A 51,729-nucleotide genomic window follows, 5' to 3' on the forward strand; every position below is an offset into this window, starting at 1 on the left:
TGATGCACCATGATGCACTGGTGAACAAGTTTGTGGATATGTCACAATTTCATGCAGTTAACAGAGAGAATACAGAGAGATCTGATCCTTCATAGAGTTTTAAAATGATGTCTAATTTTTGTAACATATCCTTTAAAATATCAGGTCATATGTAACAAAGATAGCAGATCTGGAAAATGACATCATCAGATGGGATTTCAACCTTACAAAAAACTGACTCATCAGGACCTTATCTGAAAAGACCCAGCACATGACACATCGGCACAGGAAGGGAAAGCAGTTTTAAGTTTGTTTGTTTTTCTTTTGCAAATGTCAGACTGAAAGGTGAAGTTTACTGTCGGATCCTACAGGAAATTAACGACCTGTAACACTTCCCTGAAACTTCATCATTGATGCACAACAAACATGCACTTAAAATATTAAAAGATATCAAAACATGTTTCATAGATTAAACTTCAGGCTATTAAATATAAAGCATATTCAACAGATGGGTATCTGGATGAGGGATCTGGATGAAGTCTCCATTGTTTTCACTATATGGTTCTCCTCCGAGCAGTGATAAGAGCTTTGAGGTGATCGTCAATGTGACGGATCCAGAACTACTTCGGCCACAGCCTTTGCACACACTGTCTTCATGAACAGACTTACTTCATACATACAGTTTTTACACACACACTGTCTCTTTTTAAAAGACCATTATTGTCCGTCCAGTTTAACACAGATACGTTATAACAAACAATAACAATGAGAAAAACAAGGATAAATTCTAATTATTAATAATTAGACTGAAGTAATAAAGTCCATCTTTCTAAGTTTTATTTCCTGGTTGTAAAATAAAAGACTGAGCATGAAACTGTAAATTAAGACCTTTGTAATCTAACTGATAAAGTTTTATAGTGTCTATTAATGTTTGACTGCAGTTGTTCCAAAGTTCAGAGCTGCTCTGTGATCACATTTCCTTAAAGAACACTTCAGTGTGAAGATGAGCACAGAGAGTCGGGGCTGTATGTGAATCTACAGACCTTTGGAAACCTCCTGCTGTCAGTTACATGTTTGTTCTTTCTCTGCTTGGTTTCCTGGTTGAAGCTGCTTTTTAATTTCACCGTCACTCATCGGCTTCATGCAGATTATTTTCTCCATCAGAAGGTAACGTAACCAACAGTTTTCATGTTTGTGTGAGCGGCTGTTAAACTGACCTGAGAACAGTAGAGATGGTGGAAGCAGTGATGTGTTGTGTTGAACTGGTGGAACGAACAAAACATCAGAGGAAACAAGAAACTCTTACTTTAATTGAAGCTAGAATTTGGTTTGTTGGTCAGTCAAAAACATGAACACCTGTATGACGTAATGCAACACAGTGCAGAACAGAACAGAAATGTTGACTTTCACTGAGAGTGTTTGAGTTGTTTGGATCTCAAACTAACTCTGTGGTTGATTTTAGGCCTCGACTTTAAGCTGGTGCAGTTTTGTTTTTTCTCATTAAATTACAAACAGGATTATTGATTTTTCAATATATTTAATTATATTTTGTTTGGTAACATCATAAAATACGACATTGATTAATTGAATGTTAGTGGTGAAGGATCACAGTGCAATATCATTTACTACATTTAAATAAAGAGATTAAAAATATGCTTGTTAGTTTTGTTAAAAGGTGACCATTCAAAGAAGATAGTTGTTTTATTTGTCGTCAGTTTGTTGAACATTGAACGGGCCGGCTGTGGCTCAGTGGTAGAGGTCAATCAGAAGGTTGGGGGTTCGATCCCTGACTGCTACAGTCACATGACAAGGTGTCTTTGGGCAAAACACTGAACCCAAATTGCTCCTGGTGGCGTAGCCATCGGATATGAATGTGCACAGATCTGATTGGAGATTGGCACTCAGGCCATTGCCATCAGTGTGTGAATGTGTGTGTGAGTGGGCAAATGTGACATGTAGTGTGTTTGAGTGGTCGCAAGATATATAAGTTCAGTCCATTTAAACAGTAACAATCTGCTTCAGTTGCTTTAGCAACACCTGCTAGCTAGCAAGGATAGCGACTACTCATTATCGAGTATTACGTCATGTTTCCATCACAACACTGACTGTGCTTTTTGATCAGAAACATGACTCTATATCGACAGATTTTACAATAATTATCTCAAACTTTTCAAAAAGATTGTTTTTGTGAAACTTTTTGTTGTTTGGAATTGTGTGTGAAGTTTTATTGTTGAACACAGGGGTTCTCAAACTTTTGGGGCCGGGGACCCCTTACAGGGCAGAACACTTTCCAAGGACCCCGTCATAATCGTAACACCGATCAAGCTGTGCTTTCCACCATTTGCACTCTGAGATGCCGTTGGAACTATTTGTATTGTAAAACTTGTCAACATAAATACTTCAGACCTGTTTCATAGAGATAAACAGAAAAAAACATTTCACCTTGAATCATGTTAATACCTCTTAGATACTTTAAAGGTCCCATATTATGTAAAATTAACTTTGGAATGGTTTTCTAACAATAATATGCGCCCCCTGTCTGTCTACAGACCCCCCCAGAAATGAGAGTCTATCCTCTCCTCTCTTGCTTGCTCCACTTTTCAGAAAATGTGTGCTGAAACAGCCCGATTGCAGCTTTTCTCTCTACATGACGTCATGAAGGGCAATAACACCTCCTCCATTTTGGTGACCCTGCCCCAGGTAAATGTTTGGTCTGCCCCCTGAAACTTCCTTGCGGGCGCAATTTTTTCCTCTTGCAAGCACTGCTCCGGTTAAATAAACATGGCAAAGGTACGGGCAAAGCGGGGTAGTTGCTCTGTTGTTGGCTGCACAAACGAGCACAGGAGTCTATTTTTACCTCCTTCGTCTGAAGTTATGTTGCTTTACTGTATAGGCCTACCGAGTGTGATAGCCTGTCGAATGTGGTTTTAGCATAGCAGCTAAGGTAAGTTACTGTTGGTAACATAGTTTCCTTATACTACGTTAAAACCTGTTACCACTCTAAGGCCCGCGGGCGGGCCGTCATCGCGATTACTACAACATTTGCCCTGCAGCTACGATGATAACTTTATGTTGCCACTCATGTGTCACATCGTTGGAAAGCTACGATCAAGCTCAAGATTCGATTGATATGAACCATTAAAAGATCCAATCACCACAGCGGGTGCTATCAACGGCAACAGAACATGAACAAACATTTACAAAATTGACCTAACTCACCGATGAAGGCTCGCTGTATTCCACTGATGCATATTATTTTGATAAATTCACTCCTGGTACATTGCTAAAGGTCCAGATGATATAATCCAGTAAAGTATTTAGTCCAAAAGCATTATTCCATCAGTAAGTATCCACGGATCGCTGTTCGTCGTTACTAATCGGCCGTCAGAAATGCTGCATTTCCCCATGTATTTACTATAACAACTTCATATTCCCTTTGAATTGCAGCTCCATTCCACTATCAAAGTGGAGGCGAGCTTCTTAGCTTTCTATAGAGTTCTCATTCGAACCAATAGGAGCTTCCATTACTGATTCTCAGCCTACAATAGCCAACCAGAGTTGATGTTGAAGGAAGGTGCCTGTCCCTCTTTGACTGAAGGCAGAGCCAGCCAATAGCAACCGAATTAGCGCTTGGTACCGGAGCGGGAGGGGCGTGGACAGGCACAGCTCATGATCATTTAAAGCTACAGACACAGAAACAGCTTATTCTCAGTAGAGCTCCCTAGAGGGAGTTACAGGCTGGCTGAAGTCCAGGAACAAACTGGGTTTTTAGGCAACAGACTTCAAATTGACTGTTCTGGGACCTCTGAGACCTATGTGAACTTGCTGAAAAGGAGTATAATATGGGACCTTTAAAACAGAGGCCCATTTTAATCTCATTGTTGTGGACTTTACTTGACAGCATTTATACTTTTCAAGTGATTGATCTTAAAAGCTTTCAGAAAATTAACAGCAGCAGACAGCCGCAGGAACGGTTCGCTGCGAGTGAGTTGAGTGATTCACGACAGATCGACGTGATATGTCACAATCATGTCAGTTTCTATTGGTCCAAAGCTAACGTGGGCGGGACACAATATGCTTGTTTGATTGGCACAAAGGGTCCTCACCTGTAGACATGCAGTTTGTAATGATACAGAACAATTTGATGATTTATTATGAACTCATAATAATTATTTTCGAGGACATCCAGGCTATGGTTCATGGACCCCCAGGGGTCCCAGGACCCCACTATGAGAACCACTGGTTCAAGAAATTTCAGTGTCAAAGGTCACTTCATTCAGGCCCTTTGAAACTGACTCATCAAACACATCTCAGAGAGACGTTAACTGTCCACTGCAGACAGAGTTTGAACCTGTTCATAGGTGGTGTGGTTATTGATTCACAGGTAATAAAAAGTGATGAAACATTTTACAGTCAAAGTTCTGTGAACATTTGAAAACAAAAACAGTGTCTGAGAAAAACAGTTTTCTGTCTGTTAACCAGCTGACAGCTGCAGAAACACAAACACAACAAACCATCATCATCAACATGTTAATAGTTTATTAATATAAAATACAGGTTACATTATATAAACTGTTATCAAGCACACAATGTTTGTGGAATAATGGAGCATCTTCATCACAACATGTCTACATTATGTGATTGTTCAGATTGGCTACAGGATTGGCTCCTTTGGCTCTGGGGATACGAGTTTGTACGCAGGCTGAGGCGACAGCACGAGCCACTGCTCTTCGGACAGAAGCTCTATCATTGACATTTTATCCAGTTTTTAAGCCAGACTCTTATGATACGCCTATTAGAACCTTGCCGTTTTATGTACATGTTTCAACCCGGTATAAGGTTTTTCTTCATCGGAAGCCTGGATTGTTAACTACGACTATGACCCAACTGCCGGTTCTCGACTACTGCTAGCTTAGACGGGTTTGTTTTTAGCCTGGTAGAGCAGCTAGCCAGCTAAACATAGAAGAGCTAAAACTCAGGTAGCATGCCACCGCTTACCTCCCCATCTGCTTCCTGCGAGGGCTGCCTTCGGCTGCACCAGAAAGTCTCTGAACTGGAGGAAAGAGTCTCTCTCCTTCGCCAGCTTGGAGAAGATGAACGACTCATCAACACCATGTTAGCCCAGGGCCTCTGCACCTCTGCTGCTGCAGGCGAGACCGCTGGCGGAGACCTGGACGCTACGGTGCCATGGACCAAGATGGCTCAATCCCTCACTAAAGACCAGTGGACACAAACGGGAGCCAGACCCAAGACTCTCATCTGTTCCACCCCGGGACAGTCAGCACCGTGGACGGTGGTTCATCGGGGAATACTTGGTGGTAAATCCCCCCCTTGTACTCCTCCAGCGCAGGACCTCCGCCTGTCCAACAGGTTAATCGTGCTGGATGAACAGGAGTTCCCTCCACTTACTGGATCCTCGCAGGGTAGCTCGGGACGCAGACATTCTGCCTCCTCAAACATCCGCAGCGACATGACAGGCTTCATACCGGCTGTGCGCCCCTCTACCCTCCGAAAGCCGGCGGCCCTCTCGTACACTCCACGGACAAATCCTCAAACAGCTGGTACATCTACTCGCCCTGCTTCCAGCCCCCGGGCTTCTCCTCCATCCAACAGGACTTCTGCCCGGTCAGACCATGCAACAACCACCACGCGAGTCTCCCAGTCCGACTCGAGCCCTCAGTTGCCTCCACTCATCAGCGGTCCCGGTCCTCGGCCCGTCAGCGGTCCCGGTCCTCGGCCCGATCCTACGATTGTCATCATCGGGGACTCCATCATTAGGAACGTAAACGTAAACGTGAACGTTTTTCTGGTGCCACTGTCAACGATATCTCTGCTCAAATCCGTGACGTACTGGAAGCTAACCCCTCTACACAATAGTAGTTCACGTGGAAACGAATGATATCCCGAGGCAACAGTCGGAAATTTTAAAAAGTGATTTTATCCAGCTCTTCAACATTTTAAAAGAGTCCGGCGTGAGAAGCTTCATCTCCGGACCCCTCCCTACCCTCGGCCGCGGGATGGGGCGTTTCTCCAGGCTTCTGAGCCTCCACACCTGGCTTTCCAGTGCTTGCCGGGAGCACGGTGCTGTTTTTATTGACAATTTTAATCTTTTTTGGGAGCAATGACTCTTTTAAGCACGATGGCATCCATCTCAATTTTCGAGGATCACGGCTGCTTTCCTCGAACATTAGTCACACCATCCTACACCACATGGACAATCAGCATGCCGCTGACCAGCTTGGGTCATCGTCCACCTCCTCACGTGATGACTATTGACCTCACACGAGCCAGCTGCATTCCTCACTACCTCTCAAACATGGATGTATAGCTCCCCCTGCAGTAAGTATAGTGACACCCCGCTCTTCAACAATCCCTGTCATAATCACTACCAGACATAACAGCAAACAAACTCATGGCGTGAATTTTAACAATCTCAGATCTCTATGCACACATAAACCACAAGTTGCTCATCCATCCCTTAAGATAACTTCTCCAGTCACCCTGAATATGGCACTTTTAAATGTTTGATCTCTTTTGAATAAGACATTTCTTATTAATGACCGGATTTTAGATAATAATATTGATTGCATGTTTTTAACTGAGACATGGCTTAAAACAGATGGACCAGCTACTCTCATTGAAACCTCACCACCAAAATACAACTTCTCATACTCTTCCAGGAAAGGTAAAAAACCATCCCCTCATGTCAATATCAGCCTATGGATCTTACCACCCCAGAACCTTTGTTTTTATGTGAGGAAACACTGGAGAAATTTGTCCTGGTTGATGCTGAGATGCTGAGCAAAGTTATTTCCCAATTAAAACCTGCCACCTGTTTTTCCCTACTGCTCTAAAGACCGCCATAGTTAAACCTCTTCTGAAGAGAAACAACTTAGATGCCTCACTTCTTAATAACTACAGACCAGTATCCAATCTCACATTTTTAAGTAAAATTTTAGAGAAGCTTGTTTTTAATCAGCTAAATGATCTTATGAACTCACACAATATTTTGGAAAAATACCAATTTGGTTTTCGGGCCAATCACAGCACTGAGACAGCACTAGTCAAGGTTGTAAATGACCTCAGGTCCAATATGGATATGAAAAAGTTTTCTGTATTAGTACTACTTGACTTAAGTGCAGCCTTTGACACAGTGGATCCCTTGATTCTTTTAGGTAGACTTCACAGTCTGATTGGCCTCGCTGGTACTGTCTTCACCTGGTTCAAATCTTATCTTACCAATAGAGGATTTTTTATAAGCATGGATGACTGTTCATCAAAAAGCTATAAACTGAATTGTGGTGCTCCTCAAGGTTCAATTTTAGGTCCTACACTTTTTAACCTTTACATGCTGCCACTTGGAAACATCATCAGAAGGCACGGCATAAATTTCCATAGCAATGCTGATGACACACAGCTTTACATTGCCGTGTCTCCTGATGACTCAGGGCCAATAGATACCCTCTTTAACTGCATCTTAGATATTAAATTGTGGATGGCAGAGAATTTTTTACAGCTCAACCAGGACAAAACTGAAGTCTTGGTTATTGGCACTGAGGCCCAGAGAGGCAAACTCAGTGAGAAACTACAAGCACTGGCACTAAACCCCTGTCAGCAAGTAAAAAACCTAGGAGTTATCTTTGACTCTGACCTTAGCTTTAAACCTCACATTAGAAACATAACTAAGAATGCATTTTATCATCTTAAGAACATTGGGACTTCCGGATGTGCTTTGCCGTGTGAAGACGTGCGTGCGGAGGCTCTGTGTAAAAGTAGCCAAAAATATTGATATCGCCATATTTCTACCATTTTGGGGGGTTGGACAAATAACGTTTTGTTTTGGGAGTTAACAAGTGCACTTTTAGTGCAGTTTAAAACCGAAAATGACTTCTCGGCCGACTCGAGCGGGGGGAGAGAAGCAGCAGGCGGTTAGCAACACGGCCTCCTCGGCTAGCAAGGACACTGTTAGCCCAAAACTTGTTGACGCCGGCATACCTCAATGGGCTAAGGATATGATGTCCGAGATTAAAAAAGCCAACGATGGAATTACGAAATACAGAGAGGAGATAAAGACCGAGATTGCGAGGTGTAAGGAAGAAATAGAAAAGGGAAGAAAAGAGACGAAGGGTGAGGTGGAAAAATGGACTAAGAGTTTGGAAGAGAGCACTAAAGCCCAGTTTGAGTTGCTACGTGGGGATGTGAAGCTGATTGGCCATAAAACTAGCAGTCTGGTTAACAGGATGGACGAACGGAAAAAAGAGGTAGATGAAGTGTTAAATGAGCAGTCTGACACCGTAACAGACATGGGGACAAGACTGACAGAAATGGAGAAGGAGATACTGAAGCTGAGGGGACGAAGTGAAGATCTCGAGGCACGATCACGATGCAACAACATCCGTGTCGTGGGGGTAAGAGAAGGGGCCGAGGTAGGCAAAAAACCGTCAGAATTTATGGCTGGTTTACTGAAAGAAAAGTTGGGACTAGCAGCAACACCGACGCTGGACCGAGCACACCGGACACTCGGCGCGAGACGAGACGGGAACGGAGTACCACCAAGAGCATTCGTAGTGAGATGCCATTACTACACAGAGAAAGAGGAGATACTGAAGAAGGCGAAGGAAATGGAGAGAACACCCGAGGGTCAGAGCGGACAGGTCCACATCTTTCCGGACTACACCCAGGAAGTAAACAGTAAGAGAGCAGCCTTCAGAGAAGCAAGAAGCCTCCTGCGGACCTGCACGGGGATCAGATACGGGCTGCGTTACCCGGCAACCCTGGTGATCACGCCAGAAGGAGGACAAACAAAAACCTTCGAGAGCCCAAAGAACGCCGTGGATTACATCAAAAAGAAACTGAGCCCCGGGTGAAGCCTGTGGACTGGTTTGATTCTGGCTAAGTAAAAATTTACACACGCTTTCACGGACAAAATGGGATGACTAATATAGGCAGGCTATTGTCGACTAACCTGATAATATTGACAAAGTAATATTTGATTTCAGTGTATATTTTAAAGGGAAGGTATACATATATATATATACATTATTTTTTATTTAATTTGTTTTATATCTCTTTCTAGGAGCTACTGTTGTCCTCCCTCATATTACTGTTTTATGCTATTCAAGGTTTAAGGGTTGATTGTTCCCCCCTGGCTACTGTTGCTTACCTTCTATGGTATTGTTTTTTACTTTTATTTCATTACTGTACCTTATTCAGGGTCTCATTGTGGAGAGCCCCCCCCCCCCCTGTTTGTTTTTCCCATTAGGGGATTAAGTCAAAAGGGTGATGTTATACTTCTAAGACTAAGGGTGTGATATGCACGGAGCTGCACACGGTAGGCTTGGTGTGCAGGAGATGGTGGACCGGTTGGCCACGAGAGAGCTCGCTAAAGAGCATTGTGTTAGAGTTTATGTTATGTGTTATGTATTGACTGTATCTGTGTGTGTGATGCCCCCCCCTTCCTTCCCAGACCCCCTCCTTTTAACTTTTTTGCTTTTGCTGCCAAATCTTCAAGGTGCGAACCGGATAGTGGGTACCATAGGGGCGCAATGGTGACATCAGGCTACAGTCTCCTGACATGGCAACAACCATGGTTCCAAGCAGAATGGACACAAAATTGATGAGCTGGAACGTAAGGGCGATCAATAAGCCAGCGAAACGGAGTAAGGTATTTTCACATTTGAGAGACCAGGGAGCAGAGATAGTTTATTTACAGGAGACACATTTGTTGAACAAGGACCACCTCAAACTCTGTAGGGGAGGATTTAATCAGGTCTATCACTCAAATTTCAAGAGTAAGAGTCGGGGAGTGGCCATCCTTTTACACAGGAATGTACAATTTATAGAAACAACTACTATAAAAGATAAACATGGTCGGTATATTATTGTGGTTGGAAAACTGTTCAATATGCCAGTGGTGCTGGCAAACTTATATGCACCCAATTGGGATAATGTTCAATTTTTTAAGGACTTATTCTCATTATTACCTAATTTGGATACTCATAATCTGAATCCTAGGAGGAGACTTAAATTGTGTCCTAGACTCAACGCTGGACCGCTCTAGCCCAACATCCAATATATTAAGTAAATCAGCACAATGCATTAGCTCTTTTTGCAAGGTATATGGTATATTTGATCCATGGAGATTCGTAAACCCAACCTCCAGGCAGTACTCCTTTTACTCCCCACCACATCGGACGTATACTAGAATTGACTACTTCTTATTAGATAATAAATTGACCTCTATAGTAACACATATAGAATAATCTGGTATAGTAATATCCGATCACAGCCCAGTCATATTGAAACTTCACTTTCCTGAGAACACGTCACCTCAGAGAATGTGGCGCTTTAATAACAGGCTATTGGCAGACGACGATTTTACAAAATTCATAGACTCGCAAATAGACTTTTTCTTAGAGCTTAATGATACTCCTGACATAAGTGGTGGCATTTTGTGGGAATCCTTAAAAGCTTATATACGAGGACAAATAATTTCATATAACGCTGGTGAAAGGAAAAGAAAGATGAACCGTATCACAGAATTGACGAAGGCAATAAAAGACGTTGACCTGGCAAACTCTACAGCCCCCTCTGAGGAGCTACATAAAAAGTGGATTTTGCTCCAAACTGAATATGATGTCTTAATGAATCAACGTGAGGAGGATCTATATCTTAGGTCGAGACAGGATCTCTATGAACATGGTGAGCGCGCAGGTAAGCTCCTGAGCCACCAGCTGAAGCAATCAGCAGCTGCTGGTATGATAGTGGAGATAGGAGATAATCTGGGAAACAAAATTATAGATCAGAAAGGTATTAACAACCAATTTAAGTCTTTTTATAAGGATTTGTATACCTCATGTCATAATAAATGACAGGGAGCGAGTGAAGAATTTTCTTGAAAATCTGGAAATGCCGTCCCTAGAGAGGGCAGATAGGGATAGATTAGAGGGACCTCTGACTGCAAGGGAGATAGAGAATGCAATTCGCAATATGAAGACAGGTAAAGCGCCGGGCCCAGATGGGTTCCCGAGTGAATTTTATAAAACATTTGCGCCTAAACTGATACCCCTACTCTGTAGAGTATATGAGGAGGTCCTTGATAAAGAAACTTTGCCTCAAACAATGTCACAGGCTATGATCTCTGTGCTCCTTAAGAAAAATAAGGATCCGCTTCAATGTGAATCGTACCGCCCAGTGAGTTTACTTGGCTGTGATTATAAGATATTGACCAAAGTATTGGCAGCTAGGATTGAGCCTGTTATAAGTAAGATAATACATCCTGATCAGACAGGGTTTGTTGCTGGTAGACAACTCTCCAGTAACCTCCATCGCCTTTTCAATGTGATGTACACTGCTGAAGATAATATTGAGCCTGAGATTGTGATATCCCTAGATGCCCACAAAGCCTTTGATAGAATGAAGTATTTCTATCTGTTCACGGCTCTTGAGAAATTCGGATTTGGTCCTAAATTCCGTTCATGGATTGAGATAATATATGCAAACCCCCAGGCTATGGTAAGAACAAACAATATAATATCTGAACCTTTTCCTCTGTTTCGGGGAACAAGGCAGGGGTGCCCCTTGTCACCCCTGCTCTTTGATATGGCAATTGAGCCCCTTGCAATAATGCTGAGGAATGCTGCTGGACTTGGGGGAATACACAGGGGGATGCAAAACCATAAACTTTCTCTATACGCCGATGACCTCCTCCTTTTCCTGTCGAACCCTGTCACAAGCATCCTGGTGGCTCTGGATAATATTGAAGACTTTGGGAAGGTTTCGGGTTATAAAATTAATCTAGAGAAAAGTGTTCTTTTCCCAATTAATAAGCAGGCGAGGAGACTATCATTCCAGGCCTATCCCTTCACAACACATAAAGATAAATTCACCTACTTGGGTGTTAATGTGACAAGTAAATACAAAGATTTATTTAATCATAACTTTAAAGTAACACTGGATAAGGCAAAATTAGATATGGAAAGGTGGTCATCTCTCCCCCTATCATTAGCAGGGAAGATAAATTCTGTTAAAATGAATGTAATGCCACGGTTCCTCTATTTGTTCCAGACAATTCCAGTTTTCATTCCTAAATCATTTTTTAAAGAACTGAATAAATGTACATCCACCTTTATCTGGAAAAAAACAGTCCCCCGGATAAGAAGAGAGTTCCTTGAGAGACGGAGAGAGGAGGGAGGCCTGGCTTTACCAAATTATATGCACTATTATTGGGCTGCTAATGTACATAAGCTGTTGTTTTGGGTCTCGCAGTTAGATGACGATGAAACCCCAGTGTGGGTACATATGGAAAGATATGCATCTAGCCCGGTGTCCCTACGCTCCCTGGTCTGCGCTCCTCTGCCCTTAAGCAAACACCTTTACACAAACAACCCTGTTGTACAGGACTCTATCAAAATCTGGGTCCAGTTCAGAACGCATTTTAAAAACAGAAACGCCCTCCTATCTGCTCCCGTCTGTGGCAATCATTTGTTTCCCCCGGCCCTTGGGGGAACAGCGTTTAGGGAATGGTATAGAGCTGGGGTGGAATGTGTTAAAAATCTTTTTAAAGATGGGGTATTCATGTCTGCTGCTCAACTGGAGAAGGAGTATGGAATCCCCTCAAAGACTAACTACCTCAGATATTTTCAAGTTCGAGAATTTGTGAAAAAAACATTCTCTCCATCCCTCGCACTACCACGGAGTGGATGGATAGATGAGCTATTGGATACGAACCCGACTCTTAAAGGGATGGTTTCCAGGATCTATGTGAATATCCAGAAGGTGGCTTCCCCATCCCTTGATTACATAAAAAGGAAATGGGAAGAAGAGTTAGAGTTGGACATATCGGAGGTTGACTGGAGATGGGCAGTAGAACTAATACACTCTTCTTCTGTATGTGTTAGACACGGATTGATACAGTTTAAAGTGTTACACAGACTTCATTTTTCAAGGGACAAACTGGCAAGAATATATCAGGGGGCTGATCCGACTTGCCCTAGATGTAAACAGGTGCCAGCCAATATATGCCACATGTTCTGGTCTTGTCCCAGGCTGAAAGACATTTTTAAAACCTTCTCATCCATTTATAACAAAAATATAGAGCCCGGCCCTCTGGCAGCCATCTTTGGTGTGGCACCAGGGGAAGCACAACTAACGACTGCTCAAAGGAAAGTAATAGCATTCTCTTCATTGTTGGCCAGGAGATTGATTCTATTTAACTGGATAAAGGCAACACCGCCATCTCACAAACGATGGATGGAGGAGGTGATGGCACACCTTAAATTAGAGCACCTTAGATGTACGTTGCAGGGAAACTCTAAGAGATTCTCTAAGGTCTGGCAGCCTTTTATTTCTCATTTTGAACAGGAGCTTGTCTGCTCCAACATAACTGGCAGCTTCTACCCCCCCCCCCTTCTCTTTCTCCTTTTTCTTATTTTTATTTATTTAATGTAATTTAATTTAATTTTTATTATTATTATTATTTATTTTATTTTTAACTATCACTATTATTATTATTGTTGTCATTCTTGTCATTTCTATTTACCTATTTATTTTAACCCGAGAGCGTCTGGACCACGTAGGTGGTGGGTATGTTTGATGTCTGGTACTAGTATGATCTGTCTTGTTACTGTTTGTCTGTAGTTTAGTCCTGTATTTGTGATGTATATTTTGAGTCCTGTTATCTTGTTTTGAATGGGATGTTTGAATATGAAAATCAATAAAAACACTTTGATTATTATTAAGAACATTGCCGACCGCTTGTCTCTCAGGCCAATACAGAGATCTTGATGCACGCTTTTATTACCTGCAGGATTGACTATTATAATGCTCTGCTTTCTGGTCTCCCTAAAAAGAATATAGCCCAATTACAACTACTGCAAAACTCAGCTGCACGAGTGTTGACTAGGACCAGAAAGAGAGCACCCATTACACCAATTTTAAAGTCTCTGCATTGGCTACCTGTTTGCTTCAGAATTGATTTTAAGGTCCTTTTATTGGTTTATAAAGCTCTTAAAGGTCTTAGCCCTGTCTATTTATCCGATTTGCTTTTAACCTATGAACCCTCTAGAACCCTCAGGTCTTCTGGTAGTGGTCTTTTAATTCTTCCTTAAGTCAGAACAAAAACCCACGGTGAGGCATCCTTTTATTACTATGGACCACGCCTCTGGAACAGCCTTCCTGAGGACCTGAGGGCAGCAGAGAATGTTGATATGTTTAAAAGCAAACTCAAGACCTACTTTTTTAGTCGGGCCTTTAATTGAGCCTTATTTATTTATTTATTTTATTTATCTGTCTATTCATTGTATTTTACTTTTTATTTATATTCATTTATTCTTTATATATTATAGTCTTTTAACTGAGCTTTCTTTTTTATCTGTTTAATTATTTATTAAATTTTACCTTCTTAGTCTGGTTTTTAATTGAGCTTTCTTTCTTTATCTATTTATTTATGTATTTTAGTCAGTTTTACTTCTTGGTATATGTTTATTTTTATTTTATTTTATTTTTTATTTTATTTATTGTCTATTTTCAATCCTGCCTCTGGTGTTTCCTCACTGTAATTTAGATTGATTGATTGATTTAACTTGTTCACTCTTATTCTGTCTTTTCATTGTAGTTGATGTAGTTAATGTGTAACATCGAGGTTTAATTCATCCAAACATGAAACAAATCAAACTTCTGCTCTAACACTCTCATCATCAAACACTGACTGAAGGGTAAAACTCAGAACAAGAGCACAGAAAATATGACACGACTATAGCGACTATAAAAGAGCAGACACATGACATGTAGAAACATGATGCACAGACGCTCTTTAAGAATAACAGAAATATAAATATTTATCATCGATGGAATTTTGTGTTTTTACAGAACAAACTTGCAAAACATTTATTAATTTAATTTGTTTTCAGACAATATTGCACTATAATATCCACTTTTATAACTAACATTAAACATTTTTGATGGTCATTTTTAGGCACTTCTTTAAAGTTGAAGACAGATGGTGGTCTTTGATGAAAACAAGGAGTTTAAACCTTGTTTTCTGCTTTCAGAGGTTTGGTGCTGCATTATTTGCTTCCTTTGAGACATAAAAACATATTTGATAAAATACACAGGTAGTAGATGAAATGAGTTGATTTCTTTTGCTGTCTAATCTCCTTTGAGATAAAAGAAAAATAATTGTTACGTGACAAAGCTGAAAACAACTTTTGTCTGCCCTCAGATTCATGGAGATTATTGCATCAACATAATCAATAAATTATTTACAGTACATATCATGTCTCTGACTGCGAAAGGTGACATAAGTTTTATTGATCAATAAAGTTAAGCTGAATCAAAGATTCAGTCTGTGTTATCATTATTAATCATCATCATTAACATTCAAGTCAACATGGCTCATACCTGAGTTTGTAAAGATCTTACAGATATGTTTATATCAAAAGTTACACTGAAAAAAATTGGGAGTGCAATTTACTTAGAGAAACCTTGGTAACAATTTCCACACAGGAAATCCTAGTACATTTAACAGAGGATATTCTCAATAAAGTCTACATACAAATAAGCATTTAGTTTAACCAAGAAATTCTTGTGAAGTTTAGAAGCAAAATTCTGTTTTCATGAGTAAATTTTACTCACGATTCATCAGTAAAGTTTACCAGCAAGTTTTGGTTTTCATCAGTGGATTTTACTCATTCTTTGTAAGTAAATTTTACACAGACTACCACTGCATTTACTTACTAATTGCATTAAGAAATACTTGGTATTTTCCAAGCTTTTAACTGGCTGGACCTAATTAAACTTTTGATTCTCTAAGTAGTTTAGTTACCATGGTAAGTCAACTACTTAGAGAATTTAAGAGTAAAAATTGCAAAGAATTTCTGTGTGGAAATTGTTACCTAGCTTTTTATAAGTAAATCGCACTCCCAAATGTTTTCAGTGTATAACATGTTCATCCTTCATTTAATAACTCCACCACACCTACTTTATCTTAGTTTAGTTATTTTATGTTAAGTTAAAGTTGATATTTTTTATGGAGGGACAGTGCGGTGGGGGGGTGAGAGGGTGCTCGCACATCAGACAAGAACAGAATGATCAGGAAGGCCAGCTCCATCATTGGGACAGATAAATATTCAGCAGGTGACAGAAGCAAGGATGCTCTCAAAGCTGAAGTCCATCCTGAGTAATCCCACATGGCCACTTCATGTTCTGGAGCTGATTCAGCAGAGCACGTTCAGTCACAGGCTGATTCCACCGAGATGCAGGACTGAACGATACAGGAAGTCCTTTCTGTTAGTGGCGTCAGACTGTTTAAACTATATAAAACAACAACTGTACTAACTTTAGTAGCATAAGCTTATATTACACATTTGTAAATACATTTATGCAATGTAGTTCTGTGTCTTGACTGTGATTTCAGCTGCTGTGACAGTGTAATTCCCTGTAAAGGATTAACAAAGTATCTATCTATCTAGTTTGTTTTTATGACCGTGTTTCTTTTTTATATAAAATCTCCAGATGTTTTTTGTTTCTTTTAGAACAAATGAGACAAGAGAAAGATGTAATTAAGTATGAACTGCAGAGAAATCAGATATTATCCTGTGTCCCTCTGAGTTTATTCATTCATGTCCTGACTGGACTGTCCTGGACTCTGGTTGTAGGTTACACTGATTTAATGTCATGTTCATGTTTCTAGACTTTGACTGTGAAGTTATTGGAGTGTGACAGCGTCCTCAGATTGTTGAAGAAGAACTTATGAAAAATGATCAGCAGCAGTTTCTCTCTTTGTGTTTCCTCTACAGGTGAAGGTAGAACGTGGATCTGAAGTCACCTGGTGAGTATTTTCTTTCTCCTGCCACATGTTAAACTGGAAGATTTTGCATGTCCTCACTTTGAACAGAAGTGAACTATAAATGAATCCATATGAGCTCTCTAGTGGACAAAAAGTACAGCTGTATAAAAAGGAATATATTCTTCTCCATTTATCCACAGTGGAAATCTTTGAATCATTTCTTCCTTTGGTGCCATCTGGTGGTAGAATCAGGAATGACACTGTGGTAGAGAGCAATGTGTGTCTCTGTGATGTAAAGCTGGTTGTAATGAATGAGCATGTTGTTGTGTTTGTGTGAAGGTGGGGGCTCTGCTATGAGTCAGTGTGAGGACAGAGAGGAGGGAGCCCCTCCCTCTAAAACCACTCTGTGTGGGGAACATGACAGCCAGACCAAAGCTCAGAGGTGAGATGAGGATCTCTAACTGTCCATGACTCTTCTCCATGTCAGAGCTCAGCACTCAAATCACTCCACCATCATTATTCACACTCACAGCTCTGTGTGTGTTGTGTTGAAGGCCAGAGCAGCAGCTCAGACCGGACTCTGCTGGACCTGGACCTGGACCTGGACCTGGACCTGGACCTGGACCTGCACCTGGACCTGAGCCCAGCTGTGTGTCCTTCAAGAGTGACCGGTCTAAGGATCAAATTATTGTTTTCAAAGATGTAAATAACTCTGATTGTCAAAGGTAAGAATTTAAAACAGAACATGTTTCTGTTGTTCTGTATTAAAACCTTTAAAATCCAACATGTCAGCAGTGTTTTATGTCTGAACCTGAACATTTATCAGTGTTTGTGTTTCTATCAGGATCCAACAGCAGGAAACTATTTTACACATCAATAACTGTACTGAGCATGTACCTTCATGTGTGTCCTGTGTTTGTAGGAGGATCTAACAGGATCCACTTGATAGAATCTATCACATGTAACACTGTGTCTTTATATTATATACAGTATATTATATTATATTTGTTCCACAGAGTTCAGCAGCAGAGATCAGAGGTTCCCATTGCTCAGTCTGCCCAGCAGCATCAAACACAGCTGGACTCCATATTTATGGTGTGTAAATGAACAAACACAGCTACTACTGAGAATCAAAGTTGACTTCAAATGACATTTTTATGTTACTGAATTGTTTCCTGATTACACTGCAAACATCATCTCTGTCTGAATGATGTTCACAGTCAGTGTTTTATTGACTGAATGAAGCGTTACATTGCTGAGCAGCACAGAGTCAGAGGTCAGAGGTCGTGGTGGATGGTGGTCTCACACAGACTTTGGCAGCAGAGAGCAGAGTTCACAGACTGAGTCCAGTTTGTGTTTGAAACAACAGAAACACTTTGGTTCATGTTAATGACAGTTTGTGGTTTCAGCTTCATTCTAATAAACACATCGTGTCCAAAGTCACTGCAGATCTTTTCTGTGTGAAACCAGACCAGGATATTTCTCCAACATGAATCTCATTTTATATCAACTTCATTTCTAGGAGACAGGACCATCCACAGACTAAATACTGAACTACCATTGTGATCCAGTCTCCATGCTGCACTCTGCAGACCAGCAGGCTTTCTGTCTGTCACTGATGATCTGATGTTGACTTCTACAAGTCAAAGTTCACTTCTTGTTCTGTTCCAGCTGCTGGAGGAGAACATTGTCAGTTTCGTGAAGAACGAGCTGAAGGAGATCAAGAGGGGTCTGAGTCCAGATTACCCAGAATGCTTAGAGAGTCAGAGGGAGGATGAGGAGGTGTTGGACAGTGAGGAGGAAGAGCAGAGGAGGAGCAGCAGAGAGGCATTTGTGAAGATCACACTGCACTTCCTGAGGAGAATGAAGCAGGAGGAGCTGGCTGACTGTCTGCAGAGCAGTAAGAGGATTTTAACACATTTAACATGATGGAAAGAGGAAATGGAGGCAACATGGGAGAGGGTCACATTTAAAACTCTGCTGTTAATATGATGCACACATTTTATCAGATCTATGAACTGTGAGAAACTGTTCACACCTGATGTGCTGAAGAGATTTCAGAGAGGAGGGAAATAAACACCACCCTGATGTGTTTAAGTTTAAAATCATCAGATTGATTATAGCTTAAACCTATTGATCACATTTCTTGTTTGTTCTTTCAGGAACTTTTGCTGCAGTTTGTCAGCGTGAGCTCAAGTCTAACCTGAAGGAGAAGTTCCAGTGTGTGTTTGAGGGGATCGCTAAAGCAGGAAACCCAACCCTTCTGAATCAGATCTACACAGAGCTCTACATCACAGAGGGAGGGACTGGAGAGGTCAATGATGAACATGAGGTCAGACAGATTGAATCAGCATCCAGGAAACCACACAGACCAGAAACAACCATCAGACAAGAAGACATCTTTAAAGCCTCACCTGGAAGAGATGGACCAATCAGAACAGTGATGACAAAGGGAGTGGCTGGCATTGGGAAAACTGTCTTAACACAGAAGTTCACTCTGGACTGGGCTGAAGACAAAGCCAACCAGGACATACAGTTCACATTTCCATTCACCTTCAGAGAGCTGAATGTGCTGAAAGAGAAGAAGTTCAGCTTGGTGGAACTTGTTCATCACTTCTTCACTGAAACCAAAGAAGCAGGAATCTGCAGGTTTGAAGAGTTCCAGGTTGTGTTCATCTTTGACGGTCTGGATGAGTGTCGACTTCCTCTGGACTTCCACAACAATGAGATCCTGACTGATGTTACAGAGTCCAGCTCAGTGGATGTGCTGCTGACAAACCTCATCAGAAAGAACCTGCTTCCCTCTGCTCGCCTCTGGATAACCACACGACCTGCAGCAGCCAATCAGATCCCTCCTGAGTGCGTTGACGTGGTGACAGAGGTCAGAGGGTTCACTGACCCACAGAAGGAGGAATACTTCAGGAAGAGATTCAAAGATAAGAAGCAGGCCAGCAGAATCATCTCACTAATCAAGACATCACAAAGCCTCCACATCATGTGCCACATCCCAGTCTTCAGCTGGATCACTGCGACAGTTCTGGAGGATGTGTTGAAGACCAGAGGGCGAGGAGAGCTGCCCAAGACCCTCACTGAGATGTACATCCACTTCCTGGTGGTTCAGTCCAAACTGAAGAACATCAAGTATGATGGAGGAGCTGAGACAGATCAACACTGGAGTCCAGAGAGCAGGAAGATGATTGAGTATCTGGGAAAACTGGCTTTTGAGCAGCTGCAGAAAGGAAACCTGATCTTCTATGAGTCAGACCTGACAGAGTGTGGCATCGATATCAGAGCAGCCTCAGTGTACTCAGGAGTGTTCACACAGGTCTTTAAAGAGGAGAGAGGACTGTACCAGGACAAGGTGTTCTGCTTCGTCCATCTGAGTGTTCAGGAGTTTCTGGCTGCTCTTCATGTCCATCTGACATTCATCAACTCTGGTGTCAACCTGATGTCAGAAGAACAAACAATTCATCATGTATCTGCAAAGACACACTTCTACCAGAGTGCTGTGGATAAGGCCTTACAGAGTCCAAATGGACACCTGGACTTGTTCCTCCGCTTCCTCCTGGGTCTTTCACTGCAGACCAATCAGACTCTCATGAGAGGTCTGCTGACACAGACAGGAAGTACCTCACAGACCAATCAAACAACAGTCCAGTACATCAAAACAAAGATCAGTGAGAGTCTCTCTCCAGAGAAAAGCATCAATCTGTTCTACTGTCTGAATGAACTGAATGCTCGTTCTCTAGTGGAGCAGATCCAACAGTCCCTGAGATCAGAAAGTCTCTCCACAGATAAACTGTCTCCTGCTCAGTGGTCAGCTCTGGTCTTCATCTTACTGTCATCAGAAAAAGATCTGGACGTGTTTGACCTGAAGAAATATTCTGCTTCAGAGGAGGCTCTTCTGAGGCTGCTGCCAGTGGTCAAGGCCTCCAAGAAATCTCTGTAGGTACACGCCTAACTATACAAGTTTGAAGAAGCTTTTCTTTATTCAGAAAAAAACTAAACATTGTTTGTGATTGCTCTCTGTTGATTCTTCTTCAGGCTGAGAGGCTGTAATCTGTCAGAGAGAAGCTGTGCAGCTCTGTCCTCAGTCCTTAGCTCCCAGTCCTCTAGTCTGAGAGAGCTGGACCTGAGTAACAACAACCTGCAGGATTCAGTAGTGAAGCTGCTGTCTGCTGGACTGCAGAGTGAACGTTGTACACTGGAAAATCTCAGGTCTGTATGAGGCTGATTGTAAAGTTTCACTCTGTTTGAGACAGTTTCCTTAAGTAATTGTTAGTGACATGGAAACGGAAAGCTCCTCATGGTTCCACTATTATTTAGGTCATCAATTAAAATATGTCAGTAAAGTTGCTGAATTCAGTCATTAATCACTAATTCTTCTTCAGGCTGAGTGGCTGTAATCTGTCAGAGAGAAGCTGTGAAGCTCTGTCCTCAGTCCTTAGCGCCCAGTCCTCTAGTCTGAGAGAGCTGGACCTGAGTAACAACGACCTGCAGGATTCAGGAGTGAAGCTGCTGTCTGCTGGACTGCAGAGTGAACATTGTACACTGGAAACTCTCAGGTCAGTATGAGGCTGAGCGATCGACAGTCGATATATTTTTCTTTCAATCCCTCTTCAGATTATATGTTTAAAAATGGTCCAAAATCAGAAAGATGTTTTTTTAATGACATGATTTTATTTCCAGTCTGTCAGGCTGTCTGATCACAGAGGAAGGCTGTGTGTCTCTGGCCTCAGCCCTGAGCTCCAACCCCTCCCATCTGAGAGAGCTTGACCTGAACTACAATCATTCAGGAGAACAAGGAGTGAAGCTGCTGTCTGTTGGAGTGGAGGATCCACACTGGAGACTTGATACGCTCAGGTAGAGTTCAGACACTGCATGCCTCTTATAAAAAATTAAAAAAAAATAAAAAAATAAAAAAATATACATATATATATGTATATATATGTATATGTATATCCTTCTTGTCAGTGTTGTGCGTGTCTGATATACTTTTGCTAGTTAGACGGCGCACAATCTGGGGGTAAACCGAGGCACAAGGTGCAACGATGTTGGCTTAAGTCCCTGGATTATTCATAAGCGTGTTTTCGGCATTACATGAACCAAACCAATCAGAATGTCAGCTCTCATTCCCTTTAAGAGCCCGGTGTGTCTGCAGGCAGGCGGGTTGCTATTTACACGGCAGATTTCAGTCATTCTTCTTATATAAACCAGACCCCGACCGGCATATTCAACTTATTTCTTTCCATTGTGTCCTTGAACATGCAGAACACACACAGTTCCCTGTACGATACATGTCGAATCACGGATTGATGTTAAAGCCACTGAAGCGATCCCACCACACAACAGAAACGAAATTGAAAAGAGTCATGCTGTGTACATTTACGCACGAGGCACAGCATTAATGACTTAAGTCTCCAGACAGACAGGAACTTATGTTTATTAAAGTTCTGTGTGCTGACCATCAAAGAAAGGTCGGCTTTAAATGTTTATTTAGTTATTGTTGCTGCTGGATCACATGGCTGTATTCTGTCCGTGTGCAATGGAGACTGGACAGTGTATTAATATCTGTTGGCACGATTGTTGGTGCAACAGGGAGTTATGTTTGAGTATGGTAAGTAATTTACCTCTTAGTTCCGTGTGTGTGAGTGTGTGTCTGTTTCTGCTGTGTTATAGAATGCGTGCATCTGTCACGAGTCGGAACCAAAAACAAACCCAAATGCACGACTCAGAGACTGGAGTTCAAAAAAAAAAGTTTCTTTACTGAAACAACAGAGTTACAAGGAAAATATCCAGGCAGGCAAACCAAGTATGAGGGATCAGGCTGAGGCAGAGTCGGGAAACAGGCAGGGTCGAAAACAGGATCAAAAACAGGTAATCAGGCAGGATACAAAAACGCTGGAAGGTATAGGTAGGAGACACTATGACAATCTAGCAGAGGGTGAGTGGGGAAGCACATGTTAAAGGTCCCATATTATGCAAAAAATGAGAAAAGTCTATCCTCTCCTCTCTTACTTGCTCCACTTTTCAGAAAATGTGTGCTGAAACAGCCCTTTTGCTGCTTTTCCCTACATGACGTCATAAAGGGCAATAACACCTCCTCCAGGTTGGTGACCCCGCCCAAGATAAATGTTTGGTCTGCCCCCCTGAACTTCCTCACGGGCGCTATTTTTTTCCTCTCGCAAACGCTGCTCCGGTAAAATAAACATGGCGAAGGTACGGGCAAAGCGCGGCAGTAGCTCTGTTGTTGGCTGCACAAACGAGCACAGGAGTCTATTTTTACCTCCTTCGTCTGAGGTCATGTTGCTTTACTGTACAGGCCTACCGAGCGTGAAAGCCTGTTGAATGTGGTTTTAGCATAGCAGCTAACGTAAGTCACTGTTTGTAAAATGGTTTCCTTATACTACGTTAAAACCTGTTACCACTCTAAGGCCCGCGGGCGGGCCGTCATCGCGATTACTACAACATTTGCCCTGCAGCTACGATGATAACTTTATGTTGCCACTCATGTGTCACATCATTGGAAAGCTACGATCAAGCTCAAGATTCAATTGATATTAACCATTAAAAGATAAAATCACCACAGCGGGTGCAATCAACGGCAACAGAACATAAACAAACATTTACAAAATGAACGTAAATCACAGATGAAGGCTCGCTGTATTCCACTAATGCTTATTATTTTGATAAATTCACTCCTGGTACATTGCTAAAGGTCCAGATGATATAATCCAGTAAAGTATTTAGTCCAAAAGCATTATTCCATCAATAAGTTTCCATGGATCGCCGTTCGTTGTTACTAATCGGCTGTCAGAAATGCCGCATTTCCCCATGTATTTACTATAACAACTTCATATTCCCTTTGAAGTGCCGCTCCATTCCACTATCAAAGTGGAGGCGAGCTTCTTAGCTTTCTATAGAGTTCTCATTCGAACCAATAGGAGCTTCCATTACTGATTCTCAGCCTACAATAGCCAACCAGAGTCGGTGTTGAAGGAAGGTGCCTGTCCCTCTTTGACTGAAGGCAGAGCCGGCCAATAGCAACCGGATTAGCGCATGGTATCGGAGTGGGAGGGGCGTGGACAGGCAAAGCTCATTATCATTTAAAGCTACAGACACAGAAACAGCTTATTCTCAGTAGAGCTCAGTAGAGGGAGTTACAGGCTGGCTGAAGGCCAGGAACAAACTGGGTTTTTAGGCAACAGACTTCAAATTGACTGTTCTGGGACCTCTGAGACCTATGTGAACTTGCTGAAAAGGAGTATAATATGGGACCTTTAAATAGTGTGGGGAGTGATTAGGGAATGTGGAGCAGGTGAGGTGAAACTACAGGTGCAGTGATTTGTCTAGATGCGGTGGGAGTGGTTAGGAGGTGGAACTGGAGAGGAGGCGGGGTGAGTGAACTATGGGTGAGGGGAGCTGAGATGTGGGGATGACCGGGTCTGAAATGACAGGAGAATTAGTAAACAAAATATTGCAGGCAACCAGAATGAATATTGCAGGTGTATAACTAAAACCATTACAGCGTCTGAATGAGCGCGCATAAACAATCAATCAATCAATCAAACTTTATTTATATAGCACTTTTCATACATTAAAAACGCAACACAAAGTGCTTCACAAAAAATAAAAACATGCAACAGAAATGCAACACGTAATAAAAACCCGTCCCCTCCCCCCAAACACACACGCAGACCCATGCATCCATCGCACACACGCACACACACACACACACACACGCCCACCCACGCCACAGTAAATGTCCACGTAATCACATGGCAGGGCACCGAGGAACCATGAGAGGGAAAAGAGCCGCCTATGGGGAGCTCCCTCCACACTGAGAGGGATCACAGCCCACGGCCACTGGGAGCGACGCCACCACAGAGACCCCCGACCCGGACAGACCGGGGTGGACTCCGCACACGGTGCAGAGCCCCCCAGTCCTCCAGGCCCGAGGGGTCTCCAGGACGACCCCCCGACGGGCAGACCAGACACACCTCCCAGTGTGGAGGCCCCCCATGAGGAAGCACTGGAGCTAAAAACTAAAAAACTCAGCTAAAAGACAATAAAGTAAAAGGACCTAAAAGCTAAACGACAATAGAATAAAAGGACCTAAAAGCTAACAGACAATAGGATAGGATAAAAACAGGCCTGACTTAAAAGGGCAAAAGAAGTCAGTTAAAGGCCAAACTAAATAGGTGGGTCTTGAGCCTCCTTTTAAAAACATCAACAGTCTCTGCAGTCCTGATGCCCTCTGGCAGGCTATTCCAAAGCTACGGCCCATAATGGCTAAATGCAGCCTCCCCGTGGGTTTTAGTTCTAACTTTTGGAATGATTAAAAGGCCGGTGCCAGAGGACCTCAGGATCCGCGAGGGTTGATATGATAAAAGCAGGTCAGATAAATAAGACATAAGACATTTAAAAACATATAATAAAAGCACCTTAAAATCGATCCTGAAACACACGGGGAGCCAATGCAGCGATTCTAAAACCGGTGTAATGTGCTCCCGCCCTCTGGTCCTCGTCAGCACACGTGCGGCTGAGTTCTGGAGTAATTGTAAATTATAGATAGTCTTTTTGGGAAGACCAGAGAGCAGGGCATTACAACAGTCTAAACGACAAGAGATAAAAGCATGCATCAGCACCTCCGTGTTAGCCTGAGAGAGAAACGGGCGGACTCTGGCAATGTTCTTAAGATGATAAAAACCTATCTTTGTTAGATTTTTGATGTGAGGGATAAAACTGAGCTCTGAGTCAAAAATGACGCCCAGGTTCTTAACAGATCGCTAGGGTTTAAAATCTTGTAGTTTTGGTAAAAGTTTCTCTCTCTTGCCTTCAGGACCAATAACTAAAACTTTTGTCCTGGTTGAGCTGTAGGAAGTTCTCTGCCATCCATGACTTGATATCTAGAATACAGTTTAAAAGGGTGTCGATAGGCCCTGTGTCATCAGGAGACACAGCAATGTAGAGCTGTGTATCATCAGCATAACTGTGGAAGCTGATGCCTTGCCTCCTGATGACGTCCCCAAGGGGAAGCATGTAGAGATTAAAAAGTATTGGACCTAAAATTGACCCTTGGGGCACACCACACTTGATTTCATGTGTTCTGGAGGAACATGTATCCATACTTACAAAGAAACATCGGTCTGTGAGATAGGAATAAAACCAGTTAAACACAGTACCAGAGAGGCACACCAGGTTTCTAAGTCTGTTTAATAAAATGTGGTGATCTACTGTATCAAAAGCAGCACTTAGATCCAGTAGCACCACGGCTGTGAGTCTTTGAGAATCTGCGTTACACCTGATATCATTTAAAATCTTTAAAAGGGCTGTCTCGGTAGTGTGGTTAATCCTAAAACCAGATTGATGCTTCTCTAAAATATTGTTTCTATTTAAAAACTCATTTATTTGGTTAAAAAACAGTTCTTCTTACTTAAAAACGGTAAGTTGGATACAGGTCGGTAATTATTAAAACTGCTCGGGTCTAAATTGCTCTTCTTCAGAAGGGGCCTCACCACTGCCATTTTGAAGGCAGCGGGGAAGACACCCGTCTGAAGAGAGCAATTCACTATATTTAAAATCTGTTCCTCGAAGAATCCATAAAATGTCTTTAAAAGTGATGTGGGAATTGGATCTAAAAGGCAGGTTGTTGGGTTTACCTGGGAGAAAACTCGACCAAGTGTCCTTGCATCAACCAGGACAAAACTCTCCAGTGTTTCCTCGGATAATAGCGACTGTCCAGGTGTGATAAAAGTTACATTCTGATGTGCTAAAAGACTGGATCTGATGTCGTCGATTTTACTTCTGAAGTGGTCTGCAAAGTCCTCGCAGAGGGCGTCTGTTGGTGACTCTGAGGATTTTTTAAAATTGGTGTTGGTTAAAAGATCGAAGGTGGAGAAAAGAAATTTGGGGTTATTTTTGTTGTCTGTGATGAGTTTTGAGAAATAGGATATTTTTGACTGTTTGACTGTTTTATTGTACGATTTGAGATGTTCACGAAATATCTGATAATAGACTGTGAGTTTATTTTTTCTCCACCTTCTCTCCGCACTCCTGCATTGTCTTTTTGATTTTTGAATTTCCTCATTTCACCACGGGGGTAAAGGTTTTGTTTTTATTGTATTTGTTAAAAGTGGAGCCACAGAGTCCAGAGCTAATTTCAATTTCCTGTTAAAATTGTCAGCAATAAAATCACAGGGTGCAGGTAAGATTTCAGCAGGAGTGCTCTGTAATCTCGATAAAATTTGCAGCCACCTCAGAAGTTAGGTAGCGTTTCCTCACTGTTCTCACCGGGGCCTCCTGGTGGTAAAATGGAGAGCTTTGTGTCGGTCTCAGTAGTTTTTGGCCTGTGCGCGGCTGGAGCAGGAATCTCCCTGATGTGAGGCAGGTGTGTGTGGAGGCAGCGGTGGGCTTGTCCACGTCGTCCTGCACTTCTCAGCAGATCAGTAACAAACCAAAAGCAGTATCATGATTTAAGGAGATGAGGGAAACAAAAGCTTGCAGTCTGTCCCTTATGTTTTTTCACTGTATTTGCAAACACACTGCTTTTTCCAGTGTCAAAGCGCTGCTGTGCTTCCACGTTTGAGTGACAAGCAGAGACTCGTGTAGTGAACTCTCCGATGTATGTCCATAATGCGCCCTCTCAATAGCAAATACAGATTGTGCCACAGACTTTTGACTTTAGACCAGATTTTTGTTGGTCTAAGGCGCAGTCGCTTTCTGCGTCCTCAAGATAACACCTGTTTGCCTGACCACACCTCATTTAAGAAACCAACGCACCCATGGGCGCTAGCGGTGGCGCAAGATCACAACGTGGGTGCTGGGCATGAAAATGATGACTGCGCCGAGTGGAAGATAGCTATGACACTTGCGCTGCACACTTTGGCTATTTGCGCTGGGTTGACGATAGGGCCCTTAATCTTAGTCTTAGTCCATCCATCCATTATCTTCTGCTTATCCAGGGCTGGGTCATTGTGGCAGCAGGCTAAGCAAGTTAACCCAGACGTCCCTCTCCCCAACAATGTTTTCCAGTTCCTCCTGGGGGTTTCCGAGGCGTTCCCAGCCCAGACGGGATATATGATCCCTCCAGCGAGCTCTGGGTCTGCCCCGGGGTCTCCTCCCAGTTGGAAGTGCATGGAAAACCTCCAAAGGGAGGCGCCCAGGAGACATCCTAACCAAATGCCCACCCCAACTGGCTCCTTTCAATGCGAAGGAGAAGCGGCTCTACTTGGAGGTCCCTCCGGATCTCCGAGCTCCTTACCCTCAGTGGTGACCCCAGAATTTTTTCATAGGGGTTGCCGGAGATGGCCACAGAAAATCTTGGGGGGGCACACCAAAACCAAAAATTTACACACGTTAGGTAAAAAAAAGCACCATCTCACCACAGCTGGCATTTTCTTTTCACACAAACTATAATGAAGAGTACGTATGATTGAAATTAATAGTAAATAATATTGTACGATATTGTTCAGATTATTCAGGGCTTCATTCATCCTTACCTTCGTTCTGGGAAAAGTAGACAGCCAGGGGGGTCTGGGGGCATGCTCCCCCAGAGAAAAAATTGTAAAAGCGAAAATTTATTGGCTTCTGGCTCATTTTAATGGCACTCTTCTATCATATACACTGATGTTTATCATTGCATATTTTTGTGATTTTGCTAACCCATTTCTAAACAATGAGGGAATAATTTCAAAGGAGAATTAGGACTCTTGTGTGTTTTAGCACCCAGTCTGTAAACAGCTGTTAGGTTTAGGAAACACATAATGACAATACCACAAACAAGAGCCAAAACGGACAGAAACAACATTAGTTTGCAAAAGCCATTCAGCGTTCAGATTTCCTTACTCCCTCGAATGCATCAGAAGTGATCAATCCGACCTCCGTTCAACAAACGAGCATAAAAGTTGTTTCGTCTCCTCTTGAGGACAGACCTGACAAAGCTTCATTTTTTCTTTTTACAAATCTGCATCATGATGTTGAAATTTCGGCAAAGGTAAGACCCGTTAATTACAAGACTTTAAAAAACATCATAGGCTAAAGCCCCGGATGTTTGCCTCTAATGACACCACTGGCCACAGGGGTGGCCAATGAGATTTCAGGGTTGGAAGCAGCCACCCTAGGCTACCCCCTAAAATCGCCATTGCTTGCCCTATCTCAAAGGCTGAGCCCAGACACCCTCTGAAGGAAACTCATTTTCGGCTGCTTGTATCTGCGATAAAATCATTCTTTCGGTCACTACCCAAAGCTCGGGACCATAGATGAGGGTTGGAACGTAGATTGACTGGTAAATCAAAAGCTTTGCCTTCAGGCTCAGCTCCCTCTTCACAATGATGGTCTGGTCCGGTACAACGCCCGCATTACTACTGATGCTGCACCGATCCGCCTGTCAATCTCACAGTCCATTTTACCTTCACTCGTGAACAAGACCCCGAGATACTTAAACTCCTTCACTTGAAGCAGAGAGGGAGCAATCCACCGTTTTCCGGCAGAGAACCATGGCCTCAGACTTCGAGGTGCTTATTTGCAGCCAACAGGACAACATCATCTGCAAAAAGCAGAGAGGAAATTTTTAGGTCCTTAAACTGAAAACCCTCCTCCCCCCAGCTGCGCCTGTAGATCCTGTCCGTGAAAATCACAAACAGAATCAATGACAAGGGACAACCCTGGCGGAGGCCAACGCGCACAGGGAATGTGTTTGACTTTGTGCTGAGGATGCGGACACAGCTCTTACTTTTGTTATACAGAGACCCGATGGCTCGTACCAAAGTCCCTGGTACCCCATACGCCCTGATACCCCCCACAGGACATGATCATAGGCCTTCTCTAAGTCTACAAAGCACATGTAGACTGGATGACCAAACTCCCATGCCCCCCCAAGCAGCCCTGCCAGGGTAAAGAGCTAGTCCACTGTTCCATGGCCAGGTCGGAATCTGCATTGTTCCTCCTGTATCTGAGGTTCGACGATCGGCCGGAGTCTCCTTTCCAACACCCTGGAATAAATTTTACCCGGGAGGCTGAGAAGTGTTACCCCGATAATTGGGACACACCCTCCGGTCCCCTTTTTTAAAAATAGGAACCACCAGCCCGGTCGACTTTTTGTTTGTTTGTCTTTAAATGATCATGAATTACTGTGTTCAGATGCAGCCTTTGAGAAATAAACTATGAAAGCAAACATTTATTCTGGACATGAAAGATCGTTCTTGACGATGGAAATAAAAAGGTTTTTTAAACTTTGGGATCTGGTTTTAAGATTATATTATCCAACATTCATGTTCTTCTGGTTTCTCTTAGTTTATGTATGTAGGGCTTTATTAAGTCACACTTTATTATCTATATTATCTGTGAAACACCTTTTCTTTAAATCATAAGATACTGTTACCGAGATTGTTTTACTGTACATTTAAATCAAGAGAGAAATGTTGCTCATTGAGGAACACAAAGGCTCTTACTTCCTGAAGCTCAGCTACAGGACTGCTTTAACCGCACAGACGAGACTCTATTTAAAGATGAGGACATTGAGACTGACACATGAACTGTTCTGTTTTATATAAAAAGCTGTGTAGACAATGTCACCATCAAAAACTCAATTGTCTAGTTTTTGAAACAAAAAGCCATGGATGACCGAAGGAGTCCGACTCCTGCTTAAGGCTCTCCGGCTTTCAGGTCTGGCAATACAGAACAGTTGACAACTATTAAAGAGCCACTTTAAAAACTAGTACAATGCAAGGCGCACGTCAACTCACCAATCAAAAAAATAATACCAATCCGACCAGCAGCAGCAGTGCCTCACAGGCAGAAGGCTGGTCTGCTTCAATAACAACATCTGATTTTGGATAAAGGACTTCCTCACAGACCGGCTGCTGGCAGTCAGGATGGGCACAGGGACCCCACAAGGCTGTGTGCTGAGCCCCTTCCTATACTCTCTGGATACTTAACACTCTGCACCAAAATAACTGATTATTGACTTCAGGAGGAAGCAGGACGACCACCTACCACTGCACATAAATGGTGAGACAGTCGAGAGAGTTTCCAGTTCAGGTTCCTGGGCACCCACATCTCACACGATCTCACATGGTCTACCAACAAACACTCTCTGGTTAAAAAGGCACAAAAGCGGCTCTACTTCCTGAGAACACTCAAGAAGGTCAACCTGTCACAAGAAGCTCATCAACACAGCCCCGAAAATCACAAACCCCTGGATGACATCTACACCTCACCCTGCCCACCCTGCCCATCACCTGTCTGACCCCCTGCCCTCAAGGAAGAGCTGCAGATCAATCAAAGCACGCACCAACAGACTCATGAACAGTTTTTACCCCAAAGCCATCACCACACTGAACACAGCACTAAAGGCATCATAGACAAACCATTGTACAACACTGTGACTAAAGGCTTGACATTAACTTTTTTGCTCACCAGCTACTGTGGCTAGTGGTTTTCCTTCCACTCAACATTTTCACTAGCCACAATTTTTTTGTCTTCACCTTGTCACAGCCATACATCCTAAAGTCAGCGCAACTACATTATTTTCTTCGTTGGATCATTATCAGCCAATCTCGATCTGACCTTTTGGTCTTTTCTTTTTCTTTTGACTCCTCTTCATTTTCTGTTTCATCAAGTTTTCTTTTCTGTGTTGTCTCCTCTGCGGGCTTTGTTACACCTGTTATGTGCAGTCACATTATGTGTGCTTCTTGTGTGGTCACTGGCGAGCAAACGCAAGGCAATGCTGTGTGCAGGTAGTGCTCATGTCCCACTCCATGTGCAAATTAATACGGAGCCTCACTCACTTTAAAAAGACTTGAAAAAACATCATATAATACAAAAAACTGTGATGCAGTAGGCGCACTAAGGGAGGGAAGAGGGAACCCAGCAAACATTTCCTCAACCTGTGTCACTGCGAACAAGTCCAGCAGATGTCGAGTCACAACGTGGCTATATTTGTAGACATGAAAACATAATCTTAGGGGAATGTTGATTTAGAGGAAAACTTGTTTGACAATGATGTAACTTGGTGTAATACTGTTTAATAAAACCTACGATTTAACTACTCTTTAACTTCATGAATGCGAATGGTAGAGTTTACACATGAAATTTGTTATTGAAAAGTGTTATTATTCTAAACACAATTTGCTATCATGTATATGGCCAATATAGGGGCTAAAATGAACCCAGTGAGCACCAACTGGGATTTCAACATTGAAATTTGGTTGTAAACAGAGTGAAATCCAACAGCTAAGATCTAATTTCACCCTGTTTTCAACTGGCTAAGACATCAACGTGTCAGAAAGACATTTTTGTGTTATAATTTTGTTAATTAGTTCATTTTATCTATGAAACAGTGACGAAAGTGATGATTGTAGCAGCATTTCTTCAAAATCATGTTGCAACGGCTGGTGAAATCCAGTCTACACAAAGACATAATTTCATCGAATTTTACTTTTCGTACAAAAATCTAAAACACGGCGCATTGTAGGCTGTGTGATGTTAACAAGAAGGTTCAGAGACATCGTAAAAGGAGCAGTTTTGAACATTCTCCACAGAAGAAGAAAAAAGAAGACTGTGCATGTCCAGCTGCTTGGGCTGTGCAGCTCTGACTGTGAGGGCAGATCAACCTCTGGATGCTGACGTAGTTCATTAATACCTGATGGACGCACAAAATAGTATTTGGTACCTCAGTTGATTAAGTGCTTGGCTTGAGTGGAGTCATCGTGTGATCAAATCCAGGTTGACCCATTCAGCAAAAAATAATATTGTTGGTCGTCGGTAATAAAACCGACGTCAGAAAAAACTTTCATATCAGCCCCTCTACTAGATGTCATATCAACCTCCGTGACCAACACTGATGAGGCATCAAATAGACGTCAGAATGTTTGCTGGTAGGGAGCGGGTGAGTATGGACTGAAGTGTTGACGTGAAACTTTGTTTGATCACGAACCCTGACGCTCCTCTCTGTGTTTAGCAGTGAAGTATATAAAGTACACAGCATATAGACATATGCCAGCATCATATTATTATAAACTCTGATAAAATTTTCGTAGATCACACTCTGGATCATCTCTCTCTCACCCACGCTGTCTCTCCCTCTTGTCGGTTCGGGTCGGATCAGCTGCTACATCACACTCTGATTTAAAGCATAAATTACACGATAAAAACTGTTTAAACTTGTCTGTGAACATTAATCTTATGTGTGTTGATCACATTGTCTTCTTCTTCTTCTCCTTCACCATGTCTTTCCTTTCAGATAAATTGACAGACTGATGCAGACAGTTGACACAGATGAGTTTCAGCCTGTTTCTCTGTCACAGTGACAAACTGAGGAACACTGCTTCATGTTGAACAGCAGTTAGGACTCATGTTGGATAGAAAATCATTCTGACTGTGTTTCTTCCTCCAGGGTGGTCCATGGTGGAGAGCTGAGGTTAAAGCCTGGTCTGAAGGAGTGTAAGTGTGGAATCAGTTTGACTCATGATGACCAAACAGCAGACTGTCAGTTAACAAAGAATAAACCCTTCAGGTGTGTCTGATGATAAACTGCTGCTGTGTTGTGTCTTTTTCTCTCCATCAGATTTCTGTGAACTCACTCTGGACTCAAACACGGCAAACAGAGAGCTCAAACTGTCTGACAACAACAGGAAGGTGACATATGTGAGAGAGGATCAGTCATATCCTGATCATCCAGACAGATTTAAATACTGGCCTCAGCTGCTGTGTAGTAATGGTCTGACTGGTCGCTGTTACTGGGAGGTCGAGTGGAGAGGAAAAGTTTATATATCAGTGAGTTACAGAGGAGTCAGAAGGAAAGGAGGCAGTCTTGACTTTGTGTTTGGATGGAATGATCAGTCCTGGAGTCTGAGCTGCTCTGATGGTGGTTACTCTGTCTGTCACAATAACAAAAGCACAGCCCTCCCTCCCTCCTCCTCCTCTGTCTCTCACAGAGTAGCAGTGTATGTGGACTGTCCTGCTGGCACTCTGTCCTTCTACAGAGTCTCCTCTGACAAACTGATCCACCTCCACACCTTCAACACCACATTCACTGAACCTCTTTATCCTGGGTTTACAGTGATGTCCAGGGTAAATGGTTCCTCAGTGTGTCTGTGTTCTCTGCAGGAGGGAGAGTCTCCTTTCAGTCCTGGGGTCTAAATGTTGCTGGACGAGGCTTCACTTTGGTTCATATTTGGCTGATTGTGTTTTTAATGTCACAAACGTTTTCCACTGAACAATCCTGACACAAAGAGGAAGTGAACTACTAAAATTAAAGCTCACCACACCTCCAGAGATTTACACATTTTTTACCCTATTTACAGCATTCATAAAAGTGTATTTACAAGATGTGGTTTTGTTTTTTTTGTGATTTAATTCGAATTTAAGAATTGCAGCAAATTACTTGGAAGTTTTTGTAGGAGAAAAATTGTGCTGCTGGTGGTTCTGGTGAGTTTTAAGGCCTAATTTGTTGTCCTCTGTGTTGTATCTGTATGTTTTATGTAGGTTATGGATGTACTTGCAGGTAGTATGGTAATATGTATTGCAAATCTTTCCCGTCCTTGTCTTTGAAAATTTTGCTTTATAAGAATTGCAATGTAGTAAAGCCTGTGAGTAGGTAGTTTAATAATTTAAGGACCATTAACCAGACTTGACCTTATGCCATAATCAAAGTACCAGTAACCAGACTGAGGATTTTTATGGTAGTGTACAGAAGAATTTTCTCCTGCTTGAGCGCTTTCTTCTGTATGAAATTATTCTATCGTAAAGCCTGCTCCATGGGTACATGGGTTGTATAATAGCTTTGGAGGAGTAACCAGTCTCTACCAACTGTGTTGCACAGAGCAATTCCCCTGTTTGGGATTTTCTGCTATGTGAGGTTATTATAGTGTAATGCCTGACCATAGCAGGAAGATAATAGGTAATAGGAGTAACCAGACTGCCGTTACTATTATCGTATTTCCTGTGTTGAAGCTGTGGGTTAGAGTCCCCAGTGGATTTCCAGAGTGTGGTATCTCTGAAGAGGCCTGATTGTCCAGGAATTTAAATTGTTGCTGAAATATCATAATATTTCCCTTCTGAATTCGCAATTCGCAAGACAATTTTTTGTGACCGGTTTTGTTCCTCTTTTTTTGTTCGTCTGCTTTCTTCTCATCGTTGTGTGTGTACCCTCGACTCATTGATCTTTGTTTTCTCAATGTGTCAGCACTTTGCCTTGGCTTATTGTTTTGTTTTGTGTGGAAATAGTAATGCTTGGAGTGAGTGAGTGATTTCTGCTTGGTATATCAGCAGTACCTCAGCACAACATTTTGTGGTGTTTTACTGTCTTCCGGTGTATTGTTCGTGTTGGCTGTACATTTGATATGTAACCATCTGAGAGTTGTAGTGCTTTCGCTGTGTTCCAAATGTTACTGTTTCTGAAATTGTTCAAAGCCAGAATAGAGATCCTGACAGGGGCAACCTAGCATGGGATATGTATGTTGGTAGCGATTGTGTAGCTGATGTGCCAGAGAGATTTTAGTGGACACAGAAAACCAAGAAGGTTTCCCATTAGTGAGATCAGTTGACAACGTCGTATTAGAAGGACTGAAGAAAGATTTTGTAAGTGAAAGAAAGGCATAGTAAGTTGCTAAAGAAGGTTTATTGGTTGAGGTATATGGCCTGGTTTGAGGAAAGTGAAGGAAGGAATTCAGCCAGCATTTTAGCCAGCTTGAAAGACACTCAAGACAAAAATTAACAAAAGGATATTGGTTCTGTAATTACTCTTGTGTTACAAATGTGCCTTCCCTGACACCCCCAAAAAATGTATGCCTATGTTGTTGTTGTTTTCTTTTGTTTCCCTTTGTTGAGGGTTTGTGATGCTCCTACGACGGCCGCGTAGCAGCCCCACATTCCCTTATTCCTCAGTTTGCTAATGTGGCATATCAAATGACACACGAGCAAAAGGGGGATGGTGGCTTAAATAAATGAGAAGCGTGTTTGCGCTTAATTTGAAAAAAAATAAATTAAATTAAGATTAGCAAAATTTTGTAGCTTTCCAAAACTTACTAAAAATGAAGGTGGCCATTCAAAAAGCCACCCTTCTCCTCAAGGATTTTTGGTTATTTTCTTAAAGAAAATGTTCTAATTATAAAAATGTTGTTCATGTTCTGTTTCAAACTGTCCTTTCGATTATTGATTTTCTTTTACTCATCTAAAGCCTGTGTGATTGTTAATGTTTTTTTTTTTTTTTTTCCTTTACCTTTTAACGGATTAAGTCTTTGCCCATTGGCTTGAGGACAATGAGAAACAACTGATAGAACTGAAATAACTGGATGTACACCTATGAACGTTTATTGAGTAGCAAATATCATCTCCTGACACTCCTTCCATAGCTTTCCCACCAAGATATTGCTGATGAAAACTGTCATTAACTCTTGCAAGTTGCAGTTTCCTCTCCTTAAGCTCTACAGTACAACAGCCACTGCTGACCAACAAGGAGGAGTATGTGAAGACTTAATGCAGTCTTCCACGCTTGGAATAGGGGAGACACTGGAGTCATCTACCAAACTTTTCCCAGAAAGACTTTAATTAGTTCCCCATAGTAATGGCTTTTCCCATCTCGGATTGTGTCACGGCATCTTTTCCATCATATACTTTTATGCCCAGTTGCATTCTTCCCCTGCAAGCAAGTGGAACTCTGCTGATGGAGGAACGTTAAATACTTTCTGTAATTTAAATTAATCAAGTCTGTTGTTTATTTTGATGAACCTGCCATGAACCTTCTGATCTTCATAATATATCATATATAAAATGTAAATGTATGTATGTAAAGAAATTTAATGTGTTGTATAATGTATAAAATATATAGATTTCTGTTAAATGTTATCACTTGATCTCTTATGATTGTAATGCTTTATTTGCAGTCATTTCCTGTTTATCAAAAATCGTTAAGAATGTCATCTCAGACTTAATTGGTGTGAGACTTGTCCATACATACACACACACAGTACAAAAAAACAGATAAGGAATGAACCAAAGCTTTCAGCAAAAAATATCTGGGTTTACTCTTTCCCTCTTAAGGAGCCTAACTAAAATTCCATGTGTTTTTTACACAAATGTACTTTTAACGGATGTAATGAAATATTAAAAAGGTTAAAAACTGTCCTCATAAACACATCGATTTCATAAACACACGTTCCCCACACAAAAGTCTTTACACACACACACACACACACACACACACACACACGCACGCACGCACGCACGCACGCACACACGCATGCACACATACACACACACGGTCCTCATAAACACATATACATATAGTATACAGACGTATAAATGGACATTTATTTTGAGGACTAGAAGTATTGATAAAATCGTCCTTGATAAATACCTGTTTTAATTGTGATCGAATCTGTGTCACAATTGCCTGAATGATGTCCATAAAAATATTGGCTTATATTGCACTTGAATGAACTACCTCATGTATTTAGAATACGCTAGTCCTGGATAAAATGATGCCACGCCTGCGAGCTAGTTCAGGCAGACAACTCGGGCTGCACTGATTTTAATAATTGATATACGTCACTTTCACATCACCTGACAAAACTTCCTCCCAATTGGCGGTCTATTTAAGCTGCAAGAGTTCCTGTCTCTCCCTCTGCTCTGTCATTGCATCGCTGCCCTGCACCAGTACTGTACTCTTACTTTCAGCCCCACCACCACCCCAGCATCCACCTGCAGGTTCCGAATAGGGGGATAAGATATTATCTCATCAGGTCATGAGGTCGGAGCCTCGACGCCTAACACAAGCTATGTTCTGCTGCTGCAATAAACATTTCAAACTATAACACCTGAGTTGTCTGACTGAAATATAATTTGATAACACAGTGGCTTGTTTTTATTTTACTTCAATGTATTATTTTTTTTTTTTTAAGATTATTTCTTTTGGCTTTTTGCCTTTATTCATAGGACAGCTGAAGAGAGACAGGAAATGTGGGGAGCAGAGAGTGGGGGATGACATGCACCAAATGGATCAGCAGACCGGGAGTCGAACCTGCGATCAGTACAATGAGGACTGTCTATACATGGGGCGCCTGGTCTACCAACCAACAAACCAGCGCCCCACTTTTATGTATATTAATGAACACAGAAACTATGTTAACTAAAATTGAATAAGAACCATTTTCTGTTATTTTTTATATTTGAAAGTGTACATATACTAAAAAAGTCAATCCTAGGTTGTAGTGTGTTTTTTGGTTGCTAATTAAAAGAGTATAGACCTACTTTAAACAGCCATTGTCGTTGAAGATGGCATTTATTTTGACAGGGCATTTTGTAACACAGTTAAGGCTAAAAGGTAGATCTAAAGTATATTTTATTTCATAATGCTTAGTTATTGTGTTTAATACGGAGGAATGAAAACCTAAAAAAAAGGAGTTCAGCTCACTGGCAATCCTGACAATAAGTGGCAATACATTTATGTATATGAGTGTTGTGTGCATGTGTTTCAGTGTTATTGTTTATTGTATTTTGTGATGCAAAATGGATAAAGAGACTTTAAACTTAAATGTCATACAAACTGCCTAAGAAAGGTCTTAAACTTTGTGAAGGGAGCCCTGTCTGTCTGTCTGTCTGTCTGTCTGTCTCACACACACACACACACACAGCAAAGTGGTTTGTAGGTGGGAGGTTTGGGAATTTTTAGTTAATACTGTAATTTATTTTGGGATTGGCATTTTATCAATAGCACTCATTAAGTTACAGTATGTAAAGGGGGATTGATTTTGTGTAGATAAAGTGAGACTGTGGATCTGCCGATCAGTGGGGATGTGTTTACCGGTGTGTGGGGGTAATTAGTGGCACCTGTGGGAAAGAGTTAAAGGGAGGAAAATTTCAGTCAGAAGGGGGTTCCTCTCCAGTGCCTAGGGCTGGAGAGGTCAGTCAGGGGGATGTCTCCGTGAGGAGCTCTTCATTAGATTGTTTGATGCATGCTGTAAAAAAAAAAAAAACCTGATCTCAGAATAAAACAATATAATCTGCTACAACGTGGTCCGGAGTTTCCGTCTGGAAAGTGTGACAACCATATAAATATATATGTAGCATAAGAAATAAATTAAATGAATTAACAGAATTACTTGTTAGGGTTGGTCTAGTGTTAGGACCACAGTAGCTGGAGACTGACAAGGAAAGCATTTTAAAAGGTGTTTAATTATTAGTGCAGGCAAAAATGATCCAACAAAAAGTAAAAGTCCAAAAAGGGCAAAACCAAAATAAGCCAGGTGGTGGTGGCTGGAGGCTGGCAGACCACTGAAGGCGGTGAGGCAAGAGGGCAGGTGATTCAGAAGACTGACGAGGCAGCAGGGCACACACACTGAAAAAAACACAAAAGAAAAAAGCTGTTACCTACAGCAATTGCTAAGCCAAAAGCTAAAGCTAAAAGGTAGCAGGGATAAAACACAGACTGGCAAAAACACTACAGAAATCTAGAGGCAAAAAGTACATACGTCAGCACTACCGAAAGAGACAGAATTATCTGGCAGAGTGGTGGAGTCTTGACCTGTCTTTATGGAGTAGGTGATTGCTGGAAGATTGAGAACAGGTGTGCCTCTGCTGCAGCTCCAGAGGAGAGTGAATCAGCCATGCCTCCTGCCTGTGGAAAAAGGTAACACAAAGAGGAGGGGTAAGAGGAGAGAAAAACAGAGCCACAAGAAAAAACAGAAACACCACAAGAAAACTTCAGACCCTAACATTACTTTTATTAAACAATTTACACATATAAGCAGTATCTGAAACGCATTTAGATTCCACATTTGAGGATACATCCCTCACAATGCACGGATATAATATTTTTAGGAAAGACAGGTGACAGAACTCAGATTAAGGACCCAAACGCGAGACTCGTGGTCAAAAAATTAAACAATGTATTTAATGAGAAAACAAATGATCAAAGTACCAAACAAGAATCACAGCAAACGGCCAAAAGCGAATCTACAAAACTCAAACAAAAGGTCACAGCAAGGCTGGAAAATCTAACTACAAAACCAAAATCTCAGCAAGGCTGGAAAATCACAAATACAAAACAAAAGTCTCAGCAAGGCTGGAAAATCTGTGCTATGAAGTAACAACAAAAAAAAAAATCACAGCAAGGCTGGAGAACAAAACTTTCAGGGAATTCAACAAAACAAGAGATCGAGCGCACTTATCAGAGATCAATGGACGTGGAAAAGCAGGCACAGGAACGAGACATGACATGATGAACTGGCACAGGACAAAGGAAGACACAGACACTAAATGCACACACCAGGTAAGGGAACAGCTGGAAACAATCAGGGCGTGACAAACAATCAACGAGACAGGACGACACCAGGACAGGAAGTTAACTAGAGAAAACACAGTGAAAACAGAACTTCAGAATAAAAGCTAACAGACACCGAAGACATTACAGAAACATGGAATCTAGCTTCACAAAACTGATGAGACATGACAACTGGAATGCACATGGAGGAGTGGTTGCTTTCTATATTCAAAATCACATACCTGTTTAAGTTATGCCTGATTTAATGTATTCTGATACAGAAGTACTATGTCTACAAGTTAGTTTGAAACATCTTAAACCAATATTAATAGGAAATTACCGAAACAGTTATTTCCAACCAAAATAGACAAATTAAAAAGCGCTATACAGCCTAAGAATGAAGAGCTGTCTCAAAGAAAATAATAGATAATCTCATGAAAGGTAAAATGTGTAGCTTTGATTTAAGAAAGTGAGCGTTGCTAAAGTTGAATTACTTTTGATGAATTGTAAAAATAAAACACCTGGGTCTGATAATCCTGATTGCAGGCTGCTTAAGCCCATAGCCTCAATAATTGCTCCTATGATTGCACATATGAATCAATGTTTCAATGAAAATATATGTCAGCATGCTTGGAAAATATCTAAAGTAGTGCCAATAGGTCTACTTCCAATTCTTGGTAAAATAATGGAAAGAATTGTTTATGAACAGATTCAGTCTTATTTTTTCAATAATAATTGAATCACTAATTTTCCAAAAGAGAAAAATATTCAACTGCCACTGCATTGACCCAAATGGTTGACGACCGGTTTAATGACATGGAGGAGAGGAACATAATAGGTGCAGTTATGCTAGATTTCTCAGCAGCTTTTGATATAACTGATCATGAGCTGATGTTGAACAAATTTAAATGTTATGGTTTCTTTCAGTTGACATTATTATAGACTATTTCAGCGATAGTAGACAATCAGTATATTTTACTGGAAGCTACTCAGATGTGAGTCTTGTAAAACATGGAGTGCCTCGAGGTAGTTGTCTTGGGCCACATCTGTACACCATCCTTACTAATGACCTTCCTTTAGTATTAAAGAAGGCTAGCATCTCAATGTATGCTGTTGATTCTACAATTTATTTAGCTGAAGGTACAATCAGTGATTTGAACACAAATCTGAACAATGTGTCAAAAACAACTAGTCTAGTAATCGGAGCTACTTCTCTGTACAAAACCAAAACTCAATCTCAGCATAAATATCATGGTTATAAAACAGGTAGATGACACTTAACTTCTTAGAGTAATTATAGATAATAGACTTTGATGGAACAAACACATACAGCGACTGTCTCCAAAAATGGTAAACTCTTGTGCAAGATATCTGACAAACAAAAGATTAATCAAGTCATTCAGGCCTTGGTTTTTTTCTCACCTGGATTACTGCTCTGTGGTTGGTCCAGTATTTCACAAAGGAATATAAAAAAAGTTGTAATTGGTCCGAAACAAAGCAGCACGTGTAGCTCTGTATTGTGGGTTAAAAACAAATGTTATTAAAATGCATGACACTCTATTGTGTGATGGTACTGCTTTGGTTTTGGTTTTGTTGCATGTTTTGGTGTTCTCTCTCCCCCTCCCTTTTCTGTTCTCCTTCTCCTGCAAGGCATGTGTGTGGCAGGGGGTGTGGCTGACACCACCACCAGCAGCAGATGAGGCACAGCTGTCTCCACTCAGCTCATCAACCTACCTATATAAGCCTGGTCTTCTCTCCACTACTCTGCCAGATAATTCCGTGTTGTTCGGTGGTGCTTTTGGTATCTTCGATTGCATATTTTGTAGTAGAGATTTAGCTGCCAGCTTTTGCAGTTTCTTGTTGATTGTGATTTTTTTGTATTTAACCATGTTTTTTTCTGTGCGCAGATCTTCCTTTGTGCCTTGCGGTTCTGCCGGCCTTTGTCTCTGCGTTGAGACCTCGTTGGAGATTATACCTCCAGTCAGCCAGCTCCCTGCCCCAATTGCCTGCATCTTAGTTTTTTTTCTTGTGGACAATAAACTCTTTTTATACGCTAATTCTCTTGTCAGTCTCCGCTTTGGGGTCCAAACTACCAGTACCTAACATAGATTGGTAGTTAAAAATAGATTGGATAAATACTATATACTGTTATAAAAATATTTACTTACATTACTTACAGAGATCTGTTAATATTAATGAATTCTTTGTGCTGTTATGTGCCAAGGGGCTTTTTTCTTTTTTTTTAATAAACATGACATTTATCTAAAAAATAATGATAAATTCATATGGAGCTTGTCTGGTGTTTTACTTGGCCTGTTGGTTGATTTGTGTCAATATTTATTTTGTTAGATGTGATGTTTAAAGTGTTATGTGTTCGTATTGTGATGAATTGTGTCAAGATGTATTTAGTGTTGACACATTGTAAAATTTTGCAGACCCCACAAAGACTAGCTTCTGCTATGCTGAAGCTCATGAGGATCTAAACAAACAAACATACAGTTTTTTCATACTAATCTCCATAAACACACTGTCCTCATACATACGCACTGTAAACCCAAGATAGCAGAACTCAAAAAAAATAAGGCAATCAATTGCTTTAATTTTTTTAAGTTGATTAACGTAAAAGTTGAATGTTTTCAGAGCTTAAATATTTGGATTACATATTAAACATACCTATTGATTACAGTTAAATTAAAGTGCTTATTAAGTCGACTCAAATATTTTCAGTTAATGTGACTTACACGTACACAAACAAACTCTTTTTTGCCAGGAGCGCTCAACTCGCTGAAGCAGGGCAAGCGGAGGGCAGCTGACTACGCCATCGAGTTCCGGACCGATCACAATCTCCCCGAGCAACTGGAGTCCTTGATCGACAGACAAGACAGACATCGATAGACAAGAGACTGTCTGAGAGGGAAAAAGAGGTCTTGCTCGACTCTGCCTCTTTCTTCCTACTCCCTCCGGCCTGAATGGATCAAGACGGAATCCGGGAGGCTTCCGACACCCCCACCGGCTTCCGCGGTATCCTCTGGCGAGGAACCAGTGCAGGTGGGCAGGACCAGCCTCATCCCTGAGGAAAGTCAACGTTGGGTCCGTGAGGGGCTCTGTTTCTACTGTGGGCAGCCCGGACATGATCTGGTTAAAAGTCCGAGCCGTACAGATTTTGTATTTATTTTGAAAAATTCATAAGTCAGTGTTAAAAAAAAGTATTTAACCACAGCCTTTACATAAACTATATGGATGGATTGAACATGGGTAAGTGTAAAAAACATGGATTTTGATTAATTTTTTCACTTAAGTCATTCAAGGAAACTCACTGTGCAGGTTCGGAAAAATCCAGAGTTCCAAACTTCCTCACGCAGATATAAAGGAAGGCCATGTAGAACAGTGGTACGCCTTGTGTTGATGTCATGTAACCCCTATAAAGATAAAAAATAGACATGCTGTTGCCTTACAGTTGCTTTACTGAACAAACCTAACTTTAAACAGTCCAATCAGATCATATCCACAAACAACCTATCCAAATCTTTAATACAATGTGACTAATAGCACTTTCAACCATTCATTTTGGACAGAAACAGTCCAGGTGAAGCACTCATTATCACCACAGGCAAGGAGCTGACTGGATCTATTACAATTCTAAAGAGCTGTAAATATCCACTATGTGAGTAAGAACCACAATTAGCGCTTTAAAAAGAATGTGCTATATGTTATTAACAAAGGAAAAACAGAAAAAAGAAAACTAATCTGTATTACCTCAAACTCCATTTTTAGAGCAGGCCAGAGGTCCATGAGCTCATTCACTGGTGGGCAGGTCTTCACTATGGTCTGTCACTGCAGGGCAAATGTGGACTGCATCATATTTCTAATGAGGGGTAGGTTCTTCTCAGTTTTTTTGACTTCTTCAACAATTTTCTGCCTCAAGGCGGTGCTCAAGACTTGAAGGGTCCTCTCCTTGGGGAAAGTTGGGTAGAAAGTTGACTTCTGCTCGCTTCGGCCTTTCAATGTTGGAGTGTGAAGGTTCACTGTCAGGATTGCTTCTGCTTCTTTTTCCTGCATTAACAGTAACGTCCTGACATCCAGCTTGTCTCATCTTGTTCCTGTAACTGCCCATCTTAAACTTAATGCTGTTCTTCCAGCCATTCCAACCAGTCTGATATCCTACTTCTCTCAAGCAGGGATGTTTTGTCACAAGAGCCTTAGCTGCCATTGCTATCTCTTTATCACTTGGATAAGCCTTGAACCCATATATCGTAGATGCAAGCTTTTCTAAAATGTTGTGCTTTAGGTCTCTTGTCAACTTAAGGTGATTGTTGTTCTTCTCAAATTCAGCATTTCCTTCTCTAAGATTCAGCTCAACGTGTAATGAAAATGTGGGAAGTGGAAAACGATCTGAAGGCCATCTGCCTCGACGTTCTGGAGATGAAACACTTGAAAGTGTTTCAGTAGATGCAAGAGAGCTGGAATCTTGTTCAAGTGTGCCTTCCAAACAGCTTTTTGTGGCAACTCTTCAATGTCAGTGAGAGAAGTAAGCTTTCCATCAAAGTTTGGATCTTCGTATTGCAAACTGAAGACGAGGTCTATTTCCAACTGTTCTTGGAGAATCTTAATCAGTGCATCAACAGAGTCTGGTCGTGAACTGAGTTTTAATTTTCTAACCTGTCAGTCTCAACAACACAAAGGATCATGGGTTGTGGGGATGCAGCTGCCAATGTGCTAACAAAAAGAGACATTTAGAATGTTAAAAGGTTATTAATAAAATATACAGATTATGATCAATTACACAGAGTAATAACTATGATTAATACTCACCTTTGGCTGGTCTCAGTTCTGTTTGACTTGTATGAACCACTTTGGATTCAACAGCAGCGAACCATCTATCTTGTATGCTGAGAGTGGGACTGTATCGTTGAGACCAGAGAGCAGGTGGATCGTCAGACTTGTCTGTGTGGCTGACAGCTTATACAGCTGTGGCTTATACTTATACAGCTTATAAAAACATTATGATTTACAAGGTCAATCTGTTCTATTTTGCAGAATTTAGACAGCTGACTCCGGCAGACAGAAAAATTCCACAGACATAGTCTCTGCCACCAATGGTCACCTTTGATGGCTGGTAGATTGTGTCACTCTTTGTCTGTCGTCTAATGTGTACCTGAGCTACTTCTGGTAGAGCTGAAACCAAAACGGAGTCAACCCTGGATGCTTGTGTTTTAGGCTTGTAATATGATGGTGCAGAAGGTTATATGCCAACATGTGTTGGTGTCTGATTGCCATTGTCTCCCGGATGCACCACTCTTTTATAAAAGCGGCGTTTGGCCTCAAACCGCATGGTTCAAACGTGCAGCAGGGGCCCAAAGCACTTTACTAGGGTGGGATAGTGCTCCACATAGTGATGTTTCGGACGAAGCTATCACCCTCTGGTACAACGCTGCCTACAAGCAATGGAGCAATCAGGGCAGAGTGTCATTTTCATGCTCGTTGCCTCCGATTGTTACTCGAGACAGAGATGTTTTGGGAAGGCTGAGGTCTGTCCACTTGATCAGTGTCCTGATATGGGAATGATGCAATCTTCTGGTTCAAATATTCTAAAGTAAAGTACTTCAGCTGGATCATCTCCTTAATGCAAAGAGATAGCTCTACAGGAACAATACCTTCCAGAAGATCATGTAGTATATCTGGATGAAAGCCTGTGATTGGATGGAAGTAATCCAGGGACTCACGCAAGACACAGTCACCTTTAACACCAAAGTCACTGCTCAAAACATTTTCCTGAACATTTTGTACATGAAGGTCATGGTTGGCTCTGGTTCTCAGAGAAAACTCTTTCTCTCTGACTTCAGTTGCTTGGAACTGTTCTCTTGTGGCCATACAGAATCTGCAAACATAGCCTGTTTTAAATGACTCTACAAAGCCACTTAATCCATGGGCAGTCAAATTGTCAGTAGAAACTCAAAAGATGGTGCCTTTGACATTCTGACCAACTCTGTCAATAAAGACACCATCCTGTTCAAGAGTATGGACATCATGCAGCAATGGAGCGAGCACAGCTGCATATCCAAACTTTTGCTGGTACCGCTAGCTGTATAGTGTGTAATGCTGATAGATATCTTGGTGACACATTGGCAAGGACCCAGTATACAAATGTGCCAAGCGGGTTGGCAATTTCAAGGTCATCGATATACAGCTGGAGTGGTAGGATGAGCTCTTCTGTTGACAGTAAATCATTTTCAAGGAAATAAGAGCCATTAAGCATGATACATATTGACCATTGTCAGTACTTGTTTCAGTAATCTTGTTAAGAATGTCTGTGTTTTTAAATAACTCCTGAATCATTTTAAGGATGGGAACATACATGATGGTAGGTCCTGGTTGCTCCAACTGAATACACATGGATAGTTGCGCCCAATAAAGGTTTTTCTGCGCTAATATGAAGACAACTCTGCACCTTTAGATGTAGCAGTAAATAGAACATTGGATTCCATGACAGCACTAACAACTTCATCCAGTGTAGGTTCTGCAATATTGTGACCATTTCTCTGCAATATGTCACTAACTGCTTTCTTGATCAATGGCTGAGATGAGGAGAAAAGCTGATTCAAGTGGTCCACTATTTCTTGTGTAGCCATGTTAGAGACATGGAGGATAGCCTGCATCTTATAAGGAAGGAAGGAAGATGCATTCATTTTGAGTTGATTTTTTAGATCATGCGTGTCACACTGATCGTCATGCCCCCCCTCTGTGCTCTGGCCCGGACATTCTTCAAGCAAATCACTAGCAACCTCAGAAATACTGGCTTGGAGATTCTGGGGATCCTCACTGACAATATCACTTTGGAATTCTGATGCAAGACTTGCTTGGTGTGCTCTACTTTTATGGGAATTAAATGAAGAGTACACATTTGTGCTATGGGCATGCCACTGTTTCATGGAAGTTGACTTGAACTCCGGAGCTAACCCCCTTCACTTTAAAGAGTAGGACAAGAGATCTGTTCACCAACAAATAACCTAAAAGGTACAAACAAACACTGCACTGCTAGGTCACAGCTGACATTACTGCTAACGTTACACACAACCTGCACTGAGTTAGTTGGTGATCCATTTCCAACACAAAATCACCGTCCGCGGATTTCATATACTGCGCTGTTTTTTTGGCACCATTTTCTCTCTTGAACAATCCAGTATCACTACGCCTGCGGCAGGCCGGTCTCTCAGGTGATGTGATCCATCAGCTGTTTTTGAGAGTTCACGCTGGAATTGGTAACTTGGCAGAGGACGTTTGTTGTCACAGAACCTCTCGGTACCTCTCTGAACGTGAGCGGTCGTTCACTGCCTCCAGAGTGAACTACGCTCACGTTTCAAATTGATCCGTTCAGTTCACCGTTCACCAAAAATATAACAGTGCTTCTGCTGTGGTAACTCATCATGAAGGAGTTCTTACTTTCCAAAAGGTACCAAAATAGAGAGACTGTTACCATGAAAAGCTTTGATGCAGGATTCCCTTTTTTCTACTTTGTGTTTGTTGGTCTTTAAATGATCATGAATTACTGTGTTCAGATGCAGCCTTTGAGAAATAAACTATGAAAGCAAACATTTATTCTGGACATGAAAGATCGTTCTTGACGATGGAAATAATAAAAATACCATGTGAGGTTTTTAAACTTTAAGATGATATTATCCAACATTCATGTTCTTCTGGTTTCTCTTAGTTTATGTATGTAGGGCTTTATTATGTCACATTTTATTATCTATATTATCTATGAAACACCTTTTCTTTAAATCATAAGATACTGTTACCGAGATTGTTTTACTGTACATTTAAATCAAGAGAGAAATGTTGCTCATTGAGGAACACAAAGGCTCTTACTTCCTGAAGCTCGGCTACAGGACTGCTTTAACCGCACAGACGAGACTCTATTTAAAGATGAGGACATTGAGACTGACACATGAACTGTTCTGTTTTATATAAAAAGCTGAGTAGACAATGTCACCATCACAAAACTCATCTTACAGACTGCTGATGTCACACACACACTCTGTAACATCAATGCACAAACAGCAGGCGCTCTTTCCAGGTAACAGCAACGTCATCAGCTAGCTCAGCTCCTTTGCAACACCTGTTACAACGTCAACTACTGGATGCTCCTCCACTGTTTTATCAACAAAACTTTGTCAGTTCAGGCAAACTGTCCTTGAACTGGGCATCTTCCTTCTTTCTTCTTCTCTTTTCTGCTCCACTTTGAAAACGCTTCCTCTTAACACTCATTTGATTTGGTGCAAGCGCTGCAGCATTTTCTCCAGGATGTCTTTCAGCAGCGGGGGTAGAGGGTTTTTTTGGACCTGGGTGGTGCGCACAAGCCCTTCCTCAATCAGCTGCTCCTTGTCCATTGCAGTGTTTTCAAAGTGACAGAAAAGAGAACCAGGGCCTTGTCCACCTGGCCAGTAGAACAGCCACCTTCAGGCTGCAGTTTGTCCAAAAGTACCTCACAGGACCGTCTTAGTGTGGAGGGATGTGGCCAGCTGCATATTCAGGCGTGTCAGTAACCTGGGGCTGGATGCTGCTCTGTTTTTAACTGATTTTAAAGTTTTAAAGTGAACTGGGTTACCTGCTTTTTATCAAGGTGTTTTTAAATCCTGTGCTCTGTTTAAATGGAAAACAATCCAGAAATGTGACTCTCTGCACTGGCTGTTGATGGAACCTTTAATCTGTGCCGCCAGATTTGATATATGTTGTAGCTTCATTCCAGGACTGATGGGGGCGCTGTGCAGCACAAAAACGCTTGTTTTAAAGCAGCTGATAGACACTGCGGGGCCAACCCTGTCGGATGTTGCAGCAGTAAGCTTGTTGCTGGGGATACGCTCTGTCAGGCTGCTGCAGAAAAGCCTGGAGCTCTGGAGGCAGAAGCTCTCTGCAAAAGAGAAGAGCCTCCTCCGACTGTACAGTGAGGGAGGGGTTCAACATGACCCCATGGACACTTTCCCTGACCTCAACCTGAACCCGGGGTTCGCAGAGCTCAGTGGTCCCCTCCTAACCGTGCGGAATACGGAAACATTAAACCTGCGCAGCCTGGACGGAAAGACTCTGTGCATGAACTGTGTAAAAACTATAAACCAAAAGAACCTGTGCGACAGAGCGGCCTCTGTGTGGACCGACAGACTCGGGGGACAAACCCCACAGTGGAGGACCTTGTATAAGGCCCCTCTAAAAAAACGGACTGGAGACTTTCAGTGGAGGATTTTACATGGTGCTATTGCTACCAATGCTTTTGTATCTATCATTAATCTCACTGTTTTAAATGAGTGTCCTTTCTGCGGTCTGTCCGAGAGTGTTTTTCATGTTTTTACTGAGTGCAGGAGACTCACTGATTTTTTTAGCTTTTTAACTGGTGTTTTTAATCTTTTTGGTGTCGTTTTCTCTCACCCTGTTTTCATCTGTGGAGTCAAACACAGCAAAACTAATAAATCCAAGTGGCAACTTTTAAACTTTTTAATCGGAGAAGCAAAACTTCCAATTTATATAACTCAGAGAGACAAACTGCAGACTGGACCTACACTTGATGTTGTGGCCTTGTGGAGGTGCAACATTAAAGCCAGGCTGAGGCTGGAGTTCTGCTTCCACAAGGCCACCAGGAACATGGAAAAGTTCCTGCAGCTGTGGGGTTATGAGGACGTACTGTGCTGTGTGTCTGATCAGGCAGAGCTGAGGTTCAGTGATTGTCTTGGCTGAGTGGTATTTTTGTTTTTTTGAACGTAACGTCACGTCTACCTGTTAGTTGTTGAAATAGGTAAATAAAGTATTTGATAAAAAAAATCTTCTTCTCTCAGATAAAGTGACAGACTGATACAGACAGTTGACACAGATGAGTTTCAGCCTGTTTCTCTGTCACAGTGACAAACTGAGGAACACTGCTTCATGTTGAACAGCAGTTAGGACTCATGTTGGATAGAAAATCATTCTGACTGTGTTTCTTCCTCCAGGGTGGACCATGGTGGAGAGCAGTGGTTAAAGCCTGGTGTGAAGAAGTGTAAGTGTGGAATCAGTTTGACTCATGATGACCAAACAGCAGACTGTCAGTTAACAAAGAATAAACCCTTCAGGTGTGTCTGATGATAAACTGCTGCTGTGTTGTGTCTTTTTCTCTCCATCAGATTTCTGTGAACTCACTCTGGACTCAAACACAGCACACAGAAACCTCAGACTGTCTGACAACAACAGGAAGGTGACATATGTGGGAGAGGATCAGTCATATCCTGATCATCCAGACAGATTTGACTACTGGCCTCAGCTGCTGTGTAGTAATGGTCTGACTGGTCGCTGTTACTGGGAGGTCGAGTGGAGAGGACTTGTTTATATATCAGTGAGTTACAGAGGAGTCAGAAGGAAAGGAGGCAGTCATGACTGTGTGTTTGGAGGGAATGATCACTCCTGGAGTCTGAGCTGCTCTGATGATGGTTACTCTGTCCGTCACAATAACAGACAAACAGTCCTCCCTCTCTCCTCCTCCTCTGTCTCTCACAGAGTAGCAGTGTATGTGGACTGTCCTGCTGGCACTCTGTCCTTCTACAGAGTCTCTGACACACTGATCCACCTCCACACCTTCAACACCACATTCACTGAACCTCTTTATCCTGGGTTTCGGTTCTGGTCTCCTGGTTCCTCAGTGTGTCTTTGTTCCCTGCAGGAGGGAGAGTCTCCTTTCAGTCCTGTGGTCTAAATGTTGCTGGACGAGGCTTCACTTTGGTTCATATTTGGCTGATTGTGTTTTTAATGTCACAAATGTTTTCCACTGAACAATCCTGACACAAAGAGGAAGTAACTCTAATGAACTACCAAAATAAAAGCTCAGCAAACTTCCTGAGATTTACACATTTGTCTCTAAATGAAGATGTCCACCCTTACTATTAAACACAATGAGCTTATTTACAGCATTTCATAAACATGTGCTTACAGACACATTAAACTTACATTACAGTGTGTACCCAACTCAGTGTGCACATTAGACAAGAGCTGTGAGCAGAAACACACTTAACTTCAATCATAACAACAAGTCCTCTCAGAACCATGAAACACATGAAGAGAAGTTTGTTTGAAGGTCTGTAATAAAAATGTGCAGAGTAAAGTTGATATAAAAAAGTCAGAGAACAAATGTGAACATTTGTGTTCCTCACACACACTAACCCTTATAAACACACTTTTACTTGAACTATTACTGTGATTAAATCGCTCTTTAGAGTTTCATAATGTGAAGACATAAGAGAGCCATAAGATAATGAATCTGTGAAATAAGATACATGTGGAATAATAAGGAGGTGTAGTTAAAAGAATACATAAAACATCTACAGAACAGGATTTCAACAGGCACAGATTATAATAATAATAATAATAATAATAATAATAATAATAATAATAATTATTATTATTATTAAATGCTGAGACACTATTTATAATAACCAGGGAAGTGTCAGAAATAGTGCTGTGCATAGGAACCCTGGCTGACATGTAGTTAGTATGACATGATTGGATATTAATTGTTTCAACTCTTCATTTGCTCGAGCAACACGACATATTTGATGTTACACACACAGAATGATGAAAATCCACATTTCAGATTTTTCCACAAACAGAAACAGTCTTGGATAAATATCTGCTGATGTCATGACTGTCTTGTGCTTTAAACCAGGAAGGCCTGTCAGGAACAGAA

General features: G+C 41.7%; 1 protein-coding gene across 1 annotated transcript; it reads left to right on the top strand.

Annotated features, from left to right (window-relative positions):
- The first annotated feature begins 17,109 nt into the window (after positions 1–17,109).
- On the top strand, positions 17,110–33,907 carry LOC138604774 (protein NLRC3-like). Its single transcript, XM_069676764.1, has 9 exons — positions 17,110–17,207; positions 17,320–17,490; positions 17,782–17,860; positions 18,437–18,665; positions 18,928–20,710; positions 21,157–21,330; positions 21,455–21,628; positions 33,162–33,208; positions 33,333–33,907. The coding sequence occupies exons 1-9, from the start codon at positions 17,119–17,121 to the stop codon at positions 33,905–33,907; spliced, it is 3,321 nt and encodes a 1,106-aa protein (XP_069532865.1). The 5' UTR covers positions 17,110–17,118.
- The last annotated feature ends 17,822 nt before the right edge of the window (positions 33,908–51,729 follow it).

Source organism: Semicossyphus pulcher, unplaced genomic scaffold, assembly GCF_022749685.1.
Source record: "Semicossyphus pulcher isolate SPU_LCO1_2020_fin unplaced genomic scaffold, fSemPul1.0.p SCAF_27, whole genome shotgun sequence".
In the NCBI taxonomy this organism is placed as follows: Eukaryota; Metazoa; Chordata; class Actinopteri; order Labriformes; family Labridae; genus Semicossyphus; species Semicossyphus pulcher.

Bases quoted from the DNA above. Each gene is read 5' to 3' on its own strand.
- LOC138604774 (XM_069676764.1), top strand. From the start codon at position 17,119: ATGAGTCAGTGTGAGGACAGAGAGGAGGGAGCCCCTCCCTCTAAAACC. The intron at 17,491-17,781 runs GTAAGAATTTAA...TTTGTTCCACAG, and splicing joins AATAACTCTGATTGTCAAAG to AGTTCAGCAGCAGAGATCAG. The intron at 17,861-18,436 runs GTGTGTAAATGA...GTTCTGTTCCAG, and splicing joins AGCTGGACTCCATATTTATG to CTGCTGGAGGAGAACATTGT.